The 72089-nt window shown below is 37.9% G+C and overlaps 1 protein-coding gene and 1 long non-coding RNA gene across 2 annotated transcripts; both read right to left on the bottom strand.

The window, feature by feature from the left end:
- Positions 1-47424: 47424 nt before the first annotated feature.
- On the bottom strand, positions 47425-60113 carry LOC307147472 (uncharacterized protein). Its single transcript, XM_079852222.1, has 8 exons — positions 60072-60113; positions 59428-59535; positions 58784-58891; positions 58140-58247; positions 57104-57728; positions 53224-53291; positions 52461-52589; positions 47425-47641 (listed from the first exon to the last, which is right to left on the bottom strand). Exons 1-7 carry the CDS (start codon positions 60108-60110, stop codon positions 52476-52478), a joined length of 1170 nt encoding a protein of 389 aa, XP_079708348.1. The 5' UTR covers positions 60111-60113; the 3' UTR covers positions 47425-47641; positions 52461-52475.
- A 3060-nt stretch (positions 60114-63173) lies between these two features.
- On the bottom strand, positions 63174-64420 carry LOC307147493. The gene is made up of 3 exons (XR_013819316.1): positions 64346-64420; positions 63409-63517; positions 63174-63256 (listed from the first exon to the last, which is right to left on the bottom strand). It is a non-coding gene; the product is annotated as an uncharacterized lncRNA (long non-coding RNA).
- Positions 64421-72089: the final 7669 nt, after the last annotated feature.

Here is a 72089-nt window from a genome sequence, read left to right as displayed (position 1 = left end):
CGACCTCACTCGTACGAATTTGTACGATTTGTCTAAACCCACGTGATGGGTAGGTTTAGGGGCGGGGTCAGGGGTAGGTCATTCGTATGAATTCATACGAATTGGGCAATTCGTACAATATGTATGATTTAGCAAAAATCGTACTAATTCATACGAGTGAGGTCGTATGAATTCGTACGAATTAGCCACCTCGTAGAATTCGTACGAATTGCAGTGAGATCAGGCTGGAAAAATCGGGTACATTTAGCAATATAGCGGGTGAATTATGTATATGATGTATATTACGATGTTATGGTAAACTATATGCCTTTCTCCAATGACTTTCTAAGATGATCACAGCGTTTCTAAGGATGTTGATTGTTAGAAGGCAGCTGTCTGACTCTGAGGTGGTGAACTCGAACATGGTTTGTGTAACATTAGCAACACATTATTAGCTTTTGATAATGTAGTCAAGCAACTCAGTAACTTGAGTAAAGTTGAGTTAGTGTAGCTGCTGTGAGTGAGTGGAGGCAGGGCTAATTTGCATGTTCATCGATCCACGTACACTAAATGAAGCAAGGGTGTAGAGTTACATTCAAGCTATTTTAAGGCATGAAGAATTTGTTTTCCCAGGAAAAAACATTACAATATGTGATATTGGTGATCAAAGATAAGTTTTAAGGGATAAAACTATTGACTACAAGAGGACTTTAATATTTGTATGGACACCTAGTCATTTCTTTCTGAAATCTTTGATGTTTAAAAAATTCAAATGAACAGCATTTATTTATACATTATAAATTTATTTGCTGTTACTTTTGGTCAATTTAATGCATCCTTGCAGAATAAAAGTATTCATTTCTTAAATATATATATATATATATATATATATATATATATATATATATATATATATATATATATATATATATATATATATACTTATATATATATATATATTCTATAGCCACACTAATTCTGCAAGGGTTTCAAGTAACAGTGTCATTATCTTGCTGTAATGATTTAAAGGGCTACAATAGCGAAACACTCAAGCTTTTTTTTTTTTTTTTTTTAGCACAACAAGCTTTTCAGCTGAAGTCTTGTTATCCTTTATAATTATCTTCACGCTGCCCGGCCTGACACTCCCTTCCTTTTCCATTTCATCAACTTACATTTCAACCCGACCTATCAGCCAGAAAAGCTTATGAGGCATGTCTGCTAGCAAAAGCCATGGGTAGGTCTGTGTCTATTGATTAAAGCTGGCACAGCCTGGGCTCCAGTACCAGGTGAGGACCGCCTAATGTAGCCTTTTAGTCTGCGGTAGTGTCAGAAATAACAGGGAGGCTGATTGTGTTAGATGGACACTTCCTCCCATCTCTACATTAGCTCTCGCTCTTCGTCTGTAGATGCTGTTATGCCGCGGCCCATAAATCTCTGAAACTTTTGTATCAGCACTACATTGATCCAGCCACTGTAAATGTTTTGGAGTTGGTGCTTGGAACTAATGCGAGCATGACAGTCTCCGTGGTGCTACTTCCTTTTCTCACAGCTCCGTCTGATTTGTTGTCACTGCTGACTAACATTTCTGTGTGCTGGAAGTGATACAGGGTTATATAATCCAGTGTCAGTCGATGCCATTTACAATAGAATAAGAAAGGCATGCTCTGAATAAAGTGTTGTCCATTAACAAGTCTTTCAAGCTCACTAATGGATATGGTTTGTTCAATGCAAGATGTATCAGAGCATCTCTAATCCATGGATGTGGTAATGGAAATCACTCACAATGGAGTACATGCATGCTTTTAATGGACTCGGACTGTTCTGCGAGGAGACTCCGGTGTTGTAACTGACACCCTACCTCCACCCGTCCCACATAGCTCTCTGTCTTAATTACTTTATGAACAAATGTAAAGTCACACACTGCTAACATTGTATAATTAGGCAGTGAGATACAATGGAGGCAATGTAAATGTAGGATTTTTCTCCCTGCTGCTTATTGCTGTAATTCTCTCGGTTATATTTGTAATGCTGTTAATTATCCAAAGAAGATCCTTGTGTTGCATTTAATACATTTAGCCCAAAGCAAAATGGTGTCTACAGATCTTTTAAGCTTGTGACTGCTCAATAGAAACATTTACTGGCCAATAAGACTATATATTTAATTTGTAAAAGTGCATTTCAAGCCTTCAAGTGTACATGAAAATCTCCAACTTTTGAGTTCATTATTATGACATCACACATTCAAGTGAGAAAAATACATTTCAATTTCTTTTGTACTTTAATATAATTTTTTTAATCATTTTATTTCCATACTTATCGTAATTTATAGCCCTTATTCATGTGGCATCTAACAAAAACAAAACAAAAAAAAAGTGCAAAGCAAACTGTTAAATGTGAGTGATTAACTTTACATTTGTCTATATGCTCATTTGTTCATAGCAACTTAATATTATTGAAATCTCATGACGCTTCATTTAGCGAGCATATAGACAGAGCACAACACAGTGTAACAAATTCTGACAATGGAAGAACAGCAAGGAAACAAACAAGATCAACAGCCGGGAAGAAGAACAGTATACTAAGGATACGTGGTGGAAGGATACGGAGGCAAAACAGTGGAAGAGGTTGAAGAGGCCAAGATTGTAGAGATGTTTCTGATTAAATAAAGGCCACTATTGTGGACCATGTTCTCAGTCATGACCTTATGGCCAAGGCGGGTCAAAAGGTACAGCTGAATGTTGGGAGAACAACTGTGTCCGTCATCATTCAAACGTTTGTAGAAAGAACAGGTTCAGTATGTAATCAGACAATGTTCACTATATGGTAATACTGTACTGTAATGCAATATCGCAAGTCCACTTGCATTTTACATTATACAGTAAATATAATTTATAGAGACATAATGTAACACACACACACACACACATATATACAGTATGTGTGTGTATGTATATATAGTCTTGACGTTTTTTTATATCGCAATGACGTACTGTAATTTGTTGACAGACCAACAGTAAAAGTGTAACTGTGAATCCTGTTCAGTCTCTTGTAATCAATATCCCACAGTAATGTGTAAATTTGTGTTTATTTATATATGCCACACAGATAAAGTGCAGTCTTGCGCATTTTCAATCATTTTCATCAAAATCGTAGCCATAGTTTACATCTGAAAATAAAGACAAAGTACACTGTTATATTAACAACATGACTAAGCATTTTGACTATCTTGTTTGTGAACGATGACACAAGGACTTGTCATTCTGAAGGCGCTGATATGTTCATTGACATAAATACTTACTTTTGAGAGATTAACTAAGGATTCTGAGTTAAAGGCTTTTGCAGGTAATCCATTGTGTGCAAATTGCTTTGAGAAATGCACTTACTGGTTTGCAAATCTTAAGGATGATTCAAGAAATGTACCAAAGCGACTGAGAAAAACTGTTATAATGTTAACAGATCCAACCTTTGATCTTAAAAATGTATTAGTAAATGTTGAGATTAACAAAAGCTAAGATTAATAAATGCTCTAGAAGTACATTATTGTTCATTGTTAGTTCATGTTAAGTAATGTAGTTAAATACTGTAAATAGAATATAAATACAAATGAAACCTTATTGCAAAGTGTTATCATAAAAAATGACCATTTCTAAACATTGGTTGTAAATAACAGGATTAATCAAAATCAAATTTGCAGGTCTGTATAGCATAAAAAAAAATTATATATATATATATATATAAACCTGATCTAGAATTCAGAAGTTCCCAGTTGTAAATACGACTTTGTTTATTGCACTTACCAGTCTGAAAAAAAAGTGACAATGGTGGCAAGGTTAGCAGTGGATGTCCTTCAAAGATGTCTTATTTAACAGACAAAGAAATTTGCTTAGAGGCTCCTTGAAAAACAAACAAACAAACGAATAAATAAATAATCACATGCAATTTCTGAACTTCACACAAGGATACTTGTCCATCCCCGAGCCATGTTTCATAAGGTGTTTTGTCACAGGAACCTCATCAGACAGACTCATTATGCATCCAACATTTCCTCTTTTAGTCTCTTTACAATAAACAGGGAATTTAGTAACCCCTTTCTTTACTGAAACACGTTTTGTTAGAAGTCTGGGATTGTCTGTGGCAATGCCTCTCCGCAGGAGAAATGAATTCAAGATCACAGCTCCCATGAGCCCAACAGCAGAGACACAAAGATATTCATACCCATGCGACTTTGGATTTTAGCAAGCAGAAAAAAAAGAGTGTTTACCAACTTCTTACAGAAGAGAAGAGAAGCTACGGATTATCTTCAAACCTCAATGCAAAGGTATTACCTGATGGTCTGGACACTTATGCCTCTCTCACAACTGTCAGCATAAGAACAATCTTCAAAAGCATAAAAGAGAGATTATCTCAAGAATAGGAACAATGGGAATCAGGCAGTTTACCAATCCTGCTGAAGCACACTCCCTCCATGAAACAGCCCTCCAAGGCTGACAAAGCCCCCCAAAGAGATAAAACAGCCCTTTAATCTAAACTTGGTGGGAAGTATTTGAAAGAATAGGAGGATCAGATCTGTTTTTTTTATTTCATTAGGAGAATTTAAAAGACAGCAAGACTTCATCACATGCTTTAGATACAAAATACAAAACTAATGTGTGACTTCTTATGTTTTCACATTCAGACAGACAAACATGGATAAAAGGACAGATACATGGATGGATGGATGGATGGATGGATGGATGGATGGATGGATGGATGGATGGATAGATGGATACAGACAGACAGACAGACAGACAAGATAGATACAAGGACGGATGATAAAGGACAGACAGACAGATGGATAGATGGATGGATAGATGGATGGATGATAAAGGACAGACGGACAGATGGATGGATGGATGATAAAGGACAGACAGACAGATGGATAAATGGATGGATATAAAGGACAGATGGATGGATGGATGGATGGATGGATGGATAGATCCAATTTATGGTGCTTCATTGTTTATTTGTGGCACTGAAAGTGTCTGTTGTTTCTCTCAAAGTGTGAATTGGCCAAACACTTCAGGTATGAAAATAGATCATGTTTTATCCACTACACAGCTGAAACACTCCCTGTACAGAATCTGGCTCTGTATGGAATTCAAAACAAGACCATCACATGGAATATAGATGACTTCTGGGATTTGATTCTACCACTCTCAGACAGAAAGAAGCCTGAAGATAATGGCGGAACCAAAATGCACGATTATTCTGATATCAATGGAAGTAAATTGTTTCAGATACAATTCTTGGCACAGTCACACAGACCTGTTAATCATATCCAGAGCGTTAGGCTCATTTACCAGGCTGTCCTACTCTCTCTAAATGAACCTTATGTCAGCAAGTGGAAGAGTGTCTGCCATTTCTCAATAAAACTCCTGCATCAGAGAGTCGCCTATTAATTTGTCTACATACTAAGAGAAACTCTATTTGTTATAGTTCAACTTGCCATTTTGACACCAGATAATGCATTGTAGTATTGTTTACAGTAGTTATGGTTTACCTCATTTATTGTGCAAAAAACACCCTTGTCTTAAGGTGAGTAATTTACCCTTCCGCTTGGCCTGTTTACATTATTAGTCTTACATATAGACTAATATGCAGGTTAATATCGGATTAAGGTTTGTTTGTTTTTACTAGCATAATCTATCATAAACCATATTTGCATAGAAAGGTGTGTTTGAGTTGAAAAGAATGACAATGACTTAATTTAAATTCTGAATATATTATCTATGTTGGACAACAGGCTTTGGGCTCTATTATACACTCTGCACAATGTAGCGCCAGGTTGTGTTTTTTGCTAGTTTCAGCCCAATGCAGTTATAATTTTCACATCCTGTGCCACATTGTTTAAATAGCAAACGCATTTGCGCCTATTTATGCGCCCATGGGTGTGCTGGTCTGAAAACTAGGTGTGTTCAGGCGCATTGTTGGCGTGTTGCTATTTTGAGGCAACTGATATAGACCACAATTTATTTATTTATTTTTATTTATTTTATTTAAAGGTGCTCTAAGCGATGTCACACGTTTTTTTAGGCCGAATAATTTTTTGTCACATACAGCAAACATCTCCTCACCATCCGCTAACTGCCTGTCCCCTGAACACACTGTAAAAAACACGGTCTGTCTAGACAGTGCAGGCTCCACAAACGGCAAGAAAAACAAACTGGCCCAGCCTGGACCTAGCCTGGCTAACGTCAGACCACTTTCTCTTTGAGACGTGGTCTGGAAACCACATGTACATTTTCTCGTATTTGAGGCGTGGTTTACGAATGCCCAGAGCCGTTTATTGGGCGCTACGAATGTCTATCAAATGCGCCTGTACGCAGCTCATAGCCAATCATTTCAAATTATACCAGATGACGTATGTAGAGCGACAGATATTCAACGAAGAAGAAGACGACGATGGGTCAGATTTATGTGTACACCAGAGAGTCCTGCACGGGTCCGTTTTTGTATATCCGCACCCGACCCGTTTTCCAACAGCAGCACTAATAAAAATCTGCACCGACCCGCTTAAAATAGAACCGACACCCGACTCGCACCCGAAATAAAATCAGTTTAGACTATCACATTATAGACACACTTACAAACATTTTTATTGCCAGGTCATACAGAAGTTATTACACGACCATTAAGGACAACTTCAGCCGAAGCTGTCAAAAGGCCGATACATGAAGAACATGGCTAACGTTACCACACAAATCGAACAGACGCGGCTACAACACTATATGCCACACAATTTCGTCTAGCCTACATCTGACAATTTTGGGTTCAAACACACCCTGCACACCACACATACTTAACAGTGTTAAATATGAAAAATACCGTTCGATAGAGCTGCTTTGTTACCAGTTATCTGCGTGCTTCCTCAGGGATGAAGTTCCACATTTGCGGCTATCCAACACGAAAATGTTTGCAGCAAAGCCTTTCACAATATTTTCTTCAGATAACTCCAAATTTCTCCCACACACTAGACTTGATTTTTGATGACGTATTGTCGACAACTTTACAATCTCCACTAGCTATTCTTTTCTTCAACTCCTCAGCATCCATCTTGACGACTGCAAGCAGAACGCGCGCGCGCGGTTGTGATGCATTTTTAAAAGTGGAAGTAGCCTTGGTAACGTTATAGATCCTGGGAGGGTGTGGCGCGTCGGCACAAATAAACTGATGTGGATTTTAAATTATTTTATCAACTTGAAATACAGGCATATTTTTGTAGATGTGTTCCTAAAAATATGCATATATTTTTACGTCTGTCATGTTGGATCCATAGATAAACAAACTGCTTCGGTGTGTCGCATATACTTCGTCATCGTCTTCCTGCTCCCTCCCTGTTCTGTGATTGGTTCCCTATTTCAGGGGAAAAATTAGTCCATGGTATCCAGACTACCTTGCAGCGTGAATAAAATCGCGCTGCTCAAGGCAGTATGGGGAAACCCAGGCTAGCCTGGACCACAAAACATAACAAACAGGGTTCCAGCCAATAACCGATTTGGGGGTGGGGGGTTAGTGCACGTGCACATGAAGGGGGGTGTGGGGAGTGGAGGAGAGAGAAGCATGAAGAGGGAAGTTAGCTAGAGGAGAGATTTCCTAGACAACGAAAACGACTAAAGTTAAAATGTTATATTCTTGAGAATTGTGATATATCTGACGGCACGACCAAAGAGACGACGTTCTGATGAACACATAACAAAGAATAGGGAAAAGGAGAAGGAACGCACAAAGTCCCGAATTTATATCGGAAAAGCATTCAAAAGGTGGCGAGAACTCCGCCAGCAGAAAGACAGGTGTTTTTGCTGGACAGGTGTTTTTGCTGGACAGGTGGGTAAATCCAGTTTGGTTCTTCTAAGACCTCATTTACACTGTCAGTGAAATGTGACCCAATTCCGATTTTTTGCTCATATGTGACACAGATCCGATGTGTTCTATGACAGTGTAAACAGGAATAAAACGCATGCATTCGGATATTTCGAGATCGGTTTCAGGCCTCATTCATATGTGGAAATAAATCGAATAAGTGCCAATGCGACTGTCATGTAAACAGACAGATTGGATTTTCTGAGGCATTAGGCAACGTCTCCGCGGTTTAATGACGAGAGAAACGACGTGCATGTGCAAAGGGGCGGATGGTGTCGTCATAGGAAAGGAATGTGAACAAACGTTGACACAACATATTGTTGTACACAACAAAATTTTGGACCCACTGCTCCTCGTTAAAGCCGGGGGGATGGGATGAGGAGGAGGGAGGGTCAAGCTAGACTCCGTTTTGTTTGACAATACTTAGAACGTCAACAAGAAGTGACGTCACCCAACATCGCTTAGAGCCCCTTTAAAGAGCGTGTTAGTAATGTGCGGCTATAGGCGGGTCCACAACGCGTATACACTCTGCTTATTACACACACAGGGACGTGCGGCAGCACACAAACTAGCCAAATTTAACTTCGCGCGCACGAGCAGATCTGTTTGCTCTGGACACGCGTTCAGTCTTTCCGCTTGCAAATTCCGCCATGTAAATAGCAATCCGCCAAGGCGCGAGCGCAACTGGCTTTTAAAGGGAAAGGGAGATAAGACTGATTGGTTTATTGCATGTTACACCCAAAACACACCCATTTTTCATTAAGAGATAGAGACAACCCTTTTAGACCATGCGCCGCGCGCCGTCCATTTTTCCCATCATTAAACTTGCAAAAGTGGATTCGGACACGCCCTAAGTGCACTTGCGCCCTGCGCCTTAGACCATGTGCTTAGATTGTTAAAATAGGGTCCATTGTGTTAAAATGATCATAAAAATAGGTAAAACAACAAACTGAATTCACTCACCTTTTAACTACAGCATTTACAAGCAATTTGTTTGATTTCCAATACGTGGAAATTATTCTATACTGGGTTGATCTTCCAGTAAATAAGATAGCAGAAGGTAGGACAACATTGTCATTATATTTCTAATGTGACTTCACAGAAATAGTGTTACAGTAGTGTAATTCTACAGGGAGTCATGTGAGAGGGAACACTGTCTCCTCACTGCATATGGGCGCCACACACAGTAGGTATCAGAAATTGATCAGACCACTGAGATGTTCAAAAGGAGGCAAAATGTTTTAGTAATGCTCAAGAGGTTTAGCTATGATATATTTTCATGGCATTAATCTATATTATTCTCTCTATATGACATAAAAATGAAACAGGAATACCTATTGCTTTTTTCAAGATAATTTCTGAGTTTATGATGCACTCTAATGCAGACTGTTTATTTATATCTGCAGTGCTGCTCATTGACCGAGCCAAGAGTGCTATCGGCACAATGCCATGATGATGGGCTGCTGCAATGTTTTCTTTGGAGAAACAACATTATAAATTTATTATTACAATCTTCTGACTGACTAGCTCAATTAACTTTTCTGAGACCACTTCTCTAGGTCTAGGCCACAGTAGCAGATGAGTTTGTGGCAACCTTATACATAAGTTGTATATTATGTTAGACTTTTATATAATGTCATTTACTATTGGCACAAGATACAGTATGTGTGACACTAAAACATATATTATTAATACTGGGAGCCTCTAAAATGCAAGCATTTTACTTACAGTTTGAATAATTTTAGAGACATGCAAATGTTACAAATCCTTTTAGAATGAACGAATAAAATAATAAGTTAATTGTATTGTATTTAATCAATGAGATTAATTAAATATCTTAAATTATATCACATTGTATGCAATTACCTAATTTTACAATATAATTCTCATTCTCGTTTTGTTTTTTCTGATTCTGTATTCAAAAGGATTTTTCGAGAAAAGGTTTAGAAAGAATTACCTTTACACAATCCTAAACTTTAAAATATTCACAATTCTAAACTTTAAGCTATAAAATATCAAAATCATCATAAAAGCATCTATGTAATATTCTAACAAAATCTTTGTCACTGTATGTGTACTGCCAATATTATTTTTTTCTTTTGCTTCACATGATTCTTTAGAAATCATTTGAATATGCTCTATTATTGGTACTCAATTATTAATAATGGTTCTTATTATCGTCAATGTTGAAAACTCACTTTGTATATAGCCTATTAATACATTAACAATATAGATACTATAATATATTAACTATTAATTAACTGTGATTTAACTATAAACTAATAGTTTGTGAATGATTTGTTAATGTTTCCTTGCTGACTAAAAGTATTTATGTATTTTTAACATACTTATCAATTTTAAATGGTGTGTGCATTGCAGTTTCCACAACAATATTATGCAGCAAAAGTTTTCAAAACTTTGATAATAAATGTTTCTTGAGCAGCAAATCAGCACATTAGAATGATTTCTGATATCATGTGACACTGAAGACTGGAGTAATGGCAAAGGTAATTTTCAGCAGTCATTACTGGAATAATTTACCTTTTTAAAATGTAAAAGTTTTATATAGAAACCTTTATTTTAAACTGCAATAATATTTTACAATATTACTGTTTTTATTTTATTTTTGATCAAATGAATGCAGCTTTGTTGAGCATAAGAGACTTCTTCATTACAAACTTTTAACTCTTCAATTGTTTCTAAAGCTAGAAAATACTAAAATACTTAAATACATGTTAGATGCTGTTAATATGTCTGTATTGTACTTAAAGTGAAATTTGCACTGTTAATTTTGTTTTTCATTTAATTTCTTATCTAAGATCGCTTCCTTCCTTGCCTGTTTGGAGAAATGGCCATTCTAGTAGGCTGTCAGTGGAAGTGTAGTCAGTAGTTGTCACAGTTCATGAATTCACTGACACTTTCACACTCTATGTTTTTGTGTGTGCGTGTGAGTGTGGCCGCTGATCACCACTTTTCTGATCATTGGCGCCAGCTGCATCTGATCAGTAGAGCCTATTTATACTCATGGTCTTTCGTCTTGTGTTTGTCAGATCGTTGTGGATGTTTCCCAGTGTTTGTGTCTTGTCTCCTGCCTGTCTCCGAGTTCCCTGAGTTTTCACGCTGGATTATTGGACCAGTCTGATCGCTTTGCCTTCTTCCACGGAGGATGCCTTTGAGTCTTGTCTGGGTTCGAGTTGGACATCTGGTCGCTCCTTCCCCTTCCACGGAGGAAAAGGGGTTGCCCATCTGCGTCCCTGCGCTGCCAAGATAGACTTTTTCCCGGCACATGCTTCATCTGACCATTTATTTCTACTTCATCACCTTGTTATCAATAAACGTCCTGTATTCACTCACGATTGAATACGCTGTCTTACTTGGTGTGACAGAACGATCAGACCATCATGGATTCAGCGAGTTCACCTGATTTGAGTGAGTTCCTTTCCCGAAGCATCGCTCGTATGGATCAACAACATGGCTGTTACTGTTCCGAGATGGTCCTCACTGCAGAACACGAAATCCAGGGAGAAGAGTTGGATCCAGATCCAACTCCTCCCACCTTACATATACCTAAACCTACCCATCTCCACCCCCTGATCCCTAAACTCACCCCTAAACCTACCAATCTCCACCCCTTCTGGATCCAACTCTGCCCCCTGTATCTCGTGTACCGCAGTGAGGTGCAACTGACTGTTCCTGCAGTGCAAGCCTTGGTAGCACAGGTGTCCGAGCTCACCCAGCAGCTTCAAAAACTAGCGGGTCCCACTGCGCCACCCCCGCCGCCTTTCCCCCCCACTCTTCCAGCACCCAGCCGTCAACCGGAGCCACGTTTGCCCACCCTGGAGGCATATTCGGGTGGGCCTAATTTTTGCAGAGCATTTTTGACCAACTGCTCAATGTTTTTTCTCTCCAGCTACAAAAATTCAATACTGAACAGTCTAAGGTGGCTTTTGTGCTGACACTGTTATCGGGGCGTGCGGCTCTGTGGGGAATGGCGGTGTGGGAGAACCAACATCTGTGCTGTTCCTCGTTCCAGGCACTTTCTGAGGAGATGAAGAGAGTGTTTGATCGTGTGGTCGCGGGACGAGAGGCGGCCCGGCAACTCGCGGATCTTCTCCAAGGTAACAGACCTGTCTCCGACTACTCCATTGACTTTCACACTCTTGCTGCGGAGTGTCACTGGAATGAGGAAGTGCAGTGGGACATGTTCCTGCATGGGTTGGCTGACTGTATCCAGAAGGAAATATACACCCTGGATCTTCCCAACAGCTTAGATGGATTGGTTGAGTTGGTTCTACGGGTAGACACCCGTCTACATCGCCTGGAGCAGCGAACACGTATGACCTTGGTCCCCGGGAGTTTCGAAAGTCCTCAAGCCAGCGGCAGCGACACGGTCAGCCCCATCTTCGATCACAAACCCATGCAGGTGGGTAGAGCTCGACTTTCCCGGGAGGAGAGAGAAAGATGGAGATCTAAGGGACTGTGCCTCTACTGTGGAGGAGCTAGTCACTTCCTGAATACCTGTCCAGTAAAAGATCGGGCCCGGTAGTAAGTATGAGGCTACTGTCGGAATCTCCACGGAAAAGACCACATCTTCAACTCTCTTCCCGGTAAGACTGCTATGGGCAACCCGGTCCCACCACTGGAGCTGAAGGTAATTTTATGGACTTGACCTTAGCTCATAAACTCCAGATTCCCATCACATCGCTCACAAACAGGATTTCTGTTAACGCACTTAATGGTCAAGAACTTCCCACCATATCTCTCACCACTGGACCTTTAACACTCATCACATCAGGGAATCATTCTGAGCAGCTCTCGTTTCTTCTCTTGGACTCTCCTCTGGTTCTCATAGTCCTCGGTCATCCCTGGCTGGTGCAGCACAGTCCCAGGGTTGACTGGGGCCACAATTCTGTTTCGGCTTGGAGCACTCAATGTTATGCATCTTTTCTAGTGTCTGCTTGTTCATCTGTGTCTGGTTCTGTTTTGCAGGAGGAGTCGGTGAATTTGTCAAACGTGCCTGGCTGCCCACAGAGTACCTCGACCTGAAGGACGTGTTCAGTAAGTCCTGGGCTGCTTCTCTTCCTCCGCATCGTCCCTATGACTGTGCTATAGATCTACTGCCAGGTACGTCTCCACCTAAGGGCAAAGTATACTCACTTTCTGCTCCAGAGAGGGAGGCCATGGAGAAATACTTTTCTGATTCTCTAGCAGCCGGGCTCATCCATTCTTCCTCTTTGCCAGCGGGGGCGGGGTTCTTTTTTGTGCGGAAGAAGGATGGTTCTCTGCGACCATGTATTGATTACCGAGGGCTGAACAACATCACGGTAAAGAATACTTATCCTTTGCCGTTGATGTCTTCAGCCTTCGAGTGGTTGCAGGGAGTATCTGTCTTCACAAAATTTGATTAACGTAATGCTTATCATTTGGTTCGCATAAGGGAGGGGGATGAGTGGAAAACCGCTTTCAATACCCCCAGGGGCCATTTTGAATATTTGGTCATGCCTTTTGGTCTGTCCAACTCCCCTGCGGTTTTTCAGGCACTCGTCAATGACGTGCTGAGAGTAGGGGTGTCGCAATATACCGGTGTTGACGATAATCGTGATATTCAAAGCATGAAATATCGACATCGTGTTAATTTTGAGTGTGACAATATACCGGTATTGGCGATAACCACAATGTTTAAAATGAATAGGACTCTCATGATAACATGACACGTAAATGCTACAGCGCCAGTACCTTGTTGACCTCTCAGATGGCAGTATCGCACCCGCGGACACCTGGCAAATAAGAAGACGATGCAGAGCTCGTCCGCGCCCGCGCAGCTAGAGTGAAACACTCTGTCCACACCCGAAAAAAGTAAGCTCACCAGTAATAAGAACAGAGATCTTCGGCTTCAAAGAAAACAGCACCTTAAAGGTGGTCGCACACCGGACGAGTAGCGCAGCGCCACGACTTTAAAATTCGAACACATTCTGGATGAGTGTATAACGTACACACCGGCGTCCGCGGCGCCCAGCAACGGCTCAGGACTGTGTTCAAAATCCTGCCGTGACACAGAGCGCCATTTACATAGTTTTAAATTAAATTGACATTATATTTGTCTCAAATCATCCTAAATGATTTCACCCTGTGCTGCAATATACTGTACATTTAATTTTACATTTATTTACAGAAATCAGCTGCTTGAATGAAAATTGCTGATGTTATCGGATTTTCAGGTGATATTCTCAATTCATTCAGTTAACGGACGCTCTCTGAGGTAAAGTGTTCAGATCACAGACTCAGCAACTATTGTATCTAATTTTACAGTATAATCATAACATAGTAGAGACATTATCTCAATTCTATAATGTCCTTAAACATAAGGATATTGCTGGCCATAAACTGAGAAAGTGCGCGTCCGGTGTGCGATACCTCGAGTTGTCGTAGCGGCTATTATTTTACTAGTCATGGAATGGGAATCGTGACATTAACTGTTAACGGGGTTGTGTTCATATATTTAATAAAGGGTGATTATTAAAATTAAGAACCCCGTTTTCTTTACTCATCTTATTTTTGTATGTGCCTTTGTGTTTATCAGTATCCTTATGTTTGTTGGGTAAAAAAGAAAAATTGTATAAACAAAGTAAAAATTAATTTGACTGATAACTACCCCCCCCCCCCCCCCCTCCATCCCCATAGATTCTATAGATATCGCGATATATCGATATCGTGAATTCTTTTGACCACAATAACCGTGGTGTGAAAAATCTAACATCGTGACAGCCCTAGCTGAGAGATATGGTTGATCAGTTCATATATGTCTACCTGGATGACATATTGATATTTTCATCTTCTCTCCAGGAACACGTTCAGCACATCAGATGAGTGCTTCAGAGGTTGCTAGAGAATGGGCTTTTTGTCAAGGCGGTGAAATTAGCTTTTCATGCACAGTCTGTTCCTTTCCTACATCATCTCGTCTGAGGGAGTGCGCATGGATCCTGACAAGGTTAAGGCTGTGGTAGATCGAGTCAAGGGTCAACACGGCCTTAAAAGGGGTAACGTCTCTGCCTGGTTGCCCACCGAGTCGATTGTTTGTGCCGGAGGAACTACGGTCCGACATTATTCGGTGGGCTCATTGTTCCAACTTAGCTTGTCATCCAGGAGTAAACCGTACCAGTTTTTTGGTTAACCTGTTAAGCTTCACCAGTGCGTGGGCGCACTGAAGCGTTTTTTTATTTATATAGTTCAAAGTTACTATCAGATTTAATGTTATACCTTGACAAACTATACATCATTAAAAAGATATAATACTCAAGTTTCAGTATTTGACCACTATTGTATTCTGAGAAACTTATAGTGACAGTTATGTCTTAATTTGTGTCAGGAGTTATGAAATGAAAAAATGAGTAGATACCTTTAATATGAATTATGCACGTCAGCCGCTTTCATTCATAAAAAACTCCCGTGCTGTCGTCATGACAGCGATACACAAAACAGCGTCCTTCAGGGCTTTTAGCTCAAAAATGTGCAAACTTGGAGAAATATTGATATATTCTCATAGATTCACGTCATATTTCTAAAGACAGGAATAATATTTATTGAATTTATACCCAAATGCGTCGATGTAATCATTATGATCGCTTCTTACTGAGATGTGCAGTGTTTTCAATTCATACCAATAGCCTGAGGGCGCTATATGCACAAAAAATAATCCATATATGGGACATGAAGAAGAGCCATAATCATGTGACATTCCAGGACGTCACTGCTACACACAAAGCTACAGAGATCCCGCTGTAATATGCATGTTTTGAAGACAATAAACATGTTTGCTATGATATTTGATTTGCCTGTGTTCTTCAAGCCATGCCAGGTATTTTTTATAATAATAGATTATATTTATAATGTAATGCTAATCGATATAGACTTTATCATCGTGCATAAAACTATAAATAATGTTTTCTGTCTGATTTTTTTTTTATCTGAAGCCAAATTATATCACAGAAGATTATTTAAAACACTCGATTGCATTATGAAGTAAGTTTGGAGCACAAACATGGTTTTAATCTCATAAATGGTCGTGTATTGATGGTGTGCTAAGCTAACATGCTAGCTAGCCCAGGTGCACCTGCCACCAGGGGTTATTCTTTTATGAATTTTGTTCTAAATAAGAATGCTTACTGATATGTTTTAGTGCATTTGACCACTATTTAGTGCACTTCAAATGTGAAGTGAGAACTTTGATAAAAGAAATTAGGGATTGAAACCCTATGAATAGGCTGTGAATAGCCAGTCGTTAGTAACTATAATGCAGACAAAAGAAATGCATATTTCGAGCCATAACCAGGCTGGAGAGGTGTGAATGTGTGCAGGGGGAGACTGAGACTGAATGGGGCTCGTTTGCACCACAAAACAATAGAGACAAAAGTCTGAATGGATGCTTAGAAGACGACTAAACATCAGTAGCATTTTTAGAGTAGCCTAATCAAAATAAAGTCATGACATGATCTTGAAAAACATTTAACTAAATACAGAGTTTTAGACTTATTATCTTCATATTTTAAATATAAAATGTTTAGACATGTGGCTTTAGCTGTAGTGCATTTCTAGATTGCTCCAGTGCCAACTTCAATTTTATTTTCATTAATATGTTTAATAAAAAAAAAATTCTAATAACTTTACAAAACTTTGAAGCTATTTAAAAAAAAAAATCATTATGACAATAATTAATTCTACATTTACAATAAACTACCAGGTGTCAGCTTTCAAATGAGATCATACTTGTGCTTTTAGTGCAAAGGGTTCATGAACTGTATCTGTTTCAGTTTGGGTATGTCATTTCTGGGGATTTTTCAAAAGTGGGGTTGCAGCTTAACAGGTTAAGCAACGATTCTGGTGGCCGTTGATGGCTTGCGACATTCTGAGATTTGTTTTGGCTTGCTCGGTTTGTGCCACTGGTAAGACTTCTAATCAACCCCCTAGACTTCTAGTCTGTCCCTTCGAGACCCTGGTCCCATATTGCGCTAGATTTTATCACTGCGCTCCCGCCCTCCCAAGGCAAGACGGTCATTTTGACCGTTATTCCCCTGCCCAAATTACCCTCTGCCAAGGAGACAGCGGTGACTGTTGTAGATCACGTCTTTCGCTTACATGGCCTACCGATGGACGTGGTTTCCGAAAGGGGTCCCAATTTGTGTCCAAATTTTGGCAGGAGTTTTTTAGGTTACTGGGAGTGACGTTCAGTCTGTATTCGGGTTATCATCCTCAAAGCAATGGCCAAACCGAGAGAGCCAACCAAGACTTGGAGAGAGTGTTGCGATGTTTGGTATCTAAGAATCCTTCCTACTGGAGTCAGCGACTTTCAATGGTTGAGTATGCACAAAACTCGTTACCAGTGTCATCCACGGGCCTCTCTCCGTTTGAGTGTAGCTTAGATTACCAGCCACCTATTTTTCCAAGTCTGGAATCTGAAGTCGCGGTCCCCTCCGCCCACACATTCGTCCAGAGGTGTCACCAAACCTGGAACAGAGCCCGTAAGACTCTTCTCCAGGTCGGGGTGCACACCAAGGCTAAGGCCGTTCGCCACCGGTCGAAGCCTCCCGGTTATGTCGTAGGTCAAAAAGTGTGGCTTTCAAACAAGAACATTCTGCTCCGCTGCGTTTGTAACAAATTACCTCCCAAATTCATAGACCCATTCACTGTCACCAAAGTCCTTAGTCCAGTGACAGTCCGCCTCAAACTTCCTCCTGTGTACAGGAAAATTCATCCCATCTTTCATGTCTTTAAATTAAAACCCGTGTCTCATTCACACTTTAATCCGCCAGCCCCGGTTCCCTGTTATCAATAAACTTCCTGTTTTCACTCACAATTGAATCCCCTGTCTTACTTGGGTGACAGTAGTCTTTAAAGATACAACAGCAGTTTCCTTAGCCACTAGGTAAAATAACTCAATGTGCAGAAAAGCAAAGGATTTATTATTGAATATTAATAAAAAGTGCATTCAACAGGGCATATGCTTATTTCCATTTCTGTATAGTTTTATGCCACAGTAACATCCAAAATATTCCTGAATTAAACAACTGGGGTGAGAAGTCCTGCCGCTGCTTTCACATGTTAATGAGATTATTGAACAGTAATCCCCCATCTAATTTCTGCTGTATTGTTTTATGGTGTGTCCCAAAAGAGGATTTGTAATATGTGTAGCACAATGTCTGTTATGTAATTAAGATTAATTGTGGCACCCTTCACATGCGATTAGGAGATCTCATGGGGAAACGTATCACAGAAAGTACAAAAAAGACAAATCTCTTCTCTAAGTTGTGTATAAAGGGAATCTGTGCTGAAATGTGTTTACTAATCTCGAGAATATGGAAACAAGCTCCATCGACACACATATGTATGTGTTTTCAGTGTTTTTCAACATGCACTCGGGAAGCTGTTTCACACTCAACGTAGTATTTACACAGCGCTTCCTCCAGGGAACACACACCTAGCAGCCACTGCAAGAACAGTACGAAACAAGCTTGTCTCGATTTGACTTCCCGAAAGCTGCGTTATAAATACAATCAGTGCTCAGTGCATCTGAACAGTTGCCATGACAGGTGGTGCATGTCTAATTTATTTTCTCTGCTCTAAAATAAACAGACCTACATATTTTCTGAATATGCACTTCTAAAGTCTTTGTGAAAAACCGCTATGTTGTCTAGACAGGCTTTTCCAACTGTTAGGCAAAGAATGGAAGGCAGAGGATAAAGAGGAGTCTATCTATCTTTACAATTCTAAACCGTGAACAAACTAGGCAGTGTTACTGTTTAATATCCATTGTTTGCTATCCGGTTACAATTAAGTGTCCAAACTGTTGAACATTTGCAATGCCATTTAGCAATGTCATCTTAATTAATCAGCAAATGGATGGCACCAGTGCCGTGTTCCTATATCATCTAAAGGGGCACCTTTTATAACATTTTTAAGAAGCACATAGATATCTTGTATGTGGCTGGTGTCTGCGTGCAAGAAATTAGAGACAGATGGCTTTTAACAAAATGGTGCAAGCTGTCATCTCAATCTCAGCTGATTGGCAATATTTTTACTCTTGTTAAATTTCACATTAATATTCAAGCCAGCCATGATAATTTTCTGTTACACAATCTCACCAGTTTTGTAAATTTGTGCAAACATTTGTTTGTTCAAATATTGATATACACATTTATTTCTGTTTCAATTTCTGTTTTCATTTATCCAAGTATGAAATCTAAATCATCTATTTAAATGAACATAATAACAAAAGAAGTAGACAAAGGCAAAGTAAAAGCAAAATCAAACAAACTGGAGATTTTGTTTTTAAAGGTTAATGATGTCAGCCCTTTCCAGTTATTTTAGCTGTACAAAACAGATGTTCGTTATGCTGTTTAATATCGCAAACTGTTATTTGTTTTCATATATTTATTTTATGTATTATCATAATAAGCACACTGGTTCCTATTTCAAATAGTCCTGTATGGTTATTCTTCTAGTTATTACAGTATACCTTTACCTTTATTTTGCATTCAGTTACTGGAAAAAACTAGTAGTATTCGGGTAGTCCTGTGATTTCAACATAACCTGCTCGATGTAAAATGAAAATCTTCTGATAGGAATGATATGTGTCTTAGCACATAATTTAAGCATACAGAAAAGTGTTAAAACCAGGGAGGGTTTTAAAACTATTATGCCTCTTTTTTAAGACGTAATATAGTCTCAGGTGTCCCCAGAATGCATCTGTGAAGTTTCAGCTCCAAATATACCACAGATTATTTATTATACTATGTTATAAAGGCCCACTTTAGAGTAAATTTATTTATTTATTTATTTTTTTGTCTATTTAAATTCTATTTACAAACTCACCACACAAAGTAATGGTCAATAACTGTAATTTGTTGAAAGCTATTTTTCTTCTGAAAAATATGACACCTTGCACATGAAGATAGCACATTGTTTTAGAATTTTACAGTCAAAAAATGTGAAAAACACCTATTTTAGCTTCAGGTTCTAAAGAGTTAAAGTGTAAGACTGAATATACCCTACACAGAATGATTAATATGCCCTACAGTATATAGGTTGAAAAACCAGCTTATTTTTTAAATGCACATAAACCTAGTTCATTTGTCTCAACAACAATTCCACTGAAGTCTTTCACGATCTTGGCCTACTTACGGCACATAGGAGAATATTTAACATTTATCCTCAACAGTTGATATCCATTTAGTGCCATAATTATTTGGATTGCATGTGAAAAACAAACCCGGGATACTGGGGATGCAGTTCTCATCCAACTCATTCTCTCAGTTCTCTCCAGGTCTGCGTCTCTATCAGAGTCACAGTGACATTTCATTAGTCACTATCTCCAGCTGTGTCAGTCGCCTGATTAACGCAGAGGAAATGAGAGCGCGTGAAAGGGAAAGGTGTGATTCTGAAAAAAAATGTGTGACTTCCACACTGTCAGGTCATCCAAAAGTGTCGGTGGGCCATTAGATCTGGAGTCTGACCTCAGCAAAGATCTGATGGGAAAGTAGCATAACAGTCTATGCTGTGAAAAGCGCAGTGAATCTGCAAGGGCACATGCCAGTGAGACACGGTGGTGACATTTGTGCAGATCAGGTGAAGGCTGGAAGCTTTTTTTACCACAGGGAGACAGAAGAGATGAACATTTAGAATAAAAAACACAAAAGTACAACGAAAGCATTTCTCCAGAACCAAATGTCTTTGGTAGCAACCGGCGCTTTTGACCGCCAAAGATTCCCGCTTCTAGCTATGCTCAGTAATTGATTTCACTCAATCTTCTCTGTTCAATCCGTTTTAGTCCCAGTTACCTTACAAGACTTCTACAAGAGAAAATCTCATTACTGTAATTATTTGCTAGGAGCGAAATGGAAATTGAACATATTTGTTTTTCTATATTGTTATTATTATATCCTGACTAATTGTGTCCTGCCTTTGGCATAATCAGTTAATTGTTTCCCTCAATTATATAAGCAGCAAAAGGCTGCCGTGTGTTTTAGACTAACAGGATTCAAAATTACTTTTTTGTGTCTTGAACTACTAGTGATTCTTTAATATCTGGCAAGTCTGCAACATTTGCCTTTGGTAGATATTCAAAGATGTCAACAGTGATTTATAAATATTTATACAAATTATTGAATGTTGAATTTCTAGTTCAAGCAAGAAAACCAAGATCAGTAGACCAAAGGTGTGAGAGGTTTGTAAAATATAAATCTATAAGGTGTGTATATATGTATATACAGTAAATGAGCTAATTACATTTTTGGCTGATAATATTCTTATTTTTCTAGCTGCCTCCCTTTTCTTTCCATACTATGGTGGTACAATGACTGTCCAATTTTTCTCTCTCATACACATTAGACACTTTGTCTTGGAATACCATCCTTTAAATTATTAATGTGGACTGTCCGAACTCTTAATATTTCAAAACCTCTGCATGAACAAGGCTTAACTTGATGACTGAAATATACACAGTCTAGTAGAATTACAGTACATAACATTTACGTTGTCAAAGAAATGCTTTAAAAAATTAGCTGATTGTACATAATACAATGTACAGTTTTAATAAAGCATACCACAGGACAAAAAAAATAAAAAAATAAAAAAAAATAAAAAAAAAAATAAATAAATAAATAAATAAATAAAAAAATATAAATAAAAAAAATAAATAAAAAATAAATAAATAAAAATAAATAAATAAATAAAATAAAATAAAATAAAATAAAATAAAATAGGGAAGTCTTTCTGGGAAGTCTTCTTCCACACTGATCCATTAAATGTTAATGTATTTATATATTATTCTCTTCTCTATACGTCTCCATCTGCAAAAGATGTTTTTAACTTTTTCAAACAAGTCTTTGTCAAGCCAACTTCCAAGTTTATGTAAACGGACCCTCAGTGTTTGTGCAGTTCAGTAGTCCGGGATATTATAGTTAACTAAAACAATAATAAAAATAAAGCACACACACACACACACACACACACACACACACACACACACACACACACACACACACATATATATATATATATATATATATATATATATATATATATATATATATATTATACATATTTTTCATTGTATTATAAATTAATTATTTATTAAAAAAAAATTAATGTGCTCTGTAATCTTTAATCGAAATAACTTCCCCTCCATCTTGCAGCAACATGGCTTGCGGGACAACATGTCACTCACATGAGAGCCACTAATAGCAAATCACAGCCATCCAATCAATTCCCCATGGACAAAATCAAGTCCTTCCCTAAATTTGAGAAGCCGTTTCACTTGGATAAACATCACAATAGGGAAGAAAAGACTATCAAAACTACTGTTTCATAAGTCATCTTATTCTACTATCCCGAACTCTAACACCTAATCTGACAATCTACTAATGCTGTAATGAGAGTTAGTTGAAAAGCAGTTGCAAGTGTACTTGTAGTTAGTACTACAATTCGATTGCAATTCAAGTTCAACTCAGGGAAGTTCAATTCAATTCAACTTAAATTCAGGTGTTTAATTAAAAATTTTCAATTCCATTTTAAATGTTCAACAACCCTGGCATGCCTCAACTGTTGTAATTTAAACACGGAGCGATCACACCTGTGTCTACAGAGGGAAAAGATGCCAATCTAGGCAGGCACCTGGCCATGAAGCATCCATTCTCCCTGCCACCAAAGCACAAAATAAAAAATCCTCTGGGCATTGGATTTAACACAAAAAATGAGCTAATTTTCAAGGGATTTATGACTGTTTAACCACAAAGTCAAAAATCTAAATCAGTCATCAGCTTTATTTTCTTTAGAATCTTTTTTTTTTTTTCTTTAAAAAAATAAATCAAATATGGATTCCATGTTGATGGTGAAACTTACATTCATACACTCGAGGCACCAATAAAATGAAACATTCCAAACATCTAATGTTGTTCCCAGAGCAAAAAATATTTATGTTAATCAGATAAAGTGTGAAACAAACAAATCGATAGTCATTTTCAAGCAAACCTGAGTTGCAGAGTCCTGTGAGAGGAAAAGAAGCTGTGGTGATTATACAATTATAAGCTTTATACTAAGAGCTTATCGCACTGGAGAAATTAAATACTTTATTCACTGTCTTTGCTTTATTAATTTCTTGACCTCAGGTCAGGCCTCTGCTGTCACCATCTTATCATCTCAACTGTCAATTATTAAAACCATGTATATAGTTGAGGAAATTGAATGATTTGGCCTGACTTCTGCTGTAATATTATTCTATCTGTATGTGACGGATTGTTCAGTGCCAAAGAGCATTTTCATTCTTGTTTTATGGGTAAAATTGAGGAGGAATTTGATATTACACCTGTAGATAATATCATTACTATTCAGAAACATAACATAAAGTATAACATTTCCAGAGGCTGAAATCAAAAGTAATAATGGCAAAATACATTGGCATAGCTTTCCGCTCTCCTGACAGGGCTGAGTGGTTGGGATTAATGCTGGGTGAGATCCTTATCCTTTTAAAATATACGAGGATCCCCCTTTTAAAATGCAAGAGTGGTGAATGTGTGTAAATGTCTTTGTGGTAAACCCTGAATACATTTTCTGTGTACAAACTGACAACATGCAAATCATTCTCAGGCTTTTTAAATAGTTAAAACATGCCTGAAAAAAAAAAAAAAAATCCCCTTAGAGAGCACAGTATGCAAAAGAAACATATCTTTGTGGTCTTCAATCAAGACATTTAGACACTTATACAAATGTAGTTTTTTTTTTTTACAAAAAAAAAAAAGAGGGTATAATCCTATCAATTTGCATCTAAAAATATGACGTAATTTCTCTTTGGGGTCATCTTTTATTGATTTCTGTGCGTAGTTCAGCCAAATATTTCAATTCTGTTATTTACTCATCCTCATGTCATTCCAAACCAGTATAACTTTCCTTCTTCTGCAGAACACAAAACAAGAATGTTATTCTTGCTGCTCTTTTCCATTCAATGAAAGTGAATGAGGACCAAAAAGCTGTCAAAATGACAAAGGGTGTGTTCACGCTTGTAGTTCAACCTCATTGTAGGGTGACCACCCGTCCCGCTTTGCGTTGTACCGCACAGAATTTTCACCCCTTGTCCCGCACGTCGCATATTGAGAAAATGTCCCGCATTTTCATCAGTCTGTTGGTTTTTAATGATCATAATAAGGAAACGTGCATGCGTTCTTTCGCCTTTTTAAGAAAGCATTATATTTATTCTTTTTGCGGCATAGTTTTTCACCTACATCATATTTCGGTAGATGTGAAAGATATGGATAAAAATGATGTTAATTCAGCCAGCGCTCATACCTGTATTTACATCCTGTTTTCGGTCGAAGGCCATAGTAATCGATTGTCGAATTCACGCGCATATGTTTAGTTACGTATGATCACGCGCGTGAACTCGACAATCGATTACTATGGCCTTCGACCGAAAACAGGATGTAAATACAGGTATGAGCGCTGGCTGAAATAACATCATTTTTTATCCATATCTTTCACATCTACTGCAGTCAGATTCACCCACGTTCACTCTGAAGGAATCACTCACATGGCTGTGCACTTGTAATGACACATCAAGGATGTTAAGAGGCTAAAAGCAGGTTTAAACCTTGCCCCATTGAAGTCAACAGGGTGCAAATTTTAAAAAGAGGATAACATGGTGTAGGCAACACCGATTTTTGTCGTTGTTCTCTGTACTGACAGCACTCCAAATTTACAAAAAAATGAGCTCAATGTTAAAATTGACCGGAGTTCTCCTTTAAGTGTAAAATACCGAACTTGTCCTTTAACAGCGCTTCATCAGAAGTAGGCTACAAATACAACAGCCGTTTTTTAAATCCTATCCAATGGTTGAAAGGAAAGGAGTAAACACGGTCACTATAGGTTGTGACGGCTGTCAATCAAAATGTGGAGCGGTGATTCGTTCCATGTGTTCCCTGTCAGAAAACAAATGGATAATTCGGTAAAGTAAAATTTAACAGAATTTATCAACTTGTTGCCTTCTGTGGTTGTTTTAATTAACATCCTTTCTAAAAATATGAAAGTTTTTGGTTTAATATATTCTTAATATATAAGACTGTCAATGATCTAATTTTATGTTGTTTTGTATTTTATTTGTTCATTATTAATGTAGTTGGATTTTAGTTGGACTTGGTCAGAACTGTTTAAAAAATAATTATCTGCATGATGCCTGATGCCTTTGGGCTCAGTGATGTTGAATTTAAATGGCATGTAAAATAAAGACATGTTATGTTACATTGTTATGTAATGGTGTTTTCAGTAAGGGACTAAAGAACAAAGAATTTTTATCAGCTGAAAGGCAGAATACAAATGTTTTAAGTTAGATAAACATTAGGCTATATAACAGTTTCAGGTTATGTTTTAGTGTTGGTAACATGTCCCACATTGTCCCACACAAAATTATAATCATCCCATATTTGGTTTGTTTGATGGCGGTCACCCTACCTCATTGGTCAGCTTTTATGACGTAGCCTATATTTTGAGACAGAACTTACCGAACATCTAAAACAATGCATGTTCTTCTGGGCTAAATGCATTCACTGTATGTGCGTAGTCTACATATAATGGTATTTTGACCAGCTGAGAACTTGTGAAGAGCTTATAAAATGTGTAAAGGAGTCAAAACAGCGGCAGGAATCGCTCCGTCAAAAACACAAAGATCCACAGTTCTGATGCCTGTACCAAACTGCAATGAGCAACATCAGGACTATGACTAGAAAAAACAGGTACTGTATGCGTGAGCATTCTGTCCTTTTTAGGGTCTCATGTGTCCTTTTCAGGGTCTCATGTGTCCTTTTCAGGGTCTCATCTCCTGTTTTTGGTTCATTTGCATGTCTTTGGTCCGTGTTGCGTTCATATTTAATTCGTTTTAATCGAACCCTGTTAATGTTCACACTTGGCATGTTTGGTTCGATTAAAACAAACCCTGGTGCGATTGCTCTGTTAGTGTGGTTCATTGGAATAAGTGTGAACGCTGCCATCCGAACCCTGGTGCACACCTATGGCAAGCCTTTTTAACATTTAAAAGCTAATTTTGACTATCCGGAATTAACATTGTAGATATCAACAATGTCTTTCTGACTAGTCGTAATTACATTTTGGATAGTTGGAATTGTCATTCAAGATAACTGTAACGTAATTGTGACTTGTCGAAACAACAGATAGAGATATCTGTAATTCAGATTTGACTAGGTAAAACTGAATTACAGATATCTGCAATGACGTCATTGAAAACGACATTCTACTCGTCACACATCTTAAATGACAATTGCAGATATCTGTTATTCAGTTTTGACTAGGCAGAATGAAAGTTAAAGATATCTCAAACGTCATTATGATATCTCAACGTCAAATGAACGCCATTTCCCCTCCCTGCCATAATCAAAGAAGAAGTGGGTTCATTTCCTTATTTCTATGAATGGAAGAAGAAAGAAGCAGTCATGGCATTGGCTGTAATAAAAAAAAAAAAAAAAAAAAAAAAACAGAAAATGTTTTTTATATACAAATTAAAAAAATTATACAATATTTTATATACAAAAAAAAAAAAATGTTGCAATGCTATGTTTATGATCATGCTTAAAATTACGTAGGTTATTGTTGACGTAAGATTTATGCGTGAAAGAGATTCACACTAATTCAAAAATTTAAAACTAATTTAAAAAAGATGCTGACATGCATGCTATTCTTGCCATGTAAGTACAATAACATTAACTTCCTTAGATGAGAAAAAAAGTTCTTAGTTCAGATTAGTTCTTATTTTATTTTTTACAGTATCTAACAGCATTAAAAAGACGATTAAAAACTCCTTCGCCCTCTGGTTGCTCCGACATGGTGCTAATCAGTGCTAATTAAAGTTAACAGTTAGGCTAACAGGTGCTATGTGATTTGATGATTTGAACAACACGCTCTGCTCCCGCCTAAAGTGTGATGCATACAGATATCTGCAACGTCATTTGGCCTAGTCAAAACTCTAATTCAGGATATCTGTAATTACATTTTGACTAGGCAGAATGAAAGTTACAGATATCTCAAATTTCAGATATCTCTAATCAAAATTAATTTCAAGATATCTATAACTTGATAATAGATATCTACAATTAAATTATGACTATCCCTAACTCCAGTTTGAGATATCTACAACGCCATTTTGACTAGTCATAACTCCAGTTACAGATATCTACAACGTCATTTCGCCTAGTCAAAACTTCATTTATGATATCTGAAAAGGAACATGTAGATATCTTGAATTGAGGTGAGTTATGACTAGTCATAATCAAATTGAAGATATCTCAAACTAGAATTACAGATATCTACAATTCAGTTTCAGATATCCGTAATTCACATAGTGGATATCTGCAACTGAATTGTAGATATCTGTAATGATAAATCCCATACAAATGAATGGCAAAAGTGATGTCATTTGTCCTAGGAAGAATGTCTTTGTGGATATCTGAAATGACAATTATGGATAGGAAGAATGTAGTTGCGGATATCTGAAATGTTCTTTTTGACTAGGCAAAACTGAATTACAGATATCTGCAACACATATCCAGTCTAGCTTTTAAATGTTAAAATGGCTTGCCATACTAATCTACAAATTGATTCTGACTAGTCATAACTGCAGTTCAAGATATCTTTAATTCACCTCAATTCAAGATATCTGCATGTTCCTTTTCAGATATCTTAAATTAAGTTTTGACTTGGTGAAATGACGTAGATATCTGTAACTGGAATTATGACTTGTCAGAATGGTGTTGTAGATATATTAAACTGGAGTTAGGGATAGTCATAATTTAATTGTAGATATCTATTATCAAGTTATAGATATCTTGAAATGAATTTTGATTAGAGATATCTGAAATTTGAGATATCTGTAACTTTCATTCTGCCTTGTCAAAATGTAATTACAGATATCTTGAATTAGAGTTTTGACTATAGGCAAAATGACGTTGCAGATATCTGTATGCAAATTAGGCCAGCATCCCACTTAAGGCGGGAGCAGAGCATGTTGTTCAAATCATCAAATAACATAGCACATGTTAACTTGTAATTAGCACTGATTAGCACCATGTTGGAGTAACCAGAGGGCGAAGGAGTTTTTAATCGTCTTTTTAATGCTATTAGCTACTGTTTCAGCCTGAAATCAATACCTACAGGCTATTATGGCTTTTTACGGTGAAAAAATAAATAAAATTAAGAACTAATCTGAACTAAGAACTTTTTTTTCTCATCTAAGGAAGTTAATGTTATTGCACTTCCATGGCAAGAATAGCATGCATGTCAGCATCTTTATTAAAGTGAATTAGTGTGAATCTCTCTCACACATAAATCTTATGTCAACAATAACCTACGGTAATTTTAAGCATGATCATAAACATAGAAATGCATGGTAAACATTGCATGTTGCCAATATTTTTAAGAGAGAAACCCCCATGTCATGCTGGAAACATGGAAACATTTTCTGGTGATTTTTTCGATTACAGCCAACACCATGACTGCTTCTTTCTTCTTCCATTCATAGAAATAAGGAAATTAACCCACTTCTTCTTTGATTATGGGTGGGGGATAGATTATAGATATTTTCTATCTAAAGCAACGTCAGGCACAATAATTTGCACCAGTCATAATGACGTTTAAGATATCTTTAACTTTCATTCTGCCTAGTCAAAACTGAATTACAGATATCTGCAGTTGTCATTTAAGATGTGTGACGAGTTGAAAGTCGTTTTCAATGACGTCATTGCAGATATCTGTAATTCAGTTTTGCCTAGTCAAAACTGAATTACAGATATCTCTATCTGTCGTTTCGACTAGTCACAATTACGTTACAGATTGAATGACAATTCCAACTATACAAAATGTAATTACGACTAGTCAGAAAGAAGTTGTTGATATCTACAATATTAATTCCGGATAGTCAAACTTAGCTTTTAAATGTTAAAAGGGCTTGCCATACACGCATACCTGTTTGTCGTGATGTTGCCCATCACAGTTTGGTACAGGCATCAGAACCGCGTCTCCTCGTAACAGATCCTCATTTGTGTGTGAGACGGAGGGATTCCTGCCGCTGTTTTGACTCCTTTGCACATTTTATAATCTCTTCATGAGTTCTCAGCTTGTCAAAATACCATCATACTGTATGTAGGCTACGCACATACAACAAGCGCATTTAGCCCAGCACACAGCATTGTTTTGGATGTAAGTTCCGTCTCAAAATATAGGCTACGTCATAAAAGCCGACCAATCAGGATGTGAACATATCACTATGCCTTTAGGTTCTGTGTTAAATGCCAATCTGAACGCTAAGCCCAGGACTAAAAAGCCCAGATCAAACAAACCAAGTGAACTGGACTACAAGTGTGAACACACCCTAAAAGTACCATAAAGTACCAAAGTTTTAAAATCTCATTCATATCAGTGTAAATTCAAATCTTGTAACTAATTGCAACACACCAAAAATTTGTATGAATGTACACAAAGGTTTGGGGCAGGTAAGATTCTTTGTTTGAAAGAAATTAATACTTTTATTCTGCAAAGATGCATTAAATTGATCAAAAGGTTGTTTTTTTGAACAAACTATTCATCATAGAATTCTATATCACATTTTATTAGTGCTGGGTAGTGTAGTGTAGTGTAGTCAGAAGGTGAAATTGCACACACAGCCTCTAGTCATGTGAACACTGAGACCCACACAGTGTTTAATCACTGGATTTAATCATTTTACTTTTCAAGAGTGTTTTCTCAACATTGCAACACTGAATATCTCTCATAAACTCTTGACAAACACATTCATTTTTATTATAATAAATGTATTTCTGTCGTTGAAAGGCTTTTGTCTTACAAATACATTAAAATGTAAACATGTACATGTTAATAATTGTATTTATTGATAATTTAATATTTATATGCAATGCAGGGGTTCCCCAACTTTTTTGTCAGCTGAACCTCTTTGACCTAATATATTTACTTGAAGTATCCTCTGAGATTTTAAGTTAATATGTTAGGTCAATAATAATAATAATAAATATAATAATAATAATTTTCATTAAGTGATTTATTTTTACTGTTTCTATTTTAAAACATTTTCTATTCTATTCTATTTTTATTTTACATTTTTATAATTATTATCTTTTCATTAAACTCATTTAAACTCATGAACCACCTGCAGTTCCATCACAAACCCCTGACTGGGAAACCCTGACACAATATACAGTATATATATATGATTGAAATATATGGTTGAAATAAAGACAAATTCTGTTTATTTTCCTCACACAAAACTATCATAACCCAAAGCTTTTGACGTCAAAGCTGTTGTATTCAGTGGGTGAGTAAATTATGATAAAATGTTCATTTTGGGGTGAACTATCCCTTTAATGTCTGTTCTTTTTTCCTATGGTATTGAGGTCTGTCATGCCTGACTGAACCCTGTTGATTCCATCACTTAACTGCCACTCCCCAGAATATATTTGCGCCTATTCGGATATTCCTGAAAGTATTAGGACCAGTGATGTTTAATCCATTACAAGAATGTGTGAACCTTTTTTTATAATGAAATGTTCAAATATGGATTATAGCAGCAGTCGTTTCACTGCGTTTTGTGGAGAGAATACGAAATGGAAATTTGACAGAAGCCACAGAATAAAAAAAAAAAAAATAAAAAAAACGAACAGAGGCTATGACATGCCCTTGTCTGACCATCATGTCTATGAGGACAAATGAAATTTGAGGTTTAAATTAGGCAACTGGTGACAGAAGTGGGTGTAACACCTGAGGGACACAGTTCAGACCTTCCACAGTGCACTTCCCAGTCATATTCCATTTCTTAACTGCAATATTCATGAATGAACGCAGTGAGCAGATGAACTGTGACAGGTTAAAAGACTGCGGAGATGTTTGGGGACCTTTCTGTGTTTCTCACTGCTTCTATCTGCATGATTGTCACACACATTTCTTGACAACACAAGACGCTGCCTTTCTTCACATCCATCAGTAGACAATCCCTCACACTGATTATCATATCTATTTCCGTAAGTAGATCACAGTGACTATTCAAATGCTTAGTTCCTTGGGGGCAGCCGCAGAAGTTTCTTTATGTTATTTGCTCTCCTGACCTCTGGATCAGAACTGATCTGTAGAACCACAGGGCCCCAGAGCAAAACCTGCTTGAGGGCCCCAAACGTCCCCAAACAACTACCTCTATAAACACATAATCCCATCTGTAAACTGCATGTCAAGGTTAATTAAAAACCTTTTCATAAACTGAAACAATAAATGACTAAAAATGAATTGAAATCAACTAAAATAAATAATTGTTTTTGTGGACATCGAGCATTCATCATATGCCAAAACTGTCTGACCTGTGAGTTTGTGTGGGAGAAGACATCCCACATGCAGATGGCAATATGGCGCGTGGTGGCAGTAAGGTTACAGATACTGATACAAAAATGGCATACAGTAGCACTCTTGATTAATTTATAAACATCTAACTATTACTTTTCAACTGTCGGTGCACATGATCATGAAACAACATTCCTGGGACTTGTAAATTGCACCCATTTGGCTCCATAAACATGTACCCTTTACATGCAATCTGATTTAATTAGTATTTGTATGTATCCATAGGCATTTATGTCATAATGTTTACACACACATTTTGAACATAGGTTGAAAACAGTACAATACGGACATACTGACAGCATCTAAAACAAGCATTTTTATACGTATGTGCAGTATTAGAAACAAAACTTGTACAAATCCTTTCCTATTTACATTATAAATATATGTATTATTAATGTGTACAGAATTGCATTTTACTGTAGATAGATTTGAATATTTTCATTAAGTTTAGGTTTTAGTATTTTTATGTGCTTATTTCATTTGTATTAGTTGTATATGATCTTTTTAGCTTTTTTAGCTTAAGATTTATTTTTATTTCAGTTTTATTATTGTTATTATTATTATTTTAGTAATTCAACTTTAACTTACTTCAGTACCAGACAAAGCAACATTAAAACAAATTTCATTTAAGTTTTTCATCTAGTATTTATATTTTATTTTAACTTTAAAACTAATAGAAATAGTTTTGTATGTATTTTTGTTATTTATTCTTGCAGCAGCATGTTTGTTGTTTTAACTAAGCTGAACAAATTCTTGTATTTGCTCAGCATAGCAGATCTCATCTGCCAAAATCAGGCATAAATAAATGCAGGTTAAATAATACACTCCGAGAGTTAACTAACTATGACGTTTGAAAACCTACGATTACTAATGAGACCATGTCGATACATGGATACTTCGGTGATTCATACAGGGTGTTTGGGCTCCTGAGTATCGAGGGTCTCACTGCTTGGAGCCCCTGAATATCGGTTCCCCACTCTGCTATGGATATTGCAAACGATTCTTAGACACCTTTGACAGTGTGTTGTGACTTCGGAGTTAGGAGAGGGTACATGTCAGGTTTTTATTCTCCAGTGAGAAATGTGGTTTTCCAGCAGGCTCCTTTAGAGGTGTGTCCTGTCTGTATAGAGGCTGTTTTGTTGACAGCCATCGTGCATGTCACTTTTATTAAGCTGTAATCTTGAGTGGCAGGCAACTCTGTCACTCCACACTACGGGGCCTGTGCTCACAGCATTTCCCCTGTGTAATAATACTGGCAAACAAGGCTTACTGTCATCCAGGAGTTACAATGTAAAGAGAGCGAATAGGGAGGGGAGACCAGCGTGTGTTTGTTTCCTGATGCTGAACGCTACCGGCAGTGATCTTCTGAAGACACGAGTAATCTCAATTTGGTGTCACATGTGTCATCTCACTGTCAGGAGCAAATGTATTGCAGCAAGTAACATATCATATGTAATCATGTGAAATCATATGCAGCGTCATGTGTGGGGAGGAATGATAAACACTAGTCTTCTCTAGTGATGGGAGAAAACCTCTAAAGAACCTCAAACTGGCACATGTAGTATGTCAGAACAGATAGAATCAAATAATGCTTTAATATCTGTCTATTTCAATCTTTCAGTTTTATTCATGGTTTTTTGACCCCATTTTATAGCATATATCTGTGGCGTAGCAGCATTTTGTTCCCGGCTTCCCATCAACACTGAACACACACCACGCTCTTTGCCTCACAGAGAGCTCTGTCGATCCCATCATCCCGTGTGTGGTATGTGTTTTACCCCAATTTCAAAATGCATTTATTCATAACAGCCTGTTTTGCATAGAGCCATGAGAAATGAGTCTGTTTACTGTGCTGCTCTGAGGTGAAGATTATGGAAATGTTCAGTGTTGCATCCTAGGAATATGTAATAAAATCGCAACCAGCCTCAAAGTCCCTGCCTCAGATATGCTTCTCTGAAGTGCGGAGCACTTGAAAATGATCTATATTTCGTCTGTTTAGGACCAGAAACCCTGGGCTAATCCTTGGGTATGTGTGTGAGAGAGAGAGAGAGAGAGAGAGAGAGAGAGAGAGAGAGAGAGAGAGAGAGAGAGAGAGAGAGAGAGAGAGAGAGAGAGAGAGAGAGAGAGAGAGAGAGAGAGAGAGAGAGAGAGAGAGAGAGAGAGAGAGAGAGAGAGAGAGAGAGAGAGAGAAAGAGAGACTGACGGACATGATTAAATACCAAACTGTAATTGTTAGGGAGAAAAAAAAGATACAAAGAGTACCAAACTGGTTCAAGGCAACAATGTATAATAGTAAGGGTTTGTTAAAGCTGTCATAATCCCACAACTTGGCAACTTATTAGAGGAAAAAAGCTGAACAAATTCAATGGGAGTTAAGGGGTCTCTGACTATGATTATTTGCACTGGTTTGTGATTATTGTGAGGAGGATCTAAAGGTTGTTAGCAAACTTGAACAGTTTACCCCAGTTAAACTTGAATTGTGTTTAATTAGCAGAAAGATTACTGATGCAGTGCACCTTACAGTGAGATCAAAGTAAACATTGCTCGTCTTTGATATACCATTAAACACAACTTTTCTGCCTTGAATGTACTAATTTCTAACTTAACCTCTAACTTACGTAATTCGTTCACATCTTTGATCACTAATGGAAAAAATGTTTGCCATTTTTTTCCCTTTTCATTTGTCTTTAAAGAAATGGAAGCTTTAGCATAAAGTTCTGCCAGGAAGACTTAATTGGTGCGTCACTTGACCTTTTATCTATCCAATCACATTCCAACACTTGTGGTATAAAAGATCGGTACTTACTCATGTTTGAGTTCGCAGATGCTGACGCTCCAATTCGCCACCATCCTCCCCACCACCTCCAAGTCAAATCCTTCCCTCCATCCTCCCCACCACCACCAGGATGGTCCCTTCCATACCTCACAGGGGGTCGGCTGCGCCCCTGCCTTGGTCTTCAGGCAGGATATGCAGAGTCCGGACCCTCAGATTGCGAGCTACGGACGGGGCCTACGCCAAAGAATCTTATTGCTTGCTTGGTTGTTAATAAATGGATAATTGTCACAGTATTTATTCTCTGAGTCTTTCTGGTAGAAATGTATTTTATGTAACAAATATTTTCCTTTGATCACTTATTTACGGTATGGCCTGATTTTGTTATGTTAAATAAGGCTTAGTCTGAGCACATAATACAGATCATAGCATATGATGGAATATTAGGTCAACCACTTGTCTAGATTAAAAGGGTCACATCATACATTTTCTAGCATTTTCTTTCCCTGAGGTCCTCTTATACTTAATTATGCTCACATTGTATGTGACACAACCAATTTTTTGACCTGAAGGCCTTACACTGTCCAACAATATTCATATATTATAGTTGCTTATATAAATAGTTGAATATTATATATAAAATATTATTAACAGAAACTAGGAATGTCATTATAGGTAAATTAATTAACAATTCATTTTGTGATTCCAGAATTTTTACGTTCTTCAATAAAAACATTAGTTGTTGAGGGGGAAAAATGACAACAGTTTTAGCAGTTTAATAATAATAATAAGACAAGAATGTCGTGAACCATTTGTTCTACATGGACGACCTCAAGACTTTCGGCAGAGACGAGGAGCAGCTCAGGCAGGCAATGCACATCATCAAGACGTTCAGTGAGTTTGGACAAATGCGCAAGGCGTACGAATCAACAGCCACAACATCCAACTGAGCAGATTCATCCATGAAGAACCTTGTCCATGAAGGTTATTCGTCCATGAAGAACCTCTGCAGGACAGAGTGTACAAGTACCTGGGCGTTGATGAAGGCAATGGTATTCAGCATGACGAGATGAAGAGCAAGATCAACAAGGAGCACTATCCCAGAGTCCACCTGACATTTAAGAGCAAGTTAGATGACAAGAACAAGATCAGCAGTATCAACAGCTTAGCCGTCCCTGTCTCCATTTACAGCTTCAGCATTGTGGACTGGAGAGTGGAGGAGATCAAGAAGATGGACAGGAAGACAAGGAAACTGGTAACGATGCATGGCATGCACCATCTGAAGGCAGACCCAATTGTATATCAAGAGACGTGACGGTGGCCGCAGGCTTATCGAGCTCGAGTCTGCATACAACATCGCCATCGTCGGCCTTAGCAAATTTCACGAGTTCACACTTACATATAATTAGAGGGAGTAAAGCTTTTAATGCGTATTTGGCATGCTGTCCGGGGGGAGAGCTCCAAGCTCGGAATTTGGCCCAAACCCACATTGGGAGTACTCTCTACGTGTATAGAAGTGGTTAGAACTAGAAATGTGGAGAAGGGGTGGCGGAGGGATGCTGATAAACTGTCAACGAACAGAGGTAAGACTGCTGTGTGTATATATATATATATATATATATACCTCTTATTGTTGATTAACTGAATGCTCTCAATTATCTGAACGTGCTCCTCCCAAACTTTGTTAATAAAACATCATACATCGAGCAAGGTAGCGACAAGTTCATGAAGATGGTGAAGAAGCATGAAGCCAGCAAAATCAATTACTCCCCTTATGAAGACAGCAAATAAAATCTGCAAACACTAAGGTCTTCCACGGCACAAGGAACATCCAGGATGAAGGTCAAGCACTGAGAGAGAATATCGAACAAGATCGGATTGAGTGTGTGAAGGAGAAGGCTCTCCACAGCTGGCAAGTTCTTCAAATACCTGAACGAGCCGTTCGTCGATAAGGAAGCCAGTATAGCTTGGCTTCAAAGTTCCGGCCTGAAAGGAGATATGGAGAGCCTGATCATTGTAGCCCAGGATCAAGCACTCAACACCAGGTACCACCAACGCAAGATCCTTAACTTGCAGTAGATGTAAAATGTGTGGAGTCAGTCAGTCACATATTCCACACTTTCTGGCACAGACTACATGGAACGACACAAAGTTGCCAGCTACATACATTGGACGATTTGGTGTTGAAGTGACCAACAAATGGAATGAGAATGTTCAACAACCAGTAGTGAACACCAACGGCTGTACCATCATGTGGGACAAGGGTGTGTTCACCGACCTTACCATCAGGGCAAACCACCTGGACATCATTGTCCACAACAAGGACAAGTTGTAATCATTGACATCACAATCCCAGTGGACCACAACATAGAGGAGAAGGAGAACGACAAGGTCACCAAGTACAAGAGCCTTAAGAAAGGTTACCACCGATATTGGACCAGATCCCAGGGAAGCCAAGTTCCTTCAAAATACAGATGATCCCGCTTTGTGGGGGACTGCACACATCCTACGCAAAGTACTCTCTTAGAGAGGAACTCCCAAGGACTCTGGTTGAGCCCCGGATAGAGATTGAGAGATTCTCAAGGAAATAATAATAATAATAATAATAATAATAACTCCATCCTCTTTTAACTAAATTTTAGTCTTCTTTAATTGTCTTTTTTTTTTAAAGACGATGTGTGTTGAAAAATGCAAACAGTGTTCATAAATGTTAAATTATACATTTGTTTAGTATAATTTTGTAAAGTATCGATAAAGTACTTTAACAGGAAGACAAAATCATTTCTAACTCACACTGTTACACAAAGGTATTTCAGGACTGTTCCACTTCTACTCAGAAATCCCACAAATTCTTTATTCAACCTTAAAGTATGTGCACGAAGCAAATCTAATAAAGGAAATTCAAGAATTTCAGATGTACAGTATATGCAAGGTATAACTCATTTTTGCTGTTATACATTTATAGATTGAAAGTGATACATGCTTTTGTGCTTCAAATATAATATGAATACTATTTTATTCATCTTTTTTCCTCAATTCAATTCAATTCAATTCATTTGTATAGCACCTGTCACAATAAATGTTCCAAAGCAGCTTTACAAAGATCAGACATCAGTTTAATACTGCATCTGTAAGAATACTGCATCTACTTTGTATCCACGCAAGTGCAAGTTTTCTAGTCGTTCTACATGTCTGTTGTACAGAAAATCAGCTTCATTGTGAAGAACCCAACATTCAACCATTATATTTTAAAATATTCACTTGATTACTGCCACACACATATGCAAGTTTTCATTTGGTGCAAAAATCCAAACAAAAAACAACACCAACAAAAACCTTACTCTGCCCTGTTAGCCTTCTGCTAACCTCAAGGTTTCCTGCTGGCTTGTAAGTTGCTATTGATTTTGGGCAACAATAGCCCATTTATTGAAACTCTGTGACATTGTCTGTATTTGTGAGTGGAGAGTGATTGCATTTTAGATAAACACTGTAAGTGACTGTAGCGCAGGTACTTGTGTTGTAACAGAGGTTCTGGGGTTAACACCTTGGAACATTGCAGATTGGTATCTGCACTGTGATTTTAAGTGGAAATAGGCTCTCAAGAGACTCAGAGAAAACAAGTGCAAAAAAGCAAGAGCATCAGTGGGAGCCAAAAGCATCATGAGTGAAATGGCCTTTGCCACTGATGTAAGATGAAAGACAAACACAGGTTAGGATCAAATGAAGCAAAACATCCACTGAGCTTTATAAACAATGTCAGCAAATGCCCACTTTTCCACAAGTCCACTTATTCTGAAAGTTAACTATCATTTAGACATAGTCATGATGGTAATCTGTTTTAAACCATTCTGACAAAGTGCCAGAGTCAATCTAGTTCCATGTATCAAACTTTGCTCTGGTGCCCAACTCAACTAGAAAGTAGTTTCTAGAATGAACTACTAAAAGTAGTTAATTCTATTTGTGTGCTATATTCTGTGTACTTTGAAGCCATAGAGTGTAAAAGCATTGTATGAGGAATAGACCGTCACCATCCCATCTGCCATAACATTAATCTCACACTCTTTAGACCTTTACACTATAACAAGTTCAGGATCACTAAGGCTTATCGCTAATAAAGAGGCGTATCGCTTATCGCACATGTCTTATCGCTAATCACAAAATACTAAAGTTTGGATATATCTTTTTTAATTAAATGATGTGTTTGGGTAACAAAAAATCTATATAATAGATCAGAATAACTGTATGTACTTAAAGGTGCAGTATAAGCGATTTCTGAAAAATTGTTGAAAGTGGATGGAACTGAGTGCCACAAAACACTTGTAGCAGTAGGGGGCGTATTCACTCATGATGGGGGAGGAGTGAGCAAGAGGGAGATTTGAAGAAAGACTGTACAAAAGAGATGGAATGGAGCAGCTCCATTCCTGCTCCATTTGAGTGTGCTGCTGCTGGCGATTAACAACAAACTCTTGCTTGTATACTCTTGTGTACTGTGAGTTATTTTTTTGTTTTTCCTTGTTGTTCGTTCATCATCACTTTATTTTGCTTCGCTTCTGCTATGATAAAGAGACATCCACGCTTGCATTACGTGTATGTGCATTTTGGGGACGGAGCAATGAAGGTTTGTTTAGGCTGATTTCAAATGGCAACAGTGTTCAATGATAATTCTCAGAAATCACTTACTGCACATTTAACATAATAGTATATGAGCAATATCACACGGGTAGGCAATGTGATATATGGCTGTATATCAGCACGGCTGTGATTCGGCCGAAGGTAATCACAGCATGCTGATATACAGCCATATTGCACAGCTACCCGTGTGATACTGCATTTATACAACAATTTGACAGCACAAGTGAGTAAATAAATAAGAAACAATAACAGAGTGTCTTTAAAAACGCACATTTGGGAAGAACTTCTTTCCGCCATGAATTCAAATTTCACGTTTGTTTAACACTTGAGCCCAAGCCTCTGCTACTAATTCTAAAATGTAATTTTAGGACTTTTAACGAAGGAACTTTGAGTCACTTCATTGAAGATTATTGTATTATTATGGTATTATGAGAGAGCGGTCGACTAAACGTGTATTACCTGCATCTGATATAGCATTCATTCTTCAGGTCAATGTCCATAATATTATATCCATTATAAAATATCAGTTTGAATGTCCACTGAGGAAAGCAATACCTTTGTCATTTTAAACGATTTCCCATGAGAGCGCTAAAATAAAATGTCTTGTTTACAACCAATCCCTTTCAATTTGTCACTCATTCATAAAGACAGTCTTTGCCGCCATCTAATATTGTAATCATGTCAATGAATAACAGACCCTTTCTCAATACCTATTTGTATAAAATAAGATTTATTGAACAACAATATTATTATGATAATCATAAGAAATGTTACTTGAGCAACAATTATTAGCATATTGGAATGACTTATAAAGGAATATGAAGACTGCAGTAATGACTGCAAAAAAAAAAAAAAAAAAAAAAAAAAAAATCAGCTTAGCCCTCGCAGGAAAAAATTACATTTAGAAATGTGTTATATTTGACAATATTACTGTTTCTACTGTATTTTTTTTTATCAAATAAATGCAGCCTTGGTAAGCATAAAATACTTATTTCAATATATATTTTTTAAATTCTGCATCATTTAATGTGACAATATTTAGACTGAATTCTCTGAACTGAAGTGAAAAGGGTGACAGTTTGGTGTCGCTATAGACTGAAGTGAAACTGTCCTGCTGATAGTTAAGGAGCAAGGAGGACAAACACATTTGGATATGTTGTTAAATAAATAATTTGCCAGATTTTACCCGAGTTGTAGGGCCATGTTTCACATCTACACTCTTTGGCTCCAAAGCAAGAGGCTGCCCCAGCCTTCAGTTTACCAGGCTGTTTTTCTCGCCGTATAACACACTTATGTATTCAGTCAAGACAGCCAGTGCCCAGTATGACAGGACGGATGATCTGGCCAGACCAGTCTGATCATGCTAATGTGGCATCTGTCAAAGGCATGACTTGGAACACACTGCAGACTAACCACTGACTCCAATACGCAGCACCCCGAGCCACGACCGCTCTGCTTACTTCACACAAGAAGTGTCAAAAAACCATTTCTCGTGAGTCTGAGAAGGCAACCGCAGAGCCATAACCAGAATTTCCCAAAGCATCCGAATCATAATAGTTACTCTATGCGTAAACATGGATGTTTGGCGGCTCTCTGGGCTGTTTAGAATTCATCTCAGCGTGCGCCGCTCAGATTTGTCATTGTCAACACATTCTATGACAGATGCGAGTTAAAACTCATTACGGATGGGTCATCGAAAGGTTACGAAGTTTCTTGTTGATATGCTAGGCAGCCTTCCTCGGCCCAGGAGTTTTTAGAGATTAAACAGAGGTGGAAAAAACTAGCAGGCGGAAAAGGTGTGAAGACATCTTATTTCCTGCTCTTGTCTGTGGTGCAAACATGCATAGAGATAATGCACTTCTCATGCATTAATGGATGGCTTACAGACAAGCGATGAGATGTAAATCAATGCATCAACAGTCCCCACTAAATCAGATCCATCGCAAAGTGTTATCTTACCGCTGACAGAAAAGAGTTTGATAGCCCCGCTGGAAACTGAGGGAATGTCAAGGGGGGCATATTTACTTTACTCTCCTTGTGAAATCAAGCTCCCTGCCCTTTTGCCTGTGCCGCTGAAGACGTTGCAGGCTGAGTGGTCAATCCATCCGTTCGGATGAGGCATCAGTCTTGTCTAGCCACATCACTGCTCTCAGGTGCTCACAGGCCCCTTGTGGGAACGCTAAGTGCTCGCCATCAATCAGAGGTGACATCTGAGTCATAGATGGAGATTCTGGCAGAGGAAGATCTCCTGTTGAAATAGAGCCACAGTGGTTACTCTTTTGTTGCACTGTCCAGGTGATAAATATTTGTCCTAAAAGCAAATAGGCAAATCATAGGTCTTGATTCAGCATTTACAGAGACCCCGCTGTTAAAAAGGATATACGTAAATGTTACCGCCACAGGAGCCATTTTCACACCTCAGTGTTTTGGGTCAAGTGTGAACTATAAGAGCCATATAGTTGATATTCCAGAAAGCCATTTTCTGAAATGTAGTAATGTTTACACAATCAATGATTAAATGAACAACCAAAAGCTTTCAGAGCCAAACATTTAAATGCCAATATGAACCTTGGCAGCTGTAGTAAATCATCTCAAAGTTTTACACCATAAAAAGAACACGAGTCAGACTACTTACAGATGGTCAAGATAGGCTAATAAATAAGGATTCTATTTAATTATATTCTAAGTCAAGTAGATAGAAAAATAACTGAAACCTCAACAAGAAAATCCAAATTATTGTTTTAATTCAAATGTTCAGTATTTATCTGATCATCAGTCATATGCTGCTTGTTGTGAAAATTCAGATGCCAGTTATTCTTGAGTGACTGCAACATGAATTATCAAGACATGCTGTTGATGCAAGTGAAGAAATCAAGGGAAAGCGTATTTACCTGATGCTGACATGTGCACTCTACTATTTCAATGCAACACAACCAGTAATTCAATGCCAGTAATTTTATTAAAAATTGGCACGGTAAAAAGAGAAACTTGGAAACATGCTCAGTAAAACATTGGGTCACACTTTAGTTTAGGTATTTACTAGCTATTAACTATGACTTTTGCCTCAATAAACTCCTAATTACGGTTTATTAATAGTTAGTAAGGTAGTTGTTAGGTTTAGGTATTGGGTAGGATTAAGGGATGTTGAAGTTGGTCATGCAGAAAAAGGCATTAATTTGTGTTTTATAAGTACTAATAAACAGCCAATATCCTAGGAATATGCATGCTAATAAGCAACTAGTTAATAGTGATAATTGGATCCTTAACTAAAGTGTTACCAAACATTGTTAAACCAGGCAATTTTAGTCTTCTTTTTAAGAAAGAGCTGCACAACGCAAAAGAAATCAGGTCAGTAAAAACTGACTTTGCAGTAAAACTGTAGTTTCATCGTATGTAGAGTTGAATTACATGATGCACTTTCCTGAAAGAAATGAGGCCAGTGTCATTGTGGTGTGATTGAATTTTGTTCTTACCTCAGATGCAGTGCAGAATTTTTGAGGCCGATCTTGACAGTTTAAGTAATGAGTAGGAGGATGACTTCCAGCTGTGCTCAGGGAGGAAAAGACATATTGCCCTGTTGAGTTCAGAATGCTAGCACATGGCTCATACCTTTTTGGAGCAAAGACTCTGAGGCAGTATCTGCTGATCTTCATGGTGCAACCATGCAAGAAACAAATCATTTAACTCTCTCTGGGTCAGATAAGGGGCCAGTCACAGTTAAGAATTTTAAACTTCACCTGCACACCCTGACCCGAGAATTACCACTGTAATAATGTTCAAATGGGGTTTGCAAAAAATAACCTCAATTTTCTAATTGAATGGAGCTTGTTAAGCTCAAGAAATCGCTTAACTCTCTTTTTTTCTGGCTCCTTTTCTTATAAAACTGCACATCATTTGAGCTGTGTTTCAAAACCTTGCTATAGTGCCTACCTGGGAAGTAGTGTATATAAAGCGCATTCTAACGTGTATGTAACCTCATTTGATGACTTATAACACTTCATAAACAGCATTTATGCACATGTGAATAGCACAAAAAACCTGACTAATCTTCAAAACTGAATTGAACATTACAATTTGTCTAAGCAAACATGTCAATACTTTAATAAGAACAAAAAATAAGCATCACACAGAAACATTGCATTCTACTTATATGGAATAAGGTCCTGACAATACTTAAATAAAAATGTGCAAGGAAAATATTTCACTGGCTCTGAAAATTAGAGACAAAATTCATGATGGGTAAATGTCCTTAGAGTCCATAAGAAAAGTGTAATGCAATTCATTATTGCCAGTATCTTCAAAAGATTATTGAATATAAATAAATAAGATGTCCAAAGTGCAGAGCTCCCATAAGTTAAAAACATTGTTTTGCACATTTCACCAAAAGAATCGGGGGCACAAAAGTTCAGGAAATCGATATCAGCTTCAATACTTACTTCCACTCTTTAGACATTTAGATATCTAAGCTGTGCATTAGAAGGTCAAAAAATAACTCAATTGGTTTTGATAGCACCTTCGTAAAATGCTCTCTTTTGCAGGTTAGTTGAATAATGTATAACAGCAAAGCACACTTGCCATAATTGCTTTGCAGGTGTTTTTGCAGTGTGACACAATTGAATAGAAGGAGCCCTCATTAGAGGGTATTTGATCTCAGCTATGGGCTTTGTTCTCTGAAGAGTTTAAAAGCTCTTTCTGTTGCACCATACTATACAGTACTTCTAGTGTCTACAGTAGACTGACACACTTCCCAAATTTTTTCAAAAGTGTGTTAAACAGTTTAGAAGCAGATCTTCTAGAAGTGGTAAATGCCTCACTTCTCTCTGGGAGTTTTCTAAACTCCCTGAAAACTGCAGTTGTCAAGCCCCTCCTGAAAAAGAGCATTCTGGATAAGACCATATTAAGCAACTATAGGCCGATTTCAAATCTTCCTTTCATAGGCAAGATCATTGAAAAAGTTGTCTTCAATCAGCTGAACAAATTCTTATGCTTGAATGGATACTTTGACAACTTTCAATCTGGTTTCCGACCGCACCACAGCACAGAGACAGCGCTCATAAAGATAATAAACGATATTCGCTTAAATACTGATTCAGGAAAATTATCAGTGCTGGTACTACTCGACCTCAGTGCTGCATTTGACACTGTCGATCATAACATACTTCTTGACAGGCTGGAAAACTGGGTGGGGCTTTCTGGGATAGTCCTAAAATGGTTCAGGTCATATTTAGATGGGAGAGGTTATTATGAGAGTATAGGAGACCATAAGTCTGAGTGGACATCCATGACATACGGAGTTCCTCAAGGCTCAATTCTTGCGCCACTCCTGTTCAACCTGTATATGCTCCCAATGAGCCAAATAATGAGAAAGAACCAAATTGCTTACCACAGCTATGCAGATGACACACAGATTTACTTAGCCCTATCGCCTAACGATTACAGCCCCATTGACTCCCTGTGCCAATGCATTGATGAAGTCAACAGTTGGATGTGTCAAAACTTTCTTCAATTAAACAAAGACAAAACTGAAGTCATTGCATTTGGAAACAAAGAGGAAGTTTTCAAGGTGAACGCATACATTCACTCTAGGGGTCAAACAACAAAAAATCAAGTCAGGAATCTTGGTGTGTCACTAGAGTCAGACCTTAGTTTCAGTAGTCATGTCAAAGCAATAACTAAATCAGCATACTATCATCTGAAAAATATTGCAAGAATTAGATGCTTTGTTTCCAGACAAGACTTAGAGAAACTTGTGCATGCTTTCATCACCAGCAGGGTGGATTATTGTAATGGACTCCTCACTGGCCTTCCCAAAAAGACCATAAGACAGTTGCAGCTCATACAGAACGCTGCCGCCAGGATTCTGAGCAGAACCAGAAAATATGAACATATCACACCAGTCCTCAGGTCTTTACACTGGCTCCCAGTTAGATTTAGGATTGATTTTAAAGTATTATTACTGGTATATAAATCATTCAATGGCCTAGGACCTCAATATATTGCAGATATGCTCACTGAATATAAACCCAACAGATCACTCAGATCATTAGGATCATATCAGCTAGAAATACCAAGGGTTCACTCTAAGCATGGTGAGTCCGCTTTTAGCTATTATGCCAGCCGCAGCTGGAACCAGCTTCCAGAGGAGATCAGATGTGCTCCTTGTCAGGATTCCATCTTCACCACCACGCCCTCCTTCACCTCCGCCCACTCGTTCTCTCTCTCCGCCCAGTCATTACGTCACCCGTTCACTCTCCCCTGATTACTGAGCACCGTCACCTGTGTCCCATTACCAGCACTCCCTACAAAACCCACAGTCTCCCTTCATTCAGTGTCTGGTCTCATCAATACATGACTCACAGACTCCCGATCACTCACCTGGATACCTACCTGCTGAAATCCTCTCCGGTCCGTCCTTCTTGCATCCTGTTCTGCCTTCAGTCCATCCTGCATCGGCCTAGAGAACGAAAGAGAAAGACTTTACCATTCCAGCTAAGCAATCACTGTTGTTCTGTGTTACTATTACTCACCATCTGTCTGCATCTCCGTTATCTGCAAATAAATCTATTAACTTACCAACCTTGTCTGCATCCTCTGTGATCCGTGACACTCCTACAGTAGTCACTTTCAAATCCAGACTCAAAACACATCTGTTTAGCTGTGCATTTACTGAATGAGCACTGTGCCGCTGTTCGTCCGACTGTTTGTACTGTACTGTATTTTATTTTATTTTTCTAAACTGTTTTAATTATTCTTATCTCTTTTTATTATTTTAATTTATTCTATGTAAAGCACTTTGAATTGCCATTGTGTATGAAATGTGCTATATAAATAAACTTGCCTTGCCTTGCCTAGCATAGAATTTGTATTTATTTCAAAAAGTAAGGACTCGTTCAATCTTCAGTTCATTTATATGAGTATGTGTGACAATGTGTATTTGTAGAACTCAAAATTGAGAAAATGGCTCCTTTTTAATTCACGAGGGAACGACAGGAAGAGGAATTCACTGAACTGCAATTTAAAGATTTTCGACAATGCATTCTGGGAAATGAAGTGTTCCATCCATCCATCCATCCATCCATCCATCCATCCATCAAAATGTATCAATCTACTGTATTGCATCTATCGTATCTATCACATCTACTCTACTGTTTCTATTGTATCTATCTATGACCATATTTTTTTCTTAAAAAATACGATTTTTTAGTTAAATGTTACAGTTATGTGAATTTCTTTGAATTTCGATTTATTTCAATCATACTTACATTCAAATTGGGTAACACTTTAGTTTGTGGACCAATTATATCTATTAACACTAGAAGTGCCAGAATTCCATACTAGAACTGCCGCAAGCGGTCATTTTGACCGCTAGATTCCAAACTCCAAATCTTTAATGATAAATACCCAAATGAGAGATTAATGCATTTATTGTATTAGGATGTCTTTTAAAAACAAAACAACACCAAACTGTACATTTAAACAAGTTTAATTATACATCTATAAATAAATAATATCCGTAGATGTCCTGAACAAAATGACGGAGCCTGTTTTCATGTTTCCACTGTTCGATCGCGCCCGCCGACACACACACACACACACACACACACACACACACACACACACACACACATACTGGTTTCCATGCTGAATGGGGACCAACTTTATGATCATCACTTGTGGGGACCACCCTTTCTAAAGGTTCTAGAGGTACGAAAAAAATTAGGGATACTTACCATAGCTTTGATAACTTATACACGCCTTCAGATATCTGAATTGATGAAGTAATGATTTGACCATGCGTTATGGGGACTTTTGAAAAATCGAGTTGACATGTCTTATAGGGACCAACTTTGCATAATATTTGCATAATTCACACAACCTCCCATTAGATTTGTGGGGACCTAATTTGCATAATTCACACAACCTCCTATTTGATTTGTGGGGACTTAATTTGCATAATTCACACAACTTCCCCTTTTGATTTGTGGGGACCTAGATAGAACAAGAAATATATTACTAATGACAAATAATAGGCATTTATACGAAGTAATTCCTCAGATTGCATTTGTCCATTTGCCCTTAAAAAAAATGGGTTCAATCTACAACCAAGCTTCACTCTTGCATAGAACACCTATGGCCAGTTTCACAGACCAGCCTTAAGATAGTCTCAGACTAAAGTGTGTGTTTAAGCCGTTTTAACTGAAAGCACATCTTAAATTAAGTCCTTTGTGTCCAAGTGCCATTGTTTTGTCTCAAGATGCACACCAGTAATGCTTATTTCTAAGACACGTTTATAAAAGCTACTTAAATGTCCTAACTGAACTAAAGGCCTAATCCTGGTTTAATCTAAATCCTGTCTGTGAAACCAGGCCCTAGTGTTGTGCTTGTAATCATCTCCTCAACATGCAGAATATTTGTTTGGATCGATTGATTGTTCTTACAATTGATTGGAATATTAGTGTGATTGAAGTGGATTATATGTGAATGGAGAACTTTTTCACTGCAACAAAGGACTGCATGCAAGTAATGAATTATTGTCTGGATATTTTCCAACCCATTTCATACCCACAGGTCAAACATTTAAACCTTTCCACTTCAAACTATTCTTTCTATAATTGTAATTTTTTCGGCCAACCTCCCAGCATCAGCTGCTACTCATTCACCTGATACTTATAAAAAATAAAACAATCTACTACTAATTGAGCTTCAACACATTTATTCACTACTAATAAATGTAAAACTTTACGGTCTTCAAATCGCGGTTCTTCAGTGCTTCTGGTTCAGCTTTTAAACATTTGTCACAGTCGCTCTTTGCTTGTACAATGAACGATGTGATGAATGTGATGAATCGCTTCATGTGCCTTTCCACCGCCTGCACCTCTGTCTGCTGCCAGGGTGTCTTCTGGGTACTTTTACCTAAAAGTGGACAGAAAAAACAATTGAAATGATAAAGTGTGTGCTTGAATTCCAATCCGAAGTTCTGAATCCTATTATCAGTATTTATTAGGTCTGGTTATTACAGTTTTTCTCAGTCGCTTTGGTGCATTTCTCACATCACTATTTACATTTGCACAACAGTTAAAGCAGTTCTCAGAACAATTAGTACAAACTGCAAAACCTAGTTGATAACCTGCAAAAGCGTATCACTTGCTCAAAATGGATAGCTCATTCCTCAAAAGCAAGTATTCATGTCAATGAAAGTGTCAGTGTCATCAAGATGAAAAGTCCTGACACCATTGTTTATGAACAAGATAGTCAAATGGCTTGGTTATGTTTTCATTATGACAGTTTATTCTGTAAATGTTTTCCATTGCAAAAAAGTCAGATCTTGGTAACACTACCTGTACATGCTCAAGATAGCACTATATACTATTTGAACAGCCATTTGAAAAATACAGTAAAGTTACACATTACTGTATTTAGTGAGGTAACAGAGTACAAGACACTGAATATGTATGTTTCACATTTTTACTGCATATGCTCTTTGCAATTCTAATTTGTTCACAGCATTGTGCAAATGAAATAAATACAGCTATGCATAGAGCTATGCACAACTGTAAACAATATTGCAGTACATATTGGAACTGAACATACAACATACAGTACATAGTACTGTAATCATTCATGCACATCCAGATGTTCCTCATCAGTGAAAGCTGAGATTCACCTGAGAGAAATTATTCAATTTAGGAGGCATTTTCAGAAAAATAATAATAATAATAATAATAATAATAATAATATAAAAAAAAGTGTAAAATTTGCTTGACAGATTTTGATAACTAGTTCAACATTTTTGTATGTAATGACTCAAGCAATGAAATGAGGACTATTAGTTTTATATGGAATGACTATTCAGCATTCACAAGTATAGTTAATTTTGACTGACATGACATAAGCAAATGATAATGTTATATAACAGCAGAGAGTTGTATGAAAGCAATAGATGCATGTCCAAAAGCATTTGCAGTTTGTTGGAAGGAATGAGAAACTGCTACTATGATGTGCACAAATGACTAAATGTTGTGGAGGTTGAACTAACTGTTGTGCAAATGTAAATAGTGATGTGAGAAATGCACCAAAGCGACTATTATTATTATTATTATTTATTAGGTCTTTTATTATTATTATTTATTAGGTCTTTTATTAGTCGGTTAGTCGCAGGACATACAGGCGCCGGCGCGATCATTTAACTTTCAATACTCTTATCTGTATGAATAAAAGGACAGAGTAATGCAAACTGTAAAGGTTCAACTCTTATTTCTGTAAACTCACAATAACTACAAAATGTTGTGCTTTGTAAAATAATGAAAACAATCAGGATGTGCTTTCTGCTGTCTCAGTGAACTTGAGCATCACAGAAATGAGCCGAAACTCAGCGTATACTCGCCTCACACCAGGGTGGGAATTATACCGCGGCCACGGCCGCCGTTGCCCTACACTTTGGCCTTCATGCCCCGTGAAAAAAAAATCATCGTACGGCCACAGTGGCCTGTGTGCCCTGGCCCTGTCCAAGTTCCATGTATAAAGCAGAGCATGTGAGCGGAGTGGAGCGGGAGCGAGCGGGGAGCGCGAGCGGGCGGATCTTGGACAGAGCGCAGAGCGGCAATTTCAAAAGGACAGAGCGTCGCCCTATTTCCCGCTCCAGTTTCGCTCCGCTCACACCACGAGTCTGAAGCATGCTTAGTCAAGCCTGACCCTGAATCCATCTGTCTTGCACAGTCATCAACAGTAGACTATTTTCAGTCAAAACTCAGCTCAATAATGGAGTTCAAAAACTCCAAACCATTATGTAGCCTACTATTAATAAGTCGCTCCGGAGTATAAATCGCAACAGTCAAAAAATGCGCCATGAAGAAGAAAAAACACATACAGTATAGGCCTAGCCTAAGTCGCACTGGACTATAAGTCGCATTTATTTAGAAATTTATTTCACAAAAAAAAAAAAACACAATGTTACAGACAAGTATAGCCTACTTGCCTCACAGACCTGAGACATATATATAAAGCTTGAAATGTCTACTTTTAAACAGAACAATTCAAAACGAAAGAAAACAGACTTCTCTCTTATGTAATCCGTATGAAATGTGCAATTCTCTCTGGCGCGTTCACTACTGCGAAGATCGCGAGTCAGCATCTTTCCAGCCGACACAGACATAAAAAAAATAAAAAACTGGTTTATTAGTAAACAATTAAAATGTCTCCTGCTATATTTTACATATTCATAATCATTAATTTTGCCGGTTCGTTGTGACAGCTTTTAGGTGCTTTATTGGCAGCAGCGCCACCCTTACATCGCATCAGCACCGAAAACATAGAGATTCTTTTCTTTTGGGGGCATTTTGTTTGTGTTCAGACTTTCTCAGTTGTTTTTAGGCGCGATGTTAGAGGATGCTGCTAATAAAGTTGCTAGTAGGCCCACACATTGGATTCACGTTTATTATTATAGGCTAAAAAAAATACCCCAGGTTTTATGCCGTTCGTATCATTTTATTTTGTTGTATTTATCCGCCACACCTTTAAGGCCGGTCCGTGAAAATATTGTCTGATATTAAACCGATCTGTGGCGCAAAAAAGCTTGGGGACCGCTACAAGTGATATACATGTAGATTTTTTTCCTTTTTTGGAGCGAGCGGGGGGCGATTTGAGTGGAGCGCGAAGCAAACTGCGTTGAGCGCTGAGCAATAATGATTGTGAGGGTGTATACCTTCTGGATGGAATGGTTCTCTCTCTCACACTCACATGATATAGAGGACTGAATGAATATTTTGAATGCTTTTATTGGCATTTGTGTTGTTTCTGAATGCTTTTATTGGCATTTATGTTGTTTCTATTGTTGTGTGAGGGTGTATACCTTCTGGATGTAATGGCGCTCTCTCTCTCTCTCTCATTAAAAAATGTTTTTTTTTATTAAAAAAGTCATAATCCATGTCTTATTCCAAATTAGGATGTTATGGTATCAATCTGAATGGGAAAACCATCGAATTGTACTCAATGGCCTTTGTGCCCTGTCATATGGCCTTGGTGCCCCTAAAAAAAAAAGAAAAGGTGGAGGCCAAATGGCCTTGCCCCTAAAATGACATAATTCCCACCCTGCCTCACACACACACACACGTGAGAAATATATCTATAGAAAGCTTGAAATGTCTGCTTTTAAACGAATCAATTCAAGTGGAAAATAAATACTCAGATTATGTAATCCGTATGAAATGCGAGTCACTGCGGAGATGACGAGTCTGTATCATCGACTTAATCTCTGCAGCCGAGAATATCAATAAATTATTACAATGTTTGTTTAGACAGTCTCCTTCTGACACAAGACACACTCAATCATTATTTTTGCCGGTGCGCTGCGGAACTTTAAGTGTGCGCTTGATCGCTAATTAGGCTATGTATTATATAGGCAATTAAAGGCTCATTATTATGAGTTATGGCTTATTAATATAAAAATGCGATTAGTTGACTAATAGCTTAATGAACGACTACTAGTCGACTAGAAAAAAAAAAAAAACTTTAGTCGAGGGCAGCCCTAGTATTTATGTCAGCATCTATATTGCAAGAGAAATTAATTTGCACTCTACCTATAAATAGAATTACACTGTCAATCAAACAGTGATTTTTACATTCAGTCACTTGGCCTGAAATGATCATTGGAGAAAAGGAAAATATATTAGGATCAATGTCTTGGCTGCAAGTTATTTTTATGCATCCATCCACTCAAACTGCTCCAGGGGTTAGGCTAGTTATTACTGATTCGGTGTTTTCATTTTTAGAACAGCTACAGTTCCTACTAGTGCCACAAAACACCTAGTAGATTCTAGCATCAACCAAGTAACCCTCTAAACAACTACAGATGGGTTCCTGAGCAACATGACTGTCAATCTCCCTCGGACTGGGGCTCCATGCAAGATCTCACCTCGTGGGGTCTCAATGATCCTAAGAAAGGTGAGAAATCAGCCCAGAACTACACGGGAGGAGCTGGTCAATGACCTAAAAAGAGCTGTGACCACCGTTTCCAAGGTTACTGTTGGTAATACACTAAGACGTCATGGTTTGAAATCATGCATGGCACGGAAGGTTCCCCTGCTTAAACCAGCACATGTCAAGGCCCGTCTTAAGTTTGCCAATGACCATTTGGATGATCCAGAGGAGTCATGGGAGAAAGTCATGTGATCAGATGAGACCAAAATAGAACTTTTTGGTCATAATTCCACTAAACGTGTTTGGAGGAAGAATGATGAGTACCATCCCAAGAACACCATCCCTACTGTGAAGCATGGGGGTGGTAGCATCATGCTTTGGGGGTGTTTTTCTGCACATGGGACAGGGCGACTGCACTGTATTAAGGAGAGGATGACTGGGGCCATGTATTGCGAGATTTTGGGGAACAACCTCCTTCCCTCAGTTATGTAGTCAAATGATATGTAGATGAGGATCTGCATAGTAAAACTAGGCGTCGTAAGCTCCACATATGGTTATTTCGGGTGGAGATGCATGTACGCACAATCTTCCGCTGACTGGGATTTATAAAGTGAATTCTGCGCAGGTTCTGGCGTACGCACGGTTTTATAAGTCTGAATATTTTTTTGCGTACGCCATTTTTGGCTTTCGGGCGCACGTACACTTTTAGTAAGGTTCCTACGCACAGTTTTATAAATGAGGCCCCTGGTCTGAGATCTGGGTGTTAAAGTGCTCCTAAAGGGTCTAATTTAGTCTAAGAAATGTGTAAAGAGTTCACCTTTGGAAGAAGGCCTCACAGCACTGGCTCCTGTAGGCATCTCTTCATCTGATGGTGGTCTGGGTCTCTTGGGTGGTGGCGGCATGTCATTCCTCTTGGTAGGAGGAAGTGCCACCTCTGCTGATGGTTCTATGGAAAATAATCAAAGTTCAACATTTTCAGAAAGATACAATTTAAATGTACTATAGAATGCTGACAATACACTGTTATTTGTCACACTTATGCACTAATTATTTAAAATCATTAAAGTACAATAAACCCTAAACCTGTGCAATTGTTCATTATTGCAAGTATAATTGAACTACATCTTTCCAGCAGACATTTAATCAAATATAAGTGCAAGTAAATTGAGTATAACCATTTTATTTCATGTCTTAATCATCTGACATGATTCGTTTTGTGCCATGACACAACCAACACGAGAAGAGAGCAGATCAGCTAGTGTTTTATGAAAAATGAAAAATGTACAAGTTTCTCCTATGAAATATATTTTTTATGGTAGTAAACTCACAAAAAAATATTCACTCCAGAATGAATGTTTAGTGTAATTTAGTTGAAGAATAGCTTGGAGGCATTTGATTCATTACACAATGAGCCGTTTCGTCAAAAAAAACAACATTTGTTCAGCATACTGAAGCATCTTCTTTAATGTTGGCTATGATGTTAGAACAATATTTTTGTCTGTCAGGTCTTCACAAGTTACGTGACTGAAAATTATGAATAACTGCAAAATGTAGTAGTGTATTTTGACAGTAATACAAACCGTCAACAGTAGATGAACAGTGTCCCTCTTGTATGCTCCCGTCTTCCTCATCACAGTCAATAACGTTTCTGTGGAAGTTCAAAGTACAGCTTAACAATGGTATATAATGGATCATAAACACCTGGTATACGAATAGATGGTAGGGGTGTAACGGTTCACAAAATTTACGTTTCAGTTCAATACGATACACTTGTGTCACGGTTCGGTACGTTTTTGATACAGCAAAAAGAAAAAAAATGCCAGAGTAATTTCCTTGATTTAATTTTTTTATTCTTTTTTTTATTAAAACTAACATCATAAAGTATGATTTTTTTTTACTTTGAGCAATTCTGGAGCTATAATTGACTCTTCTTAGGAGCATATAAAACAAAACGCTCCTTGGAAAAAGTGAAATGTAATATTGTAGTAGTTATAAACAAAGGTTTATTTTAGTTCAGATTAACATTTGAGGGCAGCAATTGTATTTACAATGTCAAGTCAAGTCATCTTCATTTATATAGCGCTTTTAACAATGTAGATTGTCTCAAAGCAGCTTTACAGAGATAAGCTTATAATTTAAGGTAACAGAGATTGTTTCGGCTTTACAGCAAAGTTAAGTTATTTCCATCTAAAGTTAGTTTTGATTGATTTGCTTCCGTCGCAACGATCAAGCAATGTAGCCGCTAAGACGACACCATTCCCTCTACACAGACTTTAAACGCGAACCTGTGAGAAACGCTGATGGCGTTCACATGCGCATTTAGAATGGGTTCTATAGTTATGTGCGTTTGAATATACGCAGGTTAGGAATTCCCTACAAGCCAAGCCTAAACAAAGTACTTGTCTTTCCTTATAAATTTTGATAAAGAATTTTATTTTATTTTGTTGCTTTGGGGTAGGAACGCGAAACGAACAACGCCTTTCCCGACAACGCCTTATCTGTAGAGTGGTAGTGGGATCCTCCATAGGGAGAGACTAGTTGGCACTTCAGCACTGCGTTGTCATCGGTCCAGGCGAAAGTCATTCGTCAGATCTGGATACGGCCTGGATCCGGCAGGCTGCAGGAAAACCTCGGGATAAACACAGACACTAAAATTAGCGTAGATGCCATTCTTCTCATGATGTAACGAGTACATCAGGATTTTTGGGAAGTGTTCCCGAAAGCTAGGTCAAAGAGATGTGTCTTTAGTCTAGCTTTGAACTGACAGAGTGTGTCTGCTTCCCGGACAATGGTAGGAAGACTGTTCCAGAGTTTTGGTGCTAAATAGGAAAAGGATCTACCGCCAGCAGTCGATTTTGATATTCTAGGTATTAGTAACTGGCCGGAATTTTGAGATCGCAATAGACGTGACGGACTATAATGCGTTAAGAGCTCGCTCAAGTACTGCGGAGCTAAACCATTTAGTGCTTTGTAAGTGATCAGCAATATTTTAAAATTTATGCGATGTTTAATAGGGAGCCAATGCAGTTTTGACAGAACCGGGCTAATATGGTCATACTTCCTGGTTCTAGTAAGAACTCGAGCTGCTGCGTTTTGGACCAGCTGTAGTTTGTTTATTAAGCGTGCAGGACAACCACCCAGTAGAGCATTACAATAATCTAGCCTTGAGGTCATGAACGCATGAACTAATTGTTCCGCATTTGTCAATGAGAGCATATGGTGTAATTTAGATATATTTTTAAATGGAAAAATGCAGTTTTACAGATACTAGACACGTGACTTTCAAATGAAAGATTGGTATCAAAGAGCACACCCAGGTTCCTAACCGACGACGAAGACTTAACAGAGCAGCCATCGAGTGTTAGACAGTATTCTAGATTATTACGTGAGGAAGTTTTTTGTCCAATAATTAGAAACTCTGTTTTTTCAGAATTTAGAAGTAGGAAATTACGAGTCATCCAATTTTTTTATATCCGCTATGCATTCCGTTCATTTTGTGAATTGATAAGTTTCGTTAGGTTTTGAAGAAATATAGAGCTGAGTATCATCGGCATAACAGTGAAAGCTAATGCCATGTTTCCTAATGATTTCTCCTAATGGTAGCATGTACAGAGTGAACAGCAGCGGTCCTAGTACTGAGCCTTGTGGTACGCCATACTGAACTTGTGATCGATGAGACATCTCATCATTTACTGCTACAAACTGATAACGGTCAGATAAGTATGATTTAAACCATGCTAGTGCATTTCCACTAATGCCAACATAATGTTCTAATCTATTTAAAAGAACGTTGTGGTCAATGGTGTCAAATGCAGCACTAAGATCGAGTAACACTAATAGAGAGATACAACCATGATCGGATGATAAGAGCAAATCATTTGTGACTCTAACGAGAGCTGTCTCGGTACTATGGTACGGTCTAAATCCTGAATGGAAATCCTCGCAGAGATCATTTCTTTCAAGAAAGGAACACAGTTGTGAGGATACTGCCTTTTCTAATATCTTTGACAGAAAAGGTAGATTCGAGATCGGCCTATAATTGACTAATTCTGTAGGATCAAGTTGCGTTTTTTTAACAAGCGGTTTAATCATAGCCAGCTTAAAGGTTTTTGGTACGTATCCTAGAGACAAAGACGAATTAATGATATTAAGAAGAGGATCTATGACCTCTGGAAGTATTTCTTTCAGTAGCTTAGTTGGTATAGGGTCTAACATACATGTTGTAGATTTAGATGATTTAATGAGTTTAGTAAATTCTTCCTCTCCTATATCAACGAATTAATCCAATTTTTCCTCAGGGAGACTACAATGCACTGCCTGATGCGATACTGTAGTAGACGGTTGCATAGTTATAATTTTGTCCCTGATATTATCAATCTTATAAGTGAAGAAGTTCATAAAATCATTACTGCTGTGTTGCTTGGAAACTTCGGTGCTTGAAGCTTTATTTTTCGTTAGTTTAGCCACCGTTTCAAATAAATACCTAGGATTGTGTTTATTTTCTTCTAATAGGGTTGAAAAATAAGCAGATCTAGCAGCTTTTAAAGCCTCTCTGTAAGTAATTGAGCTCTCCTTCCATGAAATGCGAAATACCTCTAGTTTTGTTTTCTTCCAGTTGCGCTCCATTTTTCTGGCTGCTCTCTTAAGGGCCTGAGTGTGCTCGTTGTACCACGGCGTTGGACTATTTTCTTTAATCTTCTTTAAGCGCAACGGAGCAACTGTGTCTAAAGTGCTGGAAAAGAGAGAGTTAAACATTTCTGTTGTAATATCGAGTTTATTTTAATGTCAAAATAAAACCAACGTAATGTTACTTGAAGGCATTATAGCCTACTATTCCTGCCAAACTTCCATGGTTGCAGTTAGTGTTACTACAGTAAATCCATGGTAAATCCATCTGTGGACACCGGATAGTTCATTTATGGCACAATGTTTCTCCTGGTTTCCACGTCAGAGCTGTTTGAACCGTTAATAACGGAGAAATGTGAATGTTTCTCACAAGATCTCTCAGCGATGTTATTACTTCTGTGGCGAATTCAAATGATTTCTTTACTGGATCTCTTATTAGCGCTGTGTAGTAACAGTGTCGTATGATCATGATCAGCTTGCGCTGCACTGGTCCAAACTGATAAACGGTCCGTCAACCACACAATAACGAGCAGTTTCGTTCCGCTTGCATTACGTTTGCCATTTGACGTTGGACAATGTTGTGGTCGCGCCGGCGTCTCTTACATAACGAGAGCGCTTGCCACACGCGACCCGCCTACATTTGAAATAACGAAATTTTGGTCGGCAGGAAAAATGGTCCAACGAACCGTTCGGTTTGAAAATGCGTACCGAACACAGAACCGAAAGCATCGTACCAAACAGTTCAATACGAATACGTGTATCGTTACACCCCTAATAGATGGTAAACAGAAAATCAAACAGAAAATCAAACAAAAGTCAAATAAAATACCACACCATCAGGATCTATCCCAATTTCATCCAAGTTCTTGCCATGGAACTCAGCTAATCTTCCTTGCTCAAGAGCCATTAGAACTTTGCTGATCTTGGCAAGTTGCAGGGTCTTCTCAGGGAGTCGATAGAACTCATGATGGATTCTTATGTCGTGTCCAAGAAAGTTTGCCAGCTGGTCCATCTCGGTGTCAGTCATATTCAGCACTGTTGAAAGGGTTGCGGCATGCTTTCGCAGTCTTGTAGATGTCAGTGACTTGGGACACTTTGCGTCACACACCTTTGCAAAGCCACGGAGGCAGTCTGACCCTCGAAAATATGTCATGGCTTCTGGTCTTGCAAACATATAGGAATTGTCTTTCAGAACCCCACAAGCCTCTCTCTGCTTAACAAGGAGTTCTAAGGCACATAGCATTTTTGAAGTCAGAAGAATTGGAACTGGTCGACCACGCTTCCCCCTTGCGATAACCCTTGTGAAGTGTCTGCAGAGATTGTTTTCCACTTCAGAGAGTGCCCAGTCCACATCCTCATGTGGATCAGAAGTGTCTCTTGATAGAAATGCAGACAAAGGCATGCTCGAAACCACTCCTTCCCTGCGCCGGTTAAAGAGAATCATCTGGGCTAGACACACCTTTGCCAGAAAAAAAAACAATTATTCCTGTCCAGCAAACCTTGCTCACACACACATCTTGATTAAAACCAGCTTCATGAGGACCTTTCACACACAACGTTATATTTCCTTATGGGGACTAGTTTCATCATATTCAACACACAAGTTTGAACTCAAACACTGACTGAAAGTGTGTTGTGGGGACGTCGTGAGTGTCCATTTTAAAGCAACAATTAACCTAGAAAATAAATCCCTGTGAAGGATAAAACTGGCCCTAAATACTCCACTAGCACTAAACTACAGGACACATGTCGTTACATGGTTTAATGTACTAATTTACACCAGATACGCATCAAAATATGCCTAAAAATCACTAAACCATGACAAAGAGAGACAGTAGACCTAAATCTTTAGTGATGAATGTGAACGTACCTGTTGAGGAGAGTTGATCTGAGCAGATTCATCATCCATCTGAGTCTCTGACTGGAGAGAAGGATCAGAAGCACTCGCTGCGCTGGTTTTAATGGCAACGCTGGTTATCTGTAAGAGACAACATTCATAATGACAAGATATTAGAACATGGAAACACAAGAGAGAAATCTGAAGCAGATACCACATGATTTCAGAGAAATAGACAAATCAACTTCATCTAAAACATTTATTCCTGTCCAGTCAACCCCTGTCTGCGCTCACACACATCTGGATAAAACCCGGCTTCATGGGGACCTTTCACACACCTTCATGGGGACCTTTCACACACAATGTTATAGTTCCTTATGGGGACTAGTTTCATCAAATTCAACACATGAGTTTGAACTCAAACACTGACTGAAAGTGTGTTGTGGGGACGTCGTGAGTGTCCATTTTAAAGCAACAATTAACCTAGAAAATAATTCCCTGTGAAGGATAAAACTGGCCCTAAATACTCCACTAGCACTAAACTACAGGACACATGTCGTTACACGGTTTAATGTACTAATTTACACCAGATACGCATCAAAATATGCCTAAAAATCACTAAACCATGACAAAGAGAGACAGTAGACCTAAATCTTTAGTGATGAATGTGAACGTACCTGTTGAGGAGAGTTGATCTGAGCAGATTCATCATCCATCTGAGTCTCTGACTGGAGAGAAGGATCAGAAGCACTCGCTGCGCTGGTTTTAATGGCAACGCTGGTTATCTGTAAGAGACAACATTCATAATGACAAGATATTAGAACATGGAAACACAAGAGAGAAATCTGAAGCAGATACCACATGATTTCAGAGAAATAGACAAATCAACTTCATCTAAAACATTTATTCCTGTCTAGTCAACCCCTGTCTGCGCTCACACACATCTGGATAAAACCCGGCTTCATGGGGACCTTTCACACACCTTCATGGGGACCTTTCACACACAATGTTATAGTTCCTTATGGGGACTAGTTTCATCAAATTCAACACATGAGTTTGAACTCAAACACTGACTGAAAGTGTGTTGTGGGGACGTCGTGAGTGTCCATTTTAAAGCAACAATTAACCTAGAAAATAAATCCTTATGAAGGATAAAACTGGCCCTAAATACTCCACTAGCACTAAACTACAGGACACATGTCGTTACACGGTTTAATGTACTAATTTACACCAGATACGCATCAAAATATGCCTAAAAATCACTAAACCATGACAAAGAGAGACAGTAGACCTAAATCTTTAGTGATGAATGTGAACGTACCTGTTGAGGAGAGTTGATCTGAGCAGATTCATCATCCATCTGAGTCTCTGACTGGAGAGAAGGATCAGAAGCACTCGCTGCGCTGGTTTTAATGGCAACGCTGGTTATCTGTAAGAGACAACATTCATAATGACAAGATATTAGAACATGGAAACACAAGAGAGAAATTTGAAGCAGATACCACATGATTTTATAGAAAGAGACAAATCAACTTCATCTAAAACATTTATTCCTGTCCAGTCAACCCCTGTCTGCGCTCACACACATCTGGATAAAACCCGGCTTCATGGGGACCTGTCACACACCTTCATGGGGACCTTTCACACACAACGTTATAGTTCCTTATGGGGACTAGTTTCACCAAATTCAACACATGAGTTTGAACTCAAACACTGACTGAAAGTGTGTTGTGGGGACTTCGTGAGTGTCCATTTTAAAGCAACAATTAACCTAGAAAATAATTCCCTGTGAAGGATAAAACTGGCCCTAAATACTCCACTAGCACTAAACTACAGGACACATGTCGTTACACGGTTTAATGTACTAATTTACACCAGATACGCATCAAAATATGCCTAAAAATCACTAAACCATGACAAAGAGAGACAGTAGACCTAAATCTTTAGTGATGAATGTGAACGTACCTGTTGAGGAGAGTTGATCTGAGCAGATTCATCATCCATCTGAGTCTCTGACTGGAGAGAAGGATCAGAAGCACTCGCTGCACTGGTTTTAATGGCAACGCTGGTTATCTGTAAGAGACAACATTCATAATGACAAGATATTAGAACATGGAAACACAAGAGAGAAATCTGAAGCAGATACCACAGGATTTCAGAGAAATAGACAAATCAACTTCATCTAAAACATTTATTCCTGTCCAGTCAACCCCTGTCTGCGCTCACACACATCTGGATAAAACCCGGCTTCATGGGGACCTTTCACACACCTTCATGGGGACCTTTCACACACCACGTTATAGTTCCTTATGGGGACTAGTTTCATCAAATTCAACACACAAGTTTTAAGTCAAACACTGACTGAAAGTGTGTTGTGGGGACGTCGTGACTGTCCATTTTAAAGCAACAATTAATCCAGAAAAAAATCCCTGTGAAGGATAAAACTGGCCCTAAATACTCCACTAGCACTAACCTACTGGACACATGTCGTTACACGGTTTAATTTACTAATTTACACCAGATACGCATCAAAATATGCTTAAAAATCACTAAACCATGACAAAGAGAGACAGTAGACCTAAATCTTTAGTGATGAATGTAGGGATGCACCGATCCGATACTCAGTATCGGAATCGGCTCCGATACTGCCATTTTTGGCGGATCGGGTATCGGTCAGACAAGGCCGATCCAAATCCGATATTGTGCGTATACTATTCAGTGTTATTGTTAAGCCCCACAAACATTATAAAGCACCATAAGTTTTCGTGCACAATATTTTAAGTGTTCTGAAGCCATTATACAGTATAATGTGAGATATAAATTAATATTTAAGTGTTAAATTCAAGATCACGTAAACGTTTCCCTCAGCTGCGGCTGTCAATCATTCTTCATTCAGCACTCAAACAGCGCGTCGCGTCCGGTTATGACAGAACACACGATGAAACTCTCTCCAAGATGATTCAATGTTACTATTATTATACTTGATCTGTAGATAAAGGTCTATGGTTTCACATAAAACAACTTTATCTTGCTGGACTTTATTGCTGTACCTTAATCATGTTACTTTCCACCGGGTGTCTGTTAGATCACAACAGTAGAGTAAAGTCAGGTACTATTTGTTCTTCACGCGCACAGTAACTGAAATTTAAAAGAAAATGCTGAATAGACTATTGCATAGATAGATACTGTATAATACACTATGCATCATATGTATTTTCTTTGTGCTTTAAACTTTTCAATGCGGACTCGACGCGCTGCGCGCTGTGACTCATGTTGCTTCAAGAGCATCATTCTGCGCTCGGGATGCGCATAAGCGCTGTGGGCCGCACTGTATTGGAGCCTTTCATATCGTAATACAGGGACGCAATGAAAGATTATTAATAGCCGTTCTTGTCCTGTCCTATCTATTATGTTGCTACCTTATTAAACAGCTGTGCTATACATTTAAAAAATGTCTCAATTTTATAGTAGGATATAAAATAATTGCTATTTTTATCTTGTTTTTCATGAATGTATTTTACAACAATACAAAGAGCAATGTGTAAAGTTTTACCAGATTTAGTGTTACACTTATTGTCTCTAATTTGTTCTCCACTAAACATTTTTTTTCACAAAATGTTCAGATTTTATACAATTAATTGTGCACTCGTGATTTTTCTAGACTAAATTTTATTGCTGAATTATCCACTAATCTAGTTTATAATAGCATTTATGTCAGATTATGATCATATATTTTTTGTTGGTGTTTTTCTTTTTTTTCAGTTCTTATCAGTTTAACACAGAGTAATAGAAATTCTACTTGATTAAAAAAAAACTGCGCTGGTATCGGTACGGATCGGTATCGGCCGATACTCAGAATTTTTGGTATCGGATCGGATCGGTTCTGAAAAAATGGTATCGTTGCATCCCTAGATGAATGTGAACGTACCTGTTGAGGAGAGTTGATCTGAGCAGATTCATCATCCATCTGAGTCTCTGACTGGAGAGAAGGATCAGAAGCACTCGCTGCACTGGTTTTAATGGCAACGCTGGTTATCTGTAAGAGACAACATTCATAATGACAAGATATTAGAACATGGAAACACAAGAGATAAATCTGAAGCAGATACCACATGATTTCAGAATTAAAAAAAAAAAAAAAAAATACAAAAACATTTACAATTAAAACATGTCTTCATTTTACATAGTTAATCTTTAGTTTATTTTTGTGATTACATTTCACCCATAAGTTGCAATAAGGCCATTGCATGCCACACATAACTTGCAGAAAGAAAAGTGGCCTAAGACTGTACCACCTCACTCTTTAAATGTATAAATTTTAGGGGTGGGGTAGAAACACTGACCTAAAACGTAACTTATCATTTATAGACATGATTAGATTCATAGATTTCTAATAGATTCAAATTATAATCTATTCAACCAACAACTTGCTTAACATGTTGCAACAATGATATATTCTGTACACAGTGTGCTTTGCAACATACTTGTGTTCTCCAAGGGTAGTCTTCTCCTCCATAATCATAGGCAATTTCTTCTCCTTCTTTAATGTCATCCAGGGCAAACAGACAAAGGTGAGGCTTTCCATTGACGTCAGTTTTCTTCATCTTACAATTTGGATATTTGTGGTCATCAATAACGATCCGCCGAAACGATCCATCTTCTCTTGAGGCATCAATACTTAAATATGAAAGCATGAGAAAAGGATGAATACAAGTATTACAATATACCACCCCAAATCAGTGTCTTTTTTTACTATAGTTTAGCACAGGGTTTCTCAAACTCAGTCCTGGAGGGCCACTGTCCTGCACAGTTTAGCTCCAAAACTGATCAAACACACCTAGCTGTGAGTTTCTAGTGATCCTGAAGACATTGATTAGTTTGCTCAGGTGTGTTTGATCAGGGTTGGAGCTAAACTGTGCAGGACAGTGGCCCTGCAGGACTGAGTTTGAGAGACCCTGGTTTAGCATAAGGAATATGGTGCAACTTGACTTCTTACCACCATGTTTTCCCTCGCCAAATGAAATCAAACATAAATGCAGCACAGGATGCGTGGTAACATGTTCTTCTCTGCAGCTCTGCATCATTTATCATATCTCCCCTGTACTCAAAATCACCTTTGCAAAAGGCACCCTTTGCGAATAGACCACGTCCTGCAAAATACAGAATTTTTTTTTTTTCACCAAAAATAAAATCTTATAGATAAAGGATGCCAAATACACAAAAAGACATCAATAGTTGGCAGCAGTATGGTTAGGACATGCATATGATGGTAAATATTAAATGATAAATCACACCACCTTACCTTTCACTGGATTGATATACTTCACATCTAATTTGAATGTTTTGTCAGTCTTCGAAACAACATGATGCATGGCATCCTTAAGGGGGCTGATTCGTGGTGGCATTTCAAACTGAGAGAAAAAAAATTGTAATAAATAATAGTGTGAAAATGGGGAGGCATGCAGAATTAAACTAGCATGTTCAATAAGTAGATAAGAATGTTATTGTAATGTAACACTGCATTACAATGATATCGTATGTATCAATGTAAGACAAGAAATCAGAACTCAAGGATATCACATTTATTGACTAACTTACTAGCCTTGAGGGCATAAACTCAACATTTTCACTTAGGCTCTAATCTCTCACAAAACCAACATCTATATAATCCCAGGTAGCCTTGACAATTAACTACTTATTTGGCTCTTAACCTAACTACTCTTTTGAACGATCTCGCCATACAAACCCCAGTTTATTTTAAGTTACTGTCATAATTAAAACAAAGTTTATTCATTTAAAGCTACTTACCATTTCAGTGTTTTTATTTTTGCCTAACGTTACTTAATTGCTCTGTTAACGATATCAATACTAAAAGTCAAACACAAGTGTGATATTCCTCCCCCTCACCCTGTCCTGACAAGTAATAAAACATAACATTACCTTTAATTTAAAGTAGAAAATAATCTACTGTCCAGCACGCGAACTAGACAGAAACAGACTTAATAACCCAATTCCTTCATTAGCAATCAATCAGACTAAACACCTGACGACACTTTTCAGTTGAAATGAAGTACTTAACATTACATTGTATGATTTTGTGATCGCTTATTGGAAAAACACAAAAACACGTCAGGCCACACTTAGCCTCAACAATTAGCACTAACTAGCTAGCAGCTAACGTTAGCCCGCTGCCTAATCTAATTAACCTAACTGGTTTCATACATATGTGCTTAACGTACCTTGAGCTTCACTTTTATCCTCTGCAGAAGTTTAGATCCTTAGTTGGCATCTCCAGTAAATAATCTTCTTCTTTGTTTTCCGTGTACAGTATCAATTTAATACTTATATTTTCAAGTTGTTGTTGAATTCCTTCCTTATGAGGACCCGGAAGTGGGCGGTACTCAACCATAATTGGAAAATGTGTGTGTGGAGAAGTGAGTGCATTACCAGCCAAAAATGTTTGGGGGCGCAGCTGAGCACACACTTCACACACTCACACTACCTCATAATCGTGTGTTATGGGCCAATGCTGAAACTCCGCCCAGCACCTTCAGAATAGTTCCTCTATTCAATTCAATGGGTCATCCTTATGGGGACCTGATTTTTGGTCCCCACAACGCAAGAGGTCCCCATTACGTGACTGTGTAAACAGATTCTTGTCCCCACAACGTGATAAATACCAACTCACACACACACACACACACACACACACACACACACACACACACACACCATATTCCAGTATTGCAATCTTGACATTGCAGCCTGTTCATTATAGCCATAATAAAATATAATAATAAAATAGTCAACCTAACATAAAAATTCCACTGCTCTGTTTGTCAGTAGCCTATTGCAATTCGTACCATTTTGCGCGTGTGAAGAGGATGATTTTTTTCCGTCGATATTGGAACGTGAGTGAAGTACAAAGCCTATAATAAAGAATAGTTTACCATTCAAATACATCGCAAATGTTGAAACATTTTGATTCTAATTAGAGAGTTACGTGAGCCTAACGCCGCTTACTTTCACTTTCGCTTATAAAGTATTTAATTTTGGCTTGTTTATAGTTATTTTTTCATTCTTGTTCTGTTCTGAATATCATTACATTTAAATGATTTGTTGTTGAATATGTTTAGTGTATTTTTTTACCACATTTTATTGTTGTGTATATTGGTATAGCCTATAATAATACCGCAAAATTCAGTGCGGTCAATATGACCGTCTATGGCCGAAATAGGTAAATATGTTCATGTGTTTTTTTCCCCTTATGTGTAATTTATATGAAAAACATTTTAAATGAAAATACAGACACTTTTAGTAAAAGTCAGGTACCAGCAGGATTGTATTTATTTTTTCAACAAAGTTATTGCAGATATAAAATTCAAAACAGTCAAAATGACTGCCATGGCAGTTCTAGTGTTAACTTTGCTTATTAGCATGCATATTATTAGGATATTGGCTGTTTATTAGTTATTTATCTGCATGGCCATATTTTACACCCCTTAATCCTACCCATAACCAAAACTGAACAACTATTACTAACCATTAATAAGCAGTAATTAGGAGTTTATTGAAGCAAAAGTTGTTGTTAATTGTTAGTTAATAATGATAATTGGACCCTAAACTAAAGTGTGACACAATTCTGCTCTCTATTTGCAACGTCATTTCCAATTCAATTCAAGAGCAGCGAACTAAATAACACCTAAATAATAATATATACAAAATCTGTGAGGGTTAGGTTTTTAGGACCTAACCTTTTAGAAAGTCAATGGAAAATTTGAAAAACAAACCTGTGTGTTTGATTAGACCACATTAGATTCACTGCATAAACACTTCATCACCAATATTTGTCAGTGCTTGAAGTGTTTAAACACTTGCAGTGGCAGTACCAGGGGCATTGCCAGAGGCTCAGAACTAGTAGGACAAAGCCTGTCTCTCTATTGTGGAAAAGACAGACGTTCATTCAGGTCAGGTTTCAAAAAAGTCAGCAGGCAAATTAAAACTCATTCTGCTATTGACATAAATAATCAAATATTGCCAGGTGAAGTTATTCAGAACCTGATCAGTTTCAAAACACAAAATCTCTTCTAATGCCAACACCCATCAGGGGATTACAGCTGTCCCATAACATCATGTGCTTGAGGCATTGAGCAAAATACACAGACAAGTTTGACTACATCTCTAAAGTTAAATAACTGCCAATGAAAGAATCCTCAGAAGTTGTGTCCACACAAATGTGTGACGGAGTGACGGAGCTTATATCTTCAAGAGTCCGGCACAATTTCAAAAGTAGAAGGAGATCAAAAAGAATAATGAAAAAGAAGAAAGAGCAGCTTTAAAGAGAGACTAGAAACTGTGTCATAATATGACCTGGATCAAAATGAGTGACTGCAAAGGAGGGACTGTTGACGTACCATATCGAGATACCACATCAGGGCAGATTAAAGACTTGGTGGACTCAAATATCAGAAAGATGGAATTTTAAAATATACATTTCCTGATAGAATAGAGTCCTAAACACGTTTGATGTTAATCAGCAGGCGATTGGGAATGGGTTACGCTGAACATTATGGGATTAATTGGAATGCTTAGTCCACGGAAGTGTGTGGATTCTCAGCCAGTTGTTTTCGCTGTTTTTTCCTGATTAGGTGACACCTTGGCTGAGGCACTCATGCTCCAGAATAAAAATGACTCCTCTAGGGGTCCGCTGCTCTCCCTCAGTCTTTGCCGTGAGCATCACAGAGCAGGTGTGGAATTTTAATGAAGGTGTTTGAGGAATAAACGGAGAGGCTTTTAGTCATCTACACAACTTCACATAATCAGCCCCTTTGTATAACAGCATCAAACTGTTTTGTGCCTGCCTTGAATGAAGTCCTCAATGTGCTCAAGAGTCATGTTTAAAACACAGCTTCACAAACCCCCCCCAAAACAAGCACCTGTCTTTGTCTGGAGGCTGAGCAATAATAAAAAGCAGTACGGTGCTGTTTATGAGGTATATTAGAATATGTGTGCCATTCTTTCCTGACGTTTTTGCAGAACATCAGGATTTAAAAAGCATTGAAAGAGTCAATAATGGCAATGACTCTAGTCTGAGGGGAGTCGTTGACATTTTTCATGGGGCTGTGAGCCGTGAAGGGACCGGTGATCCTGTTCATACGCTTACATATCGAGGAGCCGATCCCAAACTACGCTGCCATTCCGTGCCCCCCCCCTCCCCCCCTATAATAAATGCTTTTTTCATAAGGGATTATTTAACCTTGACATTTCTCCCTGGCACAAGCAGAGAATCTTTGCCAGAACATACTCATTTAGACGGATGCCCAGAGAAGTTCTGACACGGAGCAGAAACGGGGTGTCAAGGAGCCATCATACACTGGTTTTGAAAAGTAATTTGATTATCAGCCTAACAGTGTGAGTTTAAATAGGATAAGAGATACGAGTTGCAGGGACCTCTCTGTTATGGTGATCGTGATACTGTTATGAATGACTCTATTCGAATGAGATATTCAGTGTTATGCAATCATTAGTTCAGTTCATTACCTACTACCACAGCGACATAACACATTTTGGTTGTGTGACACTGCTTAACCATCTAAGCTAATTTGTGCTTGCTTGTTTTGACAATTTATTTACATTATAACACCCCTGCTCAATATAATGCCACTAAACTAAACTAAAAAGGGATTAAAAAAAAATAAAAAAAATAATACATATATATATATATATATATATATATATATATATATATATATATATATATATATATATAACTGTGCAGTTGTAATGTGCAGGCAGACTAAGAAATCCAGGAGAGACGGATCTAAGTGCAGGCTTACTTTAAAGGGGTGGTTGATTATGATCTTACTTTTCTAACTTTAGTTAGTGTGTAATGTTGCTGTTTGAGCATAAACAACATCTGCAAAGTTACAACGCTCAAAGTTCAAAGCAAAGGGAGATATTTTCTTGGCTTTTTAAGGACTACAACAAACGGCTGATAGGGACTACACAACATTCCTCCTGGGTTCGTGACATCACTAACCCTAACATTTACATATGTTACAACCCCGTCCCCGTGAACGCAATTTATAGATTATCATGACAGAATATGCTAATCAATGACAAAGATAGACACATAAGCCACATAAATTCATCAACTAACCATTCAGAAATGTCCTGTTGCTTCTACATGTTGTCACTTCTACTTGAGTCTCTTCATCATTGTCTGAATCCGGTTTGAACATACAGTAAAAGGTTTTCAGTGCATATCTGTGAGGTAAAAGGACACAAGCTCTAGAAGCTCCGCCCTCTGTGCCGGGAGCAGCAGCTCATTTGCATTTAAAGGGACAGACACAAAACTGTGCGTTTTTGCTCACCCTCAAAAAGTGACAATTATAACATGCTATATAAAAAAAATATCTGTGGGTTATTTTGAGCTAAAACTTCATATACACACTCTGGGGACATCAGAGACTTATTTTACATCTTGTGAAAAGGGCATTATACCACCCCTTTAATGATTTAAATGAAGGTAACAACCAAGGAACACCAGAAAACATGGAGATGAGACTGAAAATAACTACACACGACATCCAAGGGAGGAAAACATGCGACAATGAACATGGGGAACACTGGGATATAAATACACAGGGGGCTGCATCCGAAATCGCATACTTCCCCACTATATAGTAGGCAAAAAACAGTATATGTGACAAAAGAAGCATGTCCGAATTCACAGTACTCGTAAAAAAGTAGGCAAAGTACTTGGATGACCTACTTCTTCCGGTGTGATTCTGAAGTGCGCATACGATGGACACTTTACTATCCCATGAGGCCACAGGAGAGAATTTATGAATGGCAGTGAAGTAACGTAACTGACGCTGATAGGTCAGATGATAATTGATATGATTGATAATTGGTCATATGATTAAATTACACACATTCATACTATGTATAAAGAACATACTTTTTTAGCAGTCGTGAAGTAGGCTAATTATTTATTCAAAATAAGCTACTCAAGAAAGTATGCGACACAGCCAGAGTAACAATCAAACAAGACACATGTGGGAACAATCAAGACTAATCAACAGAGATAACTACAACGAACTACAAACATGGAACTAGAAACAGACAAACATCAAAAGCCCTGACAAGAAATGGGGAACATCTAACATCATCCTCATGTCATCTCTGAAATCCATAAGACTTTCGTTGATCTTCGAAACACAAATGAAGATATTTTAATGAAACCTGAGAGAAGTACAAGCAACCAAAACTTTGACGCTTCAAAACATAAAGACATTGTAAAAGTAATTTATATGAATTGAATTCTTGAAAATTCATTGTTTAAATAAATTTGTTCTCGCACATTGTGCAATGAGGTTTGAGTGTATCAAGCAAGTACAGCTTCATTTTTGGCTGAAAAATACAAAATTTCATATCCTAAGACAAAAGAGCCAATGGTATTAGATATCACTGGCATCAAACCTAAATAATTGAAATTGAAAGGCAGTTGCTTTGAATGTTCAATTGAAGCTACCGTGAGAACACTTCGAATAAAGCATTCAAGTTATCTGGACTACATTTATGTTGCTTTTTGTCATTTTTTGCAGCTTTTAGAAAACAGATAATCATACAGGTTTATATCTGAGACAGACTGACGTTTTGGTGGCACAGGATAAACCTTAGTAGCAGGATGACGTTTCCTTATGAGAGTGTGATGACAAGGAAGTTCATAAAAAACAAAGTTACAGTTTAAGCAGTACAAACTTCTGTAACTTGGTTGTGCTTTCATCTCAAAGAGAATATATAAAAGCAATAACCACAGGCAGGATGCCAATAGTATGGCAATACATAGAACACAGTGCTGAAAGATACTGCATGAATACTGAAATGTGAAATGTGCTGATGTCTTGGTTTTTCGAGCATGTGGCTTATTTTGAAATCAACAAAAATAACGGGATGACCATCTAAGGAAGTTATTTTCTAGTATATTGTTAGATCCACTGTAACCCACAAAATGTTAAGACCTGTGGGACATAGACAGTCTGTGTGCAACACTCTATATTTTTTGGTGGTCAAAGAAATGAGAAAAGCAAAGTAAAAACACATTTTATTGACCTGGGGAAGGCAATATATGAGCTACATGCCATGAGATGTTAGGATATCAGCAAAAACAGCAGTATTCAGCTTTATTTTATACATTACTGAAAGAAAAAACTCAGAAATGCTCTTCTTCTAAGCATGTTCAGTACTGTCGGTTATTAACACTCAAATGTGTGTTGAGAAGCTGTAAATGTGGCTTAAAATAAACATTTTGTCATCTTCCCTCTTAAAACTCTAGTCTTTTAAAGTTGTGCCAAACAACCCAAAAACATGTGCCAACCATCTTGGTGCTGGGGTTGGTTGGCACAACTGCACAGCATAAATTTACTCATTAATTAACAAAATGTAGGAAATATGTTGTGAAATTCAATGTGTCTGTTCTTTACCTAATCTTTGATTGGATCTAATTAGGTTATCCTACTGTTTGTTTCATTGGAGATATTCAACAAAGAATGACAATTGTGCCAACCAACCCCTATGCAAAATATCAAATAGGTAGAAAATATTTACACAGCTACAGTGCTGACCACTGTGGGCTTGTATCAGGGTTTCTGCAGGTATCTTCAAATTAAACTTAAATGTATTGTAATGCCTTTTTTAATGCCGTTTTTTACATTTTTAATGCCATACACGACCCATGACTAACTACGGATATTATATATATATATATATATATATATATATATATATATTAGTGCTGTCAATCGCTTTTTTTTTTTTTTTTTCAATCGCAATCAAGCTTTTTTTTTTGGTGATTAATCGCAATTAAAAACACTTACATTTTTATAGGTTTATATTAGTTTATATATTTTATAATGTAATAATTTCACAGTTAATGTACAAATGAATGTAGAGACAACATATAGGCCAGTATCACATATACTAATACAGCTATTGATGTGTGGATAAAAACTCTCTCTCTCTCTCTCTCTCTCTCTCTCTGTGTGTGCGTCAAATAGACAGGACATCCACAGGCAGCGCGTTTAACCCCTTACCTGACAGGGATCACTGGTGATCCCAGATTATTTTAGTTCAAAATATGTTTGAGCTTATATATCTCAATATTAATAACAGTCTGGTTAATTTTGAGTCTTGAACTATAAACTCTCAAGGGTTGGCTTTCTAAATGTATGTGTGTTATGTTTCTATTCAGAATTACTTATGAGCAGTAACCTTTTTATTTTGGGCATTTCATGTATGCAGCACTTGCCAAAATTGGGGGTGATGAGCAAGGGGTTAAAAGCATTTGCATGAATAAGAGCGGAATCATATAATGTAACGCTACCCAAAGGATGACAAAAATGAACGGATGCTGCGTTTTGCGTTAAATATTTTATTTATAAAATTGCGTTAATGTTTAATTCTTTATCTGTTGCTTTTTCATGTTAGGCATGTTCCGTCAAGCTCAAACCAACCACCCCGTCATGCAAAATAGAGAGGGAAAACGGATTTGTATTAATTTTTTATTACATTATTAGTGCAAAGAAAATTGTATTTCAGATTGAATGCATTTATGTTAGGTGAAGAACTTGACCACTTGACCATGGGAGATCTGTGGCCATTTTGGGATGAAATTTACCACCCCGTCACATGTTTTATTGTGACATGGTGGTAAGGGATGTGACGGGGTGGTTCTGCTTCCCATTAGAATGTAAGGATGTGTGAAATCAAGGATTCTACTCACTCACTCACTCACTCACTATCTCTTTCACTTACTCACTCACTCACTCATTCACTCACTCACTATCTCTTTCATTCACTCCCTCACTCACTCCCTCACTCACTCCCTCACTCCCTCCCTCACTCACTCACTCACTCACTCACTCACTCACTCACTCACTCACTCACTCACTCACTATCTCTTTCACTCACTCACCCACT

This window comes from Squalius cephalus (assembly GCF_949319135.1).
Source record: "Squalius cephalus genome assembly, chromosome: 19".
Taxonomy (NCBI): domain Eukaryota; kingdom Metazoa; phylum Chordata; class Actinopteri; order Cypriniformes; family Leuciscidae; genus Squalius; species Squalius cephalus.
Note: the sequence above shows the minus strand (reverse complement) of the source record. Positions and strands in the feature narration are given on the sequence as shown.

What these genes read in the sequence shown, in the direction of transcription:
- LOC307147472 (XM_079852222.1), bottom strand. Translation starts at nt 60,110, where the DNA reads ATGGATGATGAATCTGCTCAGATCAACTCTCCTCAACAG. An exon ending in AGATCAACTCTCCTCAACAG is followed by an intron (nt 58,248 to 58,783) that starts GTACGTTCACAT and finishes TGTCTCTTACAG; the next exon opens with ATAACCAGCGTTGCCATTAA. An exon ending in AATTGGGATAGATCCTGATG is followed by an intron (nt 53,292 to 57,103) that starts GTGTGGTATTTT and finishes GAACTTCCACAG; the next exon opens with AAACGTTATTGACTGTGATG.